The sequence below is a fragment of the Aotus nancymaae genome, unplaced genomic scaffold, assembly GCF_030222135.1.
Source record: "Aotus nancymaae isolate 86718 unplaced genomic scaffold, 86718_ANA_hifiasm-v0.15.2.pri h1tg000007l, whole genome shotgun sequence".
Classification (NCBI taxonomy): Eukaryota; Metazoa; Chordata; class Mammalia; order Primates; family Aotidae; genus Aotus; species Aotus nancymaae.
The window spans coordinates 52,012,399-52,084,487 of NW_026988418.1; the positions used below are offsets into that span (position 1 = coordinate 52,012,399).

The window sequence follows — 72,089 nt, forward strand, 5'->3', positions numbered from 1 at the left end:
GAGAGAGGATTATTTGGCTAAGGATTCTGGTGTCTGGAAAGGCCAAGATTGTGAAGATGTATCTGGTGAGAGCCTCGTGTTACTTCCATTCATGGAAGAAAGAAGAAGCAGGGGTGAGTATGTGCAAAGAGATCACAGAGGGAGGGAGAAAGCAAGAGAGAAGCATCAAGGAAGCTAGACTCTTTTTAAGAACCTGCATCCTTGGGAACTAATCCACTCTTTCAAGAATGAAAATCTACTGGCCCCAATGGGAGGTCACTAATCTATTTATGAAGGATCTGCCCCCATGACCTAAATACCTCCCCCTAGCCTCACTTCCAAACACTACCAAAATGGGGATCAAATTTTAACATGAGTTTTGATGGAGAGAAACCACATCCAAACCATAGCAGTCACCTACTGAAACAAAACGTATTTTCTACCTCAAGCATACCATCTCAAATTACATACCCTCCCAAAGGAAATAAAGCAAACTGAGGACTGTTTCTCTTTATTTTCCTGTAATATTTGGGTGCTCTCAAGGGCGGGCTGAGAACATGCTGGGCCATTGCTGATCCTTGCTGTATGACTTCTGCAGTAATGATGAAGGTGACCTCATCTTATGATGGTTGGGGTAATTATTTAATCTGAGAAAGCAGGATATAGCACCTTTTGTAGCCCCACTCACAAATAGAAGACAATCAAAAAAGCACATATGGGTGTAATAGATTTTACTGAAGATATGGATATGGGAAGCCATGTTTTTCCTATGATGTCTTTGCCCACCACAATTTGAGGGAACCCTCAAGCTCTCACTATACTGAAGAATATTCTCTTTCCACCTACCTTCCTTCACTCTCTCCTCTTCCTCATTCTATCTTCTTTCCTCCTACTCACTACTTTGCTTTTAGGAGGAAATAAAAATTCTCTGACAAAGCAATCTGGCATAATTTGTTATTATGTTTATTCTAGTACATCCATCCTTATATTCTCTCTTTTTGCTCCAATAGATATGTTATGAGGTTTTACAAACATGAGCATTTCCCACTCTAAGAATGTTGGGGTCAAATGCTCAAATAATAAAACTCAGCTTTGCCTTTTGTAGTATGTTATCTCACTAGCTATTTTGCTACAGGAGAGGAGGAGACTGCATGCCAGAACAATGATAGTTGCAAATAGTGCAGACACTGGGCTTTGGAAACTCTGTGGAAAACTGTACCACATGAGGACAGAAGCATAGGGTTTAAATTGAATAAACATTTTGAAGACTCTAGGAAAGTTCCCATCTAAGCAGCAGCTGTACATGCCATAAAATTTTTCTGGACCTTGAAACACACGTGGCCCCAATGGAAGAATGTGATATATAAAGATCACCTAAAACAGCTCTTTTAGCAGAAGCACCTAACAGAACAGTGATTTAGTTATCCTTGCATGATTTTTCATGCAGTGTGCTGCAAGTTTAGATTTTTAAAAAAATCATGTTTTTGTTTTTCTAGAACAGAAAAGCAACTGATTTCCTAGAACTGAGCCTAGTATGTAAGTAGTTCTTTGCTGCTTTCAGTTTCCATCTGAATTATATTCCAGGAAATGTTGTTTAAAGTAGACTTGAATTGGCCCAAGAGGCTGCATTTCTGGCTGCAAAATCTTTATATGAGGTTATTTTAAAACATAAAGTCTGAAAGCACATACAGTTTGGAGGAAATAAGGGAGAAACATCATTATTTTAGACTTCCAGCATCTCCTTGTTTGTTGCTGTTGTTGCCAGGCACTCAGCTGTTAAAAAAAAATTGTACAAACAGGTTTATCATTGTAAGAAGCTGAAGACAGGCCTTTTCCCAGGGCTGATGTAATAACTTTGTCAACATTTTTGGCGGTCTTCAATGCATTCTCCATGCATTAGACTCAGTGATTTAAAACACACACACATAAATTGAATTATGTCACTTTTTTTGCACAAAAGTCTAAAAATATTCCTATGGAGCTTAGGCTGAAGTCCTGTCGCCACACTATGACCCACAAGATTCTATATAATCTGGTTCCTGCTTGTCCATCTCTAAACCCAGTCTAACTTAGCTTCACCTCATGAACCTTCATTCTGGATCAAACATGCCAAGATATTCCCCAATCAGGAATTTTGCACAAAATCCCTGTGCCTGGCACTCATTTTCCTTTCCTGACTAAACCATACCCACTAAAAACTCAACTCTGGTTTCCTCAGGGAAATATTTCTGACCTGCTTAGAATCTAAATTAGGTCACTTTTCTGCATTTACTCATAACACTCTGTACTATTCCTTTACAATGCTTATCAGACATTAAAATATTATATTTGTTGACCCAACAACTTGTTAATGTCTGTCTTCTGGACTAAAAACAAGAACGAACCATGGCTGTTTTGCTGACGACATTAATGTTCCATAGTATCCAGCACACGGTCAGTGGTCAATGTACATTTATTGAATGATTGAATGCGATCCATGTTTAAAGTGCTTACTTTGTTGTCATTCAGCACATGGTGAGTTTGGCTCTTTGCATCCTGGCCTTTTGATCTTATAGATAAACTATGGAAATCCCAACCCAAAAATGCTCAAAACATGATTTAGTGAATATAAGCCCATGTGACTCTTGTATTTGTCACTGTTGTTGTCGTCATCATCATCATCGCCATTCTATCATGTTAGGTTTCACTTTGATGGTTCTGTGACTTGAAAGAAATTCTTGTCTACATAAGATAAATGTGTTGTATAAAGAGGCAGTAAGCTTAGGGGTTTCACTTGGACTTGTTTCATAATTTTAGCGATGGTGCTGGATTTTATTCTAATATCAGTTATTTACTTATTATTATTCTGAATAGAAAATAAAAATAATTACAAGAGACTTCTGATTCTGGCAGCATTTTGAACTAGATTACATTAAAACTTATAAAACAATGAAAAATTAATAAAACATCCTTGCCCATTGTTTTCCTGGGTTGCCATAAGTAAATACCACATTCCTTCCTCAGGCCTCTCAAAGTTCATGTCCTTCTCATATAAGAAATATTTTCGGGGCCGGGCGCGGTGGCTCACGCCTGTAATCCTAGCAATTTGGGAGGCCGAGGCAAGTGGATCACGAGGTCAAGAGATCGAGACCATCCTGGTCAACATGGTGAAACCCTGTCTCTACTAAAAATACAAAAAATTAGCTGGGCATGGTGGTGCATGCCTGTAATCCCAGCTACTTGGGAGGCTGAGGCGGGAGAATTGCCTGAACCCAGGAGGCGGAGGTTGCCGTGAGCCAAGATCGCGCCATTGCACTCCAGCCTGGGTAACAAGAGCGAAACTCCATCTCAAAAAAAAAAAAAAAAAAAAGAAAGAAATACTTTCATCCCAACCCAACATCCTCAGAAGTATTAACCCATTCTAGCATCAACTTGAAATCCAAATCTCATCTAAATCAGGAATGGGTAAGACTACAGGTATGAATCATGTTGGGGAGATGTTCCTCTCCAGCTGTAAACCTGGGAAACCAGACAAGTTATCTCTTCCAAAATAGAATGGTGACAGGTAAAGGATAGACATTCTCATTCCAGAAGAGAGAAATTGGAAGAAGGGGATCTTGTGTTCCAAGCTAATCAGAAACATAGCATGACAAATTCCATTAGATTTTGAAGCTTGAGAATTATCCTCTTTGGCACCATGCTCTGTTCTCTGGGCCCACTGGGGTGGTGGACTTATCCTGCAGGCCCACCCAGGCAGCAGCCCCACTTCCCCAGACCTGGTGGTACCTCCACGAGCCAAGGAGAAGAGGAGAAGATAACTTTACCCCCTGGGCCTGTGTTCTTTGGGCCCATGTTGGCAGCGGTTGCCTAACTGGCCTCTACATTCATGGCTCTGCAAAGTTATTCTTCCTTCATTTCATCCTGTCTCTGTCTCTTTTTCTCAACTAGCCTAAAGACTAGCAGTGTTTCTGCTTGGATAAAATTCTCAAAAATCTTGTTGACCTCCAGTGCAATGTACAGGGGTTCGCACCATCCAAGAAAGTCTTCTATGGATTATTTCTGAATAACTACATCTCTATTCCTAACTTCTACTGAGAATGGTTGATTGGATTCATGAGTCACATGCCTAGTATCTTTAGCAAATGATTGTCCAGCCACCCCTCTTCACTGTATCGACAGCATGCTACCTGGACAGGCTGAGAATCATCCAAATAATTAAGTGATACTTTTTTAAAGTTTGCTTAGTTGTTTCTTCTTCCATTTATCTGTCTCCTTTCATTTTACCACAATAGCAAGGAGAAACTGGCTTTACCTTCACCACATTGCTTAGAAATTCCCTCAGCTAAATATCCAAGTTCATCACAAGTTCTAATTTCCACAAAACACTAGAACACAATTTGGCCAAGTTCTCTACCACTTTTGTTTATTTATTTTTAAAAGTTTTTATTTTTATTTGAAATGGGGGGACTATGTTGCCCAGGCTGGTTTGAAACTCCTGACATCAAGCTATCCTCTCTCCTCAGCCTCCCAAAGTGCTGGGGTTACAGGCATAAACCCCATGCCCAGCCTCTACCACTTTATAATAAGAATTGCCTTCCCTCAATTTTCCAGATTACAGATTTCCAACTAATTCCTGGAGATATTTCAGGTTTGTCTTTTATTTTCATCAGCATAGAGAATGCTCAAAATCCTTGCCTTTTCCATGACACAGTTGCCCAAATTCTTTGATAATTACAGTATATTAGTCAGTGTTCTCCAGAGGCATATGTGTGTGTGCAGGCATGTGTGTATGTGTGGAGTGTGTGTGAGTGAGGAGGTACAGACAGAAAAAAAGGAGAAAGAGACAGAGACAGAGTTTTGTTTTAAGGAATTGGATCAGCTGTGGGGCTGGCAAGTCTGACATCAAGAGGGCAGGCCTGCAGGCTGGACATTCAGGTAAGAGTTGATGTTGCAGCTTTCAGTTCAAAATTCACAAAGCAGTGGGCTAGAAACTCAGGCAGGATTTTTACATTGCAGTCTTGAATATCTTTTTCTTTAGAAAACTTTTGTCTTTTTAAAGATCATTAACTGATGAATTGAGTCCCACTCACATTATCGAGGGTAACTTGCCTTACTCAATGTCTGCTTTGAGTTTAAATATTAATCACATCTAAAAACACTTATATAGGGAAATCTAGATGGTGTTTTACCAAAGAAATGGGCACATTAGGCTAGCCAAGTTGGCACATAAAATGAATGTCAAGAAAGTGACACCTGTTACCACCTCCAGGGGAGGAGTCCCACTAAGTGAAAGATAGAAAAGAGCATAACAGTGCCCACCACCAGAAGCAGCAGTCCCCAGATATCTACCCACTGCATGGTTTGCCAAGAGACACACGACTCACATAGGTATTAGATGGAACAACTTTTTACTCACATAGAAATAGAGCAAGATCAGCTTTAATAGTGCCTATGGGCAGTGGGTTTGTTCCACAGCCAGTACAGGGAGATGGGGTCTGCACACAGTCCTCTTGTGCTACAGGTAAAGCGCCCCATTCTGTCCCTATTGGGAATAGATGTAGCAGTGAGAGTGGCCAGGTGTTATATGGCATGTACACTTTAAGTAGAACAAAGAAGCATCCATCAAGACCAGCATATAGAGAGACACCCCCAAACATGGTGAAATGCCCATCAAAAGACCATTAGGGTTCCTTACCACTCTATAAGGAAGTTTCCCAGGTCCAAAGCCGCTCTTATGTAGTCATGCAGGGGTTGAAAGACTGTGCACATAAGACCACCTTTCTCAATAGTCCACCCCTCGCCTGACCTCTGCTGGGACACTGAAATGACAGATAAAACCTATTAAGTCTTTGCTGTCATAAACAGCACCACAATGAACATACATGTGCATGTGTCTTTATAATAGAACAATTTATAATCCTTTAGGTATATACCCAGTAATGGGATTACAGGGACAAATGGTATTTCTATTTCTAGATTCCTGAGGAATCACTACACTGTCTTCCACAATAGTTGAACTAATGTACACTCCCACCAACAGTGTAAAAGCCTTCCTATTTCTCCACATCCTCTCCAGCATCTGTTGTCTCCTGATATTTTTAATGATCACCATTCTAACTGGCGTGAGATGGTACCTCAATGTGGTTTTGATGTGCATTTCTCTAATGACCACTGATGAGCTTTTTTTCATATATTTGTCAGCTGCATAAATGTCTTCTTTTGCAAAGTGTCTGTTCATATCCTTCGGCCACTTTTTGATGAGGTTGTTTGTTTTTTTTCTTGTAAATTTGTTTAAGTTCTTTGTAGATTCTGGATATTAGCCCTTTGTCAGATGGGTAGATTTCAAAAGTTTTTTCCCATTCTGTTGATTGGTGGTGCACTCTAACGATAGTTTCTTTTGCTATGCAGAAGTTCTTAAGTTTAATTAGATCCCATCTGTCTATTTTGGTTTTTGTTGCCATTGTTTTTGCTTGGAACCAACCCAAATGTCCATCAATGAGAGAATGGATAAAGAAAATGTGGCACATATACACCATGGAATAAACTATGCAGCCACAACAAAAAGGATGAATTCATGTCCTTTGCAGGGACATGGATGAATCTGGAAACCATCATTCTCATCAAACTGACACAAGAACAGAAAACCAAACACCACATGTTCTCACTCATAAGTGATTGTTGAACAATGAGAACATATGGACACAGGGAGGGTAACATCAAATACCAGGGCCTGGTGGGGGGTGTGAGAACTAGGGGAGGGATACCAGGGGATGGAGGGATTAGAGAGGGATAACATTAGGAGAAATATCTAATGTAGATGACAGGGGATGGATGGAGCAAACCACCATGGCATGTGTAAACCTATGTAACAATCCTGCACGATCTACACATGTACCCCAGAACTTAAAGTGTAATTTTAAAAACCTATTAAATCTGACAAGACCATTGTCTGCCTCAAATTTAAAGATGGAGCTGGGTTTGAGTCCGCTGTGACTCCTGAACAAACTGTATGGATGCAGTTTGCTTTCAGATCCTCTTTGTCATTTTGAGACAGCACTTCACCAGGGTCATTGGAATAACCAGACCCAGGAGAATAATCAGGCCTTCCTGGAAAATGGTCCTCAACCAGCAACCTAAGTGCTTGCATTAAGCCAACTAAAGAGGTAAAAAAAAAAGTGAGTTTAGAGGGAGAATGCAGGTGTACAGCTAATAACCATCCCATTTGAGCATCCCACCTTCTCCAACTCAGATTCTACATTCCCTAAATTATTAAGAGCAACAGGTGTTGGCAACACTCACCTGTTTGGCCAGCACATAATTGAAGGCTATTCTGTTATCTATCACTATGGTGGCTAATGAGTTCAGTGAGACTTACTGGTCTTGAAGCATGAAGAATGTCCAAGTTGTTGCGTACAAGTCATTCTCTTACAACAAGATTGTAGGACAAGAGGATCTTCAGTCTGAGATTACAAGTTGTTAGTTTATTATTTTATTTCCTCTCTCCATAGCTGTACTGATTCTCTTCAGAGTGTTGTTATGCCAGGCAGGGCAGAGGCTTCTGCAGAAATGAGAGGAGGAAATATTAGTGCTTCCTCACTCTCCTGTTGATCCACAAACCTTCAAAGGCTGTAGATGTTCTTATCCAATGACGTTGGTGAGGATCGCCTGGGATAGCACTCAAGCTGTCTGAGTCCTAAGGTTACAACTTCTGCAGGGACATGCTGCCCTTATTGCTTCACCCAAATCTTTAAGCCTTGGTTGTCGAATTCAGGAAGAGACATCACATTTTGAACACATTTGTTATGTTCTATAATATCACCCACCTGTATAGAGGGGCCAGGGTCCCAGGTGTGATCAGAGGAATGCTGGTTCCTCAACATTCTGTTGCTCCTTTCTCCATCCACATTGAGAGGCACCAGAAGGTAGCACTGCCTCCAGGTTTAATTTGGGAGGCCCTATTATGGTGCCATTGTAGCCCAGATCACAAACCACCTTTGGGGAGAACGTTCCTGTGGGGAAAAAAGATAAAGAATGATTGGATATACTGAGATTGGGATTTTGCAGGTGCAGCCCAATCAAGAAACTACCTGGGCCTGTAATCCCAGCACTCTGGGAGGCCAAGGCGGGTGGATCACGAGGTCAAGAGATCGAGACCACCCTGTCTCTACTAAAAATACAAAAAAAAATTAGCTGGGCATGGTGGCGTGTGCCTGTAATCCAGCTACTCGGGAGGCTGAGGCAGGAGAATTGCCTGAACCCAGGAGGCAGAGGTTGCAGTGAGCCAAGATTGCGCCATTGCACTCCAGCCTGGGTAACAAGAGCGAAACTCCGTCTCAAAAAAAAAAAAAAACATGGACACAGGGAGGGGAGCACTATACACTGGGGTCTGTTGGGGGGAGTAGGGGGGACAGAGGAGAGATGGGGAGTTGGGGAGGGATAGCATGGGGTGAAATGCCAGATATAGGTGAAGGGGAGGAAGGCAGCAAATCACACTGCCACGTGTGCACCTATGCAACAACCTTGCATGATTTTCACATGTACCCCAAAACCTAAAATAAAAAAAAAAAAAAGAAAAGAAACTACCTGGTCCCCACCCCCTCCAAGCTCAGTATTTCCTAGAATAAATTTGAGTGCCACATTTAATGTCCAAATGGCTTTTGTTAGTATATTAGCCTGTTCTCATGTTGCTAATATAGACATACCTGAGACTGGGTAATTTATAAAGGAAAGAAGTTTGATAAACTCACAGTTCCACATGGCTGGGGATGCCTCAAAATCATGGCAAAGGCAAAGGAGAAGCAAAGGCACATCTTATATAGTGGCAGGCAAGGGAGCATGTGCAGAGGAACTTCCCTTTATAAAACCATCAGGTCTCATGAGACGTATTTGCTATCACAAGACCAGAATGGGAAAAACCTGCCCACATAATTAAATTACCTCCCACCTGGTTCCTCCCACAACACCTGGGGATTCTTATCATTCAAGGTGAGACTGGAGTAGGGACACGGAACCAAACCATATTGGTTAGACGGAAATGCTATCCTGTAGTCCTTCCTGATGATCTTTGTCTAGTTACTGCTTGGGTCACTCATTTTATCATTTCATTACCCCACTTTCCTGGGTGAAATAGGGAAAATGCAAGGCCCATCTTATGCCATGGGAACACGTCCATTGCTCTATAACTTGAGCAGTGAATACAGTGCTTTCATCGGATTGAAATTTTGCTGAAAATATGCAAAGGTGTTTTTATAAAGCTACAGCAGTGGTTCTCTTGTATACATGCCGCACTGGAATGGTGGTTCCATATTCAGAACATGTGTCAATGATGGTGAAACACCACCAGAATCAGTGACTGGAAAATAGTGGTTTGATACAATCAATTTGCCATATTCATGTGGGTCCTAAGTCTTGGTTAATGCAGGCTAGTTTACCACATTGTGCAGCCTGGGTTTACCGACAGAAATCACATTGCTGTGTTGTATCTTTGGCTTTTGTTTTTTTCCTAGGGCAAGTCCTTATGATCTGGCCCATTCTGACATCTGAACTGGGCTTCTGGGCCACATGCTATGGTGAACCCAATGCTCTATGGTGGCAATTTACTGAACTCATGCTGGGTCAGCTCACGAGTGTCATCCATGTTCCCTTTTGAATGGTCCTTTGTCATAGGCATCAACAGAGTGATGAATAGGTATCTCTTCCAGTCCACAAGCTGCTGCTACATTCCCAGTCTCCACTGAGAAGCATTTAATGATTCAATCATTAATCCGCCAGTTACTGGACCATATGTAAATATGTAGGAGGGAGTTGCTGTTGGATTCCTTGCACAGCTATTATTACCATGTAGAGCTTGGCCCATCAGGTCATGTATTGTTTTCTGATCTGTCAAAACATGGTCGTCCTTGGGGCATATGGCCACAGTGGCTCAGTGGACTCCACCAGTTTTGAGTTTTATGGATCTATCCATTAATTAAGTCATGTTATCATCTGGAACATCTTCAAACTGAGGACCACATTTAGCTAAGGGAAAGGACGGAGCATCCCATACAGGCCATTCAGCCCCCTCTCTAGCAAAGCAGTTACTTATTTACTATCACTTGCAAAATTATTCTTCTATAACTTTTAGAAGCATATCCTATAAGCTTATTTTAATGTTTTTCAGAATAATGCAAATTTGTTTTTTCCTTCTCTTCTGTATTCTAAAGTTGTTTACATTTCACTTTAAATTAATGAATACAGCCAACATTTATTCTATCTCTTGTTTTCCAGGTACTGATATCCCATATTAGATGCTCTTTCTATTTTCTTTTTTTTTTTAATTTTCATATTGAAATTTTGCTGAAGGACAGAAAAATGCATATAGACATAAAAACAAGTCATAACAAAAAGCTGTATCAAAAATGTTTTTTAATTGCAATCAACTATTCTTCAAAGAAAATCAATTTAAATAGTAGCAACATACATTTTATAATATAACAAATTGGAGGATAAAGACATTACGAGGAGGGAGACCAAGATGGCCGAAAGGGAGCCTCTCCAGAGTGCAGCTCCCAGCAAGTGAGACACAGAACCAGAGCGAAATCTGCATCTCTGAACGAGGTACTGGGTTCATTCCAAAGGGACTGGTTGAACAGTGGGATTAGCCCCCAAAAAAGGCGGTGAAAGCAGCCCAAAGGGAGTCAACCAAGGCAAGGCAGGGCACTGCCCCACCTGGGAAGTGTATCTGGCATGGAGGATCAGCGGGGTGGGGGGGACTTCACCTCCTTGGTACTCTGATTCAGATACAGTGCTTCACTCCATGACTTTGGCAGTGCACAGCCCAGGAAAACACCACCTGGCTGAGAACTGCCCCTAGTTGCAGACCCGGGCAAAAGTCCAGGCGAGCAGCCCTGACCAGACTGGGGCCTTGTCAGCGCAGAGCAGGGTGAAGACTTGGACTAACACCGAGAAGGCTTGTGAGAAGGAACTGTCCATTCCACAAAAGAAGGGAGAGCACAAAAGCAGGGAGGGGGATACGGCCAGACAGGTCCTACCCCCCAACAAGATCCAGCAGGCAGAATCCCTCTCCCGGGAGAGTTTCGCAGTTAACACATCAGACGGAGCTCCATCTGGGAGCAGTGGGCTCTGCAAAGGGAAAGAAGTCTGCCATTGGGAAGGCAGAGCTAATCCCACTGGTATAAGAGGAAACCAGGCCAGGTGAAGAATAAACAGCAGCCTGGCTTCTCAGACTGAGGCAGCCCAGCAGCTCCTCCACAGGCAGACAACAGACGGACTGTCTCAAGTGGCACACTGACACCTGCATTAAAAAAAAAAACTTCATACAGGAGAAATAACCCCAACATTAACAGAAAGGACCTCCACTCAGATCTCACCTGAAATTACCAACTTCAAAGATGAAGAAACCAGCACAAAAGGGATGAAAACATCAAAGTCCAGAATGCCTCTCCTCCCCAGAGAGATCACAACACCTCACAAGCAAGGGAACAAAACAGATCAGAGAATGATTTTGACGAGCTGACAGAAGCAGGCTTCAGAAGATGGGTAATAACAAACTATTATGAGCTCAAAGAACATGTTCTAATCCAATGGAAAGAAAATAAGAACCTTGAAAAAAGATTAGAGGAAATGTTAACTAGCATAACCAGCCTAGAGAAGAACATAAATGACTTGATGGTGCTGAAAGAACTTTGTGAAGCACAAGAACTTTGTGAAGCATACACAAGTTTCAATAGCCGAATTGATCAAACAGAAGAAAGGATATCAGAGATTGAAGATCAACTCAATGAAATAAAAAAAGAAGGCAAGGAAAGAGAAAAGAAGTGAAAAGAAAGGAACAAACCCTCCAAAAAACATGGGATTATGTGAAAAGACCTAATCTATGCTTGATCGGTGTACCTGAAGAGGACAGGGAAAATGAATTCAAGCTGGAAACACTCTTCAGGATATTATCCAGGAGAACTTCCCCAACATAGCAAAGCAGGCCTACATTCAAATACATAAAATACAAAGAAAACCACAGAGATATTCCTCAAGAAGAGCAACCCCAAGGAACTTAATTGTCAGATTCACAGGGTTGAAATGAAAGACTAAATGCTAGGGGCAGCCAGAGAGAAAGGTCAGGCCACCCACACAGGGAAGCCCATCAGACTCACAGTGGATCTCTTGGCAGAAACCTATAAGCCAGAAGAGAGTGGGGGCCGATATTCAACATCCTTAAAGAAAAGAACTTTCAACCCAGAATTTCATATCTAGCCACACTAAGCTTCATAAGTGAAGAAGAAATAAAATCCCTTATGGACAAACAATTACTGAGAGATTTCATCACCACCAGACCTGCCTTACAAGAGCTCCTGAAGGAAGCACTAAACATGGAAAAAAAATCCAGTACCAGCCACTGCAAAAATGAACCAAATGGTAAAGACCAATGATGCAATGAGGAAACTGCATTGACAAATGGGCAAAACAAACAACCAGTAACAAAATGGCAGGATCAAATTCACACATAACAATATTAACCTTAAATGTAAATGACCTAAACGCCCCAATCAAAAGACACAGACTGGCAAACTGGGTAAAAAGTCAAGACCCATCACTATGCTGTATTCAGGAAACCCATCTCACATGCAAGGACGCACAGAGACTCAAAATAAAGGGACGGAAGAAGATCTACAAAGCAAATGGAGAGCAAAAAAAGTAGGGGTTGCAATCCTAGTCTCTGATAAAACGAACTTTAAACCAACAAAGATCAAAAGAGACAAAGAAGGGAATTACATAATGGTGAAAAAGATCAATACAAGAATATCTAACTATTCGAAATATATAAGAACCCAATACAGGAACACCCAGATACATAAAGCAAGTTCTTAATGACCTACAAAGAGACTTAGACTCCTGCACAATAATAGTGGGATACTTTAACACTCCATTGTCAATATTAGATCAACGAGGCAGAAAGTCAACAAGGATATCCAGGACTTGAATGCAGAAATAGAACAAGTAGACCTAATAGACCTCTACAGAACTCTCCACCCCAAAGCCACAGAATATACATTCTTCTCAGCACCACACTGCACTTACTTTAAAATTTACCGCATGATTGGAAATAAATCACTCCTCAGCAAATGCAAAAGAACTGAAATAATAACAAACAGTCTCTTAGGCCACAGTGTAATCAAATTAGATCCCAGGATTAAGAAACTAATTCAAAAACACACAACTTCCTGGAAACTGAATAACTGGCTCCTGAATGTCGACTGGATAAACAATGAAATGAAGGCAGAAATAAAGATGTTCTTTAAAACCAATGAGAATGAGGACACAATATACCAGAATCTCTGGGACACATTCAAAGCAGTGTCTAGAGAGAAATTTGTAACAATAAATGCCCAAATAAGAAGTGATGAAAAATCTAAAACTGACACCCTATCATCAAAATTGAAAGAGCTATAGGAGCAAAATCAAAAAAACTCAAAAGCTAGCAGAAGACAAGAAATAACTGAGATCAGAGCATAAATGAAGGAGATAGAGACATAAAAAAACCTTAAAAACATCAGTAAGTCCAGGCGCTGGTGTTTCAAAAAGATCAACAAAATAGACCTATAGCCAGATTAATAAAAAAGAAAAGAGAGAAGAATCAAATAGATCAATAAAAAATGATCTATTGGTGGGGATATCACCACCAATTCCATAGAAATACAAACTACAATCAGAGATTACTACAAACAACTCTATGTTCATAAACCACTAAACCTGGAAGAAATGGATAAATTCCTGGACACTAAACCAGGAAGAAGTTGAAACCCTGAATAGACCCAGGGCTGAAGTTGAGGCACCAATTAATAGTTACCAACCAAAAAAAGTCCAGGTCCAGATGGGTTCACAGCCAAATTCTACCAGACATACAAAGAGGAGCTAGTATCATTCCTTCTGTAACCATTCCAAACAATCCAAAAAGAGGGAATCCTTCCCAAATCATTTTATGAAACCAACATCATCCTCATACCAAAACCCAGCAGAGACTCAACAAAAAAAGAAAATTTCTGGCCAATCTCCATGATGAACATAGATGCAAAATGCTTCGATAAAATACTGGCAAACCAATTGCAACAGGACATCAGAAAGCTTATCCATCACGATCAAGTAGGCTTCATCCCAGGGATGCAAGGCTGGTTCAACATACGCAAGTCTATAACCATAATCCATCACATAAATAGAACCAAAGACAAAAACCACATGATTATCTCAATAGATGCAGAAATGGCTTTGCACAAAATTCAAAGCCCTTTATGCAAAAAACTCTGAATAAACTAGGTATCAATGGAATGTATCACAAAATAATAAAAGCTATTTACAACAAACCCACTGCAATATCATACTGAATGGGCAAAAACTGGAAGTATTCCTTTGAAATCTGGCACTAGACAAGGATGTCTCCTCTCACCACTCTTATTCAAAATAGTATTGGAAGTTTTAGCCAGAGTAATCAGGCAAGAAAAAGAAATAAAGGGTATTCAATTAGGAAAGGAGGAAGTCAAATTATCTCTATTTGCAGATGACATGATTGTATATTTAGAAGACCCCATTGTCTCAGCCCAAAATTTCCTTAAGCTGATAAGCAACTTCAGAAAAGTCTCAGGATACAAACTCAATGTGCAAAAATCACAATCTTTCCTATATGGCAATAACAGACAAACAGAGAGCCAAATCAAGAGTGAACTCCCATTCACAATTGCTACAAGGAGAATAAAACACCAAGGAATAGAACTAACAAAGGACATAAAGGACCACTTCAAGGAGAACTACAAACCACTGGTTAGGGAAATAAGAGAAGACACAAATGGATGGAAAAACATTCCATGCTCATGGTTAGGAAGAATCAATATCATGAAAATGGCCATACTCCCCAAAGTAATTTATAGATTCAATGCTATCCCTATCAAACTACCAATGACCTTCTTCACAGAACTGGAAAAAACCACTTTAAACTTCATATGGAACCAAAAAAGAGCTCACATAGCAAAGACACTCCTAAGCAAAAAGAACAAAGCTGGAAGTATTATGCTGCTGGGCTTCAAACTATACTACAAGGCAACAGTAATCAAAACAGCATGGCACTGGCACCAAAATGGAGACATAGACCAATGGAACAGAACAGAGACCTCAGAAGCAACACCACACATCTACAACCATCTCATCTTTGACAAACCAGACAAAAACAAGCAATGGGGAAAGGATTCCCTGTTTAACAAATGGTGTTGGAAAAACTGGCTAGCAATGTGCAGAAAGCAGAAACTGGACCCCTTCCTGTCACCTTGCACTCAAATTACCTCCAGATGGATTAAAGATTTAAGCATAAGACCTAACACCATAAAAACTCTAGAAGAAAACCTATGCAAAACCATCCAGGACATAAGCATAGGAAAGGACTTCATGAGTAAAACACCAAAAGCATTGGCAACAAAAGCCAAAATAGACAAATGGGATCTAATGAAACTTAAATGCTTCTGTACAGCAAAAGAAACAATCATTATAGTGAACTGGCAACCAACAGAATGGGAAAAATTTTTGCAATCTACCCATCTGACAAAGGGCCAATATCCAGAATCTACAAATAATTAAAACAGATTTACAAGAAAAAAACAAACCCATTCAAAAGTGGGCAAAGGATATGAACAGACACTTCTCAAAAGAAGACATATATGAGGCCAGTGAACATTTGAAAAAAATGCTCATCATCACTGGTCATTAGAGAAATGCAAATTAAAACTATATTGAGATCTCATCTTACACCAGTTAGAATGGCAGTCATTAAAAAATCTGGAGACAACAGAGGCTGGAGAGGATGTGGAGAAATAGGAACACTTTTACACTGTTGGAGGGAGTGTAAATTAGTTCAACCATTGTGGAAGACAGTGTGACAATTCCTCAAGGATCTAGAAATATAAATTCCATTTGACCCAGCAATCCTATTACTGGGTATATACCCAAAGGATTATAAATTGTTCTACTATAAAGACACATGCACACATATGTTTATTGTGGCACTGTTTACAATAGCAAAGACCTGGAACCAACCCAAATGCCCATCAATGATAGACTGGACAAAGAAAATGTGTCACGTATACACCATGGAATACTATGCAGCCATAAAAAAGATGAGTTCATGTCCATTCTGGGGACTTGGATTAATCTGGAAACCATCATTCTCAGCAAACTGACACAAGAACAGAAAATCAAACACTGCATGTTCTCACTCATAGGCGGGTGTTGAACAATGAGAACACGTGGACACAGGGAGGAGAGCATCACACATTGTGGTCAGTTGGTGGGGGCAAGGGGAGGGACAGTGAGGGGTGGGGAGGGTGAAGAGGGATAACTTGGGGAGAAATGCCAAATATAGATGATGAGGAATGGAGGCAGCAAACCACCTTGCCATGTATGTACCTATGCAACAACCCTGTATGATATGCACATGTATCACAGAACATAAAGTAAAATAAAAAAAAGAGAAAGAAATGTAAAATAAAATAAGTCTAAATTTGGCTGGAAAAAAAAAAGAATGTACAGAAATAAAAGTAATGGTATCTGTTTTATGGTGTGGCTGTGTCTCACCCAAATCTTACCTTGAATTGTAGTTCCTATAATCCTCATGTGTCATAGGAGAGACCTGGCAGGAGGTAATTGATTCATGGGGGTGGTTATTCCTATGCTGCTGTTCTTATGATAGTGAGTTTTCATGAGATTTTATGGTTTTATAAGGGCTTTTCCCCGTTTGCTTGGCACTTTTCTCTCCTGCTGTCATGTGAGGAAGGATGTGTTGTTTCCCCTTCTGCTATGATTGTGAGTTTCCTGAGGCCTCTCCAGCCATGTGGAACTATGAGTCAATTAAATCTCTTTTCTTTATAAATTACCCAGTCATGGGCAGTTCTTTATAGCAGTGTGAGAATGGACTACTAAAGTAAACTGGTACTGCAGAGAGTGGAGTGTTGCTGCAAAGATGCCTGAAAATATGGAAGTGACATTGTAACTGGGTAACAGGCAGAGACTGAAACAGTTTGGAGGGCTCAGAAGAAGACAGGAAGATGTGGGAAAGTTTGTAACTTTCTAGAGACTTGCAGGACTCAGAAGACAAGAAGATAAGGGAACAGTTGGAACTTCCTAGAGATTCACTGAGCGGCTTTGACCAAAATGTTGATAGTGATATCAGCAATGAAGTCCAGGATGGGTGGTCTCAGATGGTGATATGGATTGGCTCTATCCCAGCCCAAATCTTATCTTGAATTGTGGCTCCCATAATTCCTATGTGTTGTCGGAGGGACCCTGTCAAAGATAATTGAATCATGGGGCTGGTTTCCCCCATACTGTTCTCATAATAGTAAATAAGTCACATGAGATCCGATGGTTTTATAAGGACAAGCTCCTTTCACTTGGCTCTCACTTCTTTCTTGTCTGCCACCATGTAAGATGTGCCTTTGCCTTCTATCATGATTGTGAGTCCTCCCCAGCCACATGGAACTGTGAATTCATTAAACTTCTTTTTATTGATAAATTACCCAGTCTCAGGTATGTATTTATTAGCAGCATGAAAATGGACTAATATAGACAGAGATGAGAAACTTGGGAACTGGAATAATGGTGATTTTTGCTATGGTTTAGCAAAGAGACATGATATTTTGCCTCTGCCCTAGAAATTTGTGGAATTTTGAACTTGAGAGAGATAATTTAAGATATCTGGTGGAAGAAATTTCTAAGTGGCAAAACATTCAAGAGGAATCAGAGCATAAAAGTTTAGAAAGTTTGCAGCCTGGTGATGTGATAGAAAAGAAAAACCTATTTTCTGGGGAGAAATTCAAGCTGGCTATAGATATATGTGTAAGTAATGAAAAGCTAAATGTTAATCACCAAGACAATGGGGAAAATGTCTTCAGGGCATGTTAGAGAACCTTCACAGCAGCCCTCTCATCACAAGTCCAGAGGCCTAGGAGGGAAATATGGTTTCATGTGCTGGGCCCAGGGCCCCCCTGCTCTGTGCAACCTTGGGACATGGTGCCCTGAGTCTCAGCTGCTTCAGCTTCAGCCATAGTTAAAAGGGGCCAAGGTACAGTTCAGGCTATTATTTCACAAGGTACAAACCCCAAGCCTTGGTGGGGCTTACATGAAGTGTTGAGCCTTGGGGTGCAAAAAAGTCAAAAATTGAAGTTTGGGAACCTCTGCCTAGATTTCAAAGAATATATGGAAACAGTTGGATGTCCAGGCAGAAGTTTGCTGCAGGTGTTGAGTGCTCATGAAGAACCTCTGCTAGGGCCCCACACAGAGTCCCTGCTGGGGCACTGCCTAGTGGAGCTGTGAAAGGATGGCCACTGACCTTCAGACCCCAGAATGTAGATCTACCAACAGCTTGTACCATGCACCTGGAAATACTGCAGACACTCAATGCCAGGTTGTAAAAGCAGCCAGGAGGGTGGTTGCATCCTGCAAAGCCACAGAGGCAGAGCTGCCAAAGGCTGTGGGTGCCCACCTCTTGCATCAGCATGACCTGAATGTAATACATGGTGTCAAAGGATATCATTTTGAAACTTTAAGGTTTGGCAACTGCCCTGTTGGAGTTCAGACTTGTGTAGGTCCTATAGCCCCTTCGTTTTGGCCAATTTCTCCCTTTTCGAATGGGTGTATTTTCCCAATGCTTGTATCCCCATTGTATCTGAGAGGTAACTAACTTGCTTTTGATTTTGTAGGTTCATAGTTGGAAAGGAATTACATTGTCTCAGATGATACCTTAGACTTGGACTTTTGGGTTAATGCTAGAATGAGTTAAGACTTTGGGGGACTGTTAGAAAGGCATGACTGTGTTCTGAAATGTGAGGACATTATATTTTGGAGGAATTGGGATGGAATGACATATTTTGTCTGTGTCCCCACCCAAATCTCACCTTGAATTGTAGTTACTATCATCTCCATGTGTCACGGGAGGGACCCAGTAGGAGGTAATTGAATCATGGGGGCAGTTACCTGTATGATGCTGTTCTTGTGGTAGTGAGTTCTCATAAGATCTGATGGTTTTATAGGGGACTTTTCCCCCTTTGCTCGGCACTTCTCTCTCCTGCTACCATGTGAGGAAGAACATGCTTGCTTCCCATTCTGCCATGATTGTAAGTTTCTGGATGCTTCCCGAGTTACACAGAACTGCAAGTCAATTAAATCTCTTTCCTACATAAATTACCCAGTCCCTTACAGTTCTTTATAGCAGCATGAGAACAGACTAATACACTGTTTGTAAATTAACTTTACCTTTTAAAACAAATACAATATTCCAGTAGGTTGCATCTGGGCCACAACTGTATTTATTACTTGTATGCCTTTTCTCTCGATTTTAACATGTACTTTATGATGACCTTCAGTACCATGAGTAATTTGGATTCCAAGAGTCCTTAAACATTTTAGGCATTCTTATTTCCCTAGCACACAGGTAGCTAGTAAATGGCCACAGTGATTTCCTAGGAGTAGAACTGGGGAAATAATTATCATTTATTCATGTCCTGGAATTGCAGTATTCTTTTCCTGTGGTCCTGCCCTCCACTCCAGCTGATAAGTTCAGGGTCTGAAATTAGCTCAGATCAAGGCTATGGATGTGATTTGTTATGAGGGCTACCTCTTAACCTCTTGTTAAACAGCACTGATTTCACTTGTTTTCTCTCAATTTCATTTGACCCTATGGATGCCCCATCCTACTGACCATCTTCAGAATTCTCTCTGGTCAGGCCTAGCTGTCTGCCACTGTTTACTGTAACTGAATCTACTTAGATTCTAATGATTAAGGGCCAACATCAGGCCTCTATGTGTCTGGGTCTATCATCCCCTATCAGAGTGTTGAGTTCTGGAAAGGCACATTGTCCTTTTTATCTGAGCCTACCACAAAGATACCACCATTGAATGTACAAGGATGGTACAATCCCTCTCACCAGTGCTTAATCTTAATGTTTGGTAATTTGTGCTTTTAACACCTTATAACTGTAATTCAGAGACAGGCAGTAGAAGCTACTCTTGTTGAGATTTTAAAGATCACAGAAAAGTGCATGCATTTGTCTCAAAACAAATTTAAGGGATTGAAAAGTAAGGCCAAAATGAAAGAAAGCATAGGATGTAAATTTTATGCACTCTAATACTCAGATCTTAGACTATTCATTGAGCTGGATGATGTAATTCCTAGAATCAATGAGCAATTTCATTATCTGACAGCCAAATTCATATTCCTTTAATTATTATCACTATTAATATTCTACCTTACATTTTCTTTTTCATTTCTGAATAGATAAAATAAGTTTTCTTCACTTAGAATAATAGTCTCTAATCTCATCCAGGTCACTGCAAATGCTGTTAGTTCATTCCTTTTTATGGCTGAGTAATATTCCATTGTATATATATACACCACAGTTTCTTTATCTACTCATTGATTGATGGGCATGTAGGTTGGCTCCACGATTTTGCAATTGTGAATTGTGCCGCTATAAACATCCATGTGCAAGTATATTTTTTGAATAATGATTTATTTTCCTCTGGGTAGATATCCAGTAGTGGGATGGCTGGATTAAATGGTAGTTCTGCTTTTTGTTCTTTAAGGAATCTCCAAACTGTTTTCCATAGTGGCTGTAATAGTTTACATTCCCACCAGCAGTGTAGAAGTGTTCCCGGATCACCACATCCACACCAACATCTACTGTTTTTGATTTTTTGATTATGGCCATTCTTGCAGGAGTAAGGTTTCGATTTGCATTTCCCTGATCTTTAGTGATGTTGAGCATTATTTCATATGATTGTTGGTTATTTGTATATCTTCTTTTGAGAACTGTCTATTCATATCCTTAGCCCGCTTTTTGATAGGATTGTTATTTTAAGTGAAGTAACTCAGGAATGGAAAACCAAACATTGGATGTTCTCACTGATATGTGGGAGCTAAGCTGTGAAGATGCAAAGGCATAAGAATGATATAATGGACTTTGGGGACTTGGGGGAAAGAGTGAGAGGAGGGCAACGGATAAAAGACTACAAATACAGTGCAGTGTATGCTGCTCAGATAATGGGTGTACCAGTATCTCACAAATCACCACTAAAGAACTTACTCATGTAACCAAATACCACCTGAACCCCAATAACTTATGGAAAAATAAAATAAAATAATACGTGTATTTATTTTTTAATTTTTCTTATTTTACAAGATAATGTTGTACAGGTAAAATATTATTGAAAAATAAGCTTGCCTTACAAAATTCAAAAGATAGAATACACAATGAAAAGTATGTGTCCCTTCAATCCCTAATTCCATCTGATTTGTCCCAGAAGGAGCCAATAATAGCAGATTTTCAGTAATCCTTCTAGAGATATTTTATGTGTATATTTGCATGTTTGCATATAATAATTGCATTTTACCTTGGTGATAAGATATCCACACTGCTCTGCATCTTGCTTTCTTTTTCACTTTATAATGTATCTTCAAGACTATTCGGTAGTAGTCAAAATAGAACTCCACTGACAATTTTTATACTGGTTACATAATATCCCAGTATATGTACAAACTAAAATTTATATTACCAATCTTACATGAAGGACATTCACCTACTTTCCAATATTTTGCCATTAAAAGCAATGCCTTAGTGGACCCACTATTTGTAAATGGTTTTGCAAATTTATATTTCCTAAAAGTGAACATGGTTATTCAAAGTGTGCATGCGTCCATTCTATCTCACATGGGCCAGGCACTGATATCCTTCAGTAAGTACTTTTTATATTTAAAATGTTGCTGAATGAAAATGGAAAACATACAGACCAAAAATATGTCAAAGTATGTATCCACAATCTACAATATTTTATTTAGAATTCTTTTTAAATAGTGAACTTATGCCTTTGACAACCTGATCAAATAATTCACCATGAACAGAGAATACTGAAGAAACTATTGCATTGCCAAGTCTGTCCAAGGCTTGTGCAATCCAGGGTCTATTATTACTTTTTGTAGTATCAATCTTATTTTTTAATTGACTTATCTCTGCATTCATCTCCTCAGATTTCTTCTTAAATCCTTCTTCAAGCAAATCCTTTTGGGCCTAAAAACATGTAAGGAGGAAAGTAAAGTTTTTAAAATCCCTATTCTTTTAGGAATTGCATTTTGTATTTAAAAATTTTGTTAAACAGTCTTAATTTTACTCCTAAAAACTATTTCTCAAATATCAGAGGAGAATTTGGACCTAGACATTGTGAGGAAGCATAGTTTACAACTTTACTAATACTCATCTACTATTATGATTTTGTTATGGTCCTAACCCAGGTATGAGGACAAATGCTATATATTCCTGCCCCAAAAATGCCATTCGAGAGGTAATCATTGGTCTGATTGCATAAATTCACAGTCTTACTTGGGTGGCATGATCACCCATATCAAAAATAACAGGAATTTATAAGCTGATCTAAAATCTCTTATGAGGGAACTTTCAGATGGACAATGCAAGAATTTCCCCTACACTGTGTGCTAACATGGGCAAGTTACCTATACAGGGAAACAACTGCAGCATGTTTAGAGATTGTTCCTTCTGTATCTATTTAAGTCTGGAAATTTCAGAGAGTTGTATATCAGAATGGATCTACCTCAGGGTGTTTGGGGGTAGTAGAGCTGATAATATGTGTTACTGATAAAGCAAACCAGTTTCTGCTCATATCGAATACACATGAGCGGACTATCTGTTTAATTAGGCCTCCTGAGATTATTTTAAAAATCTCCCAAAATGGCAACTTGAACTCTATATTCTCCAAGGACTTGTAGGGGCCATAGTCAACCTGCATTCTTCAGGATCTAAGTATAGAGCAGAAATCAAAGTCATCTTTAAAAAATTTAAAAGGATTCAGGGCTTTTAATAACTCCCAAGCAGCAAATGGTGATGTGCTTCCTTCCACGATGCTGCTGTAACCTTCACCAGGTCTTCCTGGGGTACCTGGGCAAGGACCATCTGGCCTGCTGAGGGCATGGGCACACTTACCTTTAGTTTATGATCCAACACCATATTCTGCTCTCTCAGTATGTGTTCTCTTTCCTTCTCCAGCTTCTCTTTCAGTTGGGCTATGTTTTCCTTAAGAGTCTTCTCTTGAGCCTCCAACTTTTGCTGCTGCTCCTGTAATTTCTGTTTTAAAAGCTCCTGCTCCTTCTCAGCTGCCTCCTTCTTGGCCCGCTCCACTACCCCATGAAGGTTTTAGAAAGAGAAGAAAATAATAGATGAAGACTCATCTCTACCCTTCTGAGCTCAGAGATCAAACCGACTTTGAAAGTTAAGGGGACAGGAAATCACAGAATTCACTCAGGTTCACATTATCAAGAACACATTTCAGAATGTGATGGGAAAGGCCCTGCCTGGCTGACTGATGTACAACCCTAACCACAGCTACCCTGGAAGATTAAGCAGAGTGTGTGTCCACAAAAGAAAAAACTCCTTATTTTGGGAAAGTCATCTTGCTGGATCTGTCAGAAAGCATTGCAGGAATCTACCCGTCTTGCTATAAGCTGAGACCTGTCCCATACCTGCTACTGCCTTGTCCCGATCAGTAAGGGCTTTATCTGTCTGCAGGATGGATTTCTCTATTGCCTCCTGAGACTGCAAAAACATCTGGAAGACCTCTCTTGCCTGTGGAACAAAGAAAAAGTCGAAAACTTAGATTTCTTTAAAAGTCTAAGTTCTTGAAAATCTAGGTTCTGAAGATTAGTGTTACATAAACAAGTATGTCCATATAATTTTTTCTTTATGTTTCACATTCTACAGTGGCTCCCTATAAAGTATGCAAGCTCCTTAGTGTGACCAGAGGCCCTCCTCATCTCCTGCTTCCTGTCTCCCTCCAGTTCCTCTTCCAGCGCTACCTCCCTGTAGCTGTTCTTGGTTACAGCCACTCCTAACTAGCTACAGTTCTACAATCCCACAATCTCTAATGCTTTTATATGTTTGCCTTCCAGTGTGAAATGCTGCTGATATGTGCTGTTACTTTTTCCTATTACTTGCTAACTGGAACTTTAGGCAAGTTATTTAATTGTCTTTGGGCACTAAGTTCCAACCTATAAAATTTCCAAATTAAGGATGCTTCCTAAAGTCATTTGGAAGATTACATTAAAAGGTCTAAGAAAATAATTTAACAGTATGCCTGAGGTCACAACAGTTGAATATAAGTTAATTGTATTATTACTAATACTACACTTATTACCACTACCTATGCATTCCATTTTCACAGGTCCATAAGTGTTATTGCTCTCTATGCAATTGTCTCTTTCAACAGATGAATATAAGTTAATGGTATTATTACTACTATTATGTTTATTACAACCACCTATGTATCCCATTTTCATAGGTCTATAAGTGTTATTACTGTGTATGCAATTGTCTATTTCACTCTCTTATTTTGATCAGATTGGAGCACAAAGACTCTGATTTAACCTTGTAAATAGCCAGCCCTTTCCACATGAATAATTTTTGTTCTATCTCTCCCGGATTTCTAAGAATGTTATTCTGTCTTTGGGAATACACATTTCTTTTTTTTAAAATATATATTTTATGGGAATAAACATTTCTATTCTAATAAATGATAAAGAGTGGACATCAAAAACTAAGATGTTATGCTATCCCACTGCTCTCTCATTATGGCTGGTGCTGAAGACTCCATTTACTCCATCCTATAAGCTCCCCATGATCTCCTTATTCCTCACCTTTACTCCTTTCCTGGGCACTTGCCAATAGTCCTGTTCAATCTTTTCCTTTTTGTCCATGTAGAGCTTGTACCCTCCAGGAACAGAGAAACTTCCTGCTGAAACACTTTCCATTAGATCCTTTGAGAGCTCATTGAGTTTAGCCTGGCAGTACTGAGCAGATGAATCTTCATTCTGCAGCAAGAAATCCTCCTTCTTCTTCACTATGATTTTCTGCAAGGGAAATGTAGAGAGATGTTACCAGGAAAAATAAAAAGAGGAAACAAAATTCTACAAAATCTTGTAGAGATGGCAATCTAACTGAGGTCTACATGAGAAAAACATTCTAGTGGAGTAGATGTGGACTGAATCAGAAACACAAAACTTGAAATATTCACCACCGTGAAAACTCTCTGTAAGTTTATGGGTTCTTCTTCTCAGATTTCTCATCTGTGACATGATGGGATTGAATTCTATAATCTCTGGTTTTCTACAGCTGTAGCATCTTGTGCTCCTCATCATTAGTGGTTCAATGATATAATAAGGAGAACTGTAATTTGAACAACGCCCTAGAATGAGGGTCCGGTAAGATAAGTGTTGGTTCCTCGGAAAGGTAGACTGTGTTCAGAAAAAGTGCACCGTTCAGTGGTGACTTGTGGGTGTTCAGGGCAGCTTTAGAATCCTTAGAAGTGTTCACTTAAGGAGGATCTTAGGAGTTTGTACTGATTTTACCTCAGTTATCAGAAAGTTTTTGGGATAATTGTCCAAGTCTTGAGGAGATAAAAGAGGGATACGTAGTCTTTTGAAACTCTATTCTTCATGAGAATCCAAGGCCAGTTATTTCTCAGTAAGAGAGGAGCCTTGAGATCAATAAAGGCAACTATAAGTGACATTCTTCTAAGGGAAAGATCATGAACAGCAATGACTGAGACAAATTACCACAAGCATCTTCTGGAATTCCTGGTTTTCATCCTTGAAGGAGTGCTCCATGAAGACTGCAATGGCTTCCTTCTCACAGGTGGCGTGCACGTCCAGCAGCTCCTGGAGTGTGTCTGTGGGGAACCTCACTCGCTGGACCATCTGCTGCCTGTAGTAGTCAGCTGCCTTCTGCACAGCTGCTGAGTTCTCACGCTGGGCCAGAGTTGTCACTGCATTCTCCAGACAAGGCACTGCTCCACTGTTGATGGTGTCTACATAGGTCACCACCAGAGTCCCTAGCCCTGAATAAACCAGGAAATTCAGAGGATAAATATGGAGTTGAAGTTCAATGGGATCCAGGACTCTGAGACTACATTTCTAAGCACGCGCACACACACACACACACACACACGCATGTGCACATGTCCCATCTCTTACCCCCACACATACACACACACTCCTACCTGCTTCTGCTATTATCACTTTCAGTTTCTTATTGGTTTTTCATTATTATAGTTCTTCAGACCACAGTGCTAAAAAATTTAAATATCTATTTTCATCTAACATACTAGAGGACATTGGAAATATAATTTCTCATTTAGAAAATTATAAGGAAGATTTTTACACAGATAAATGATAAGGCAGGGTAAATCTTATTACATTTATTCCTAATTCTGAAGCTACCAATGGATTTTCATGGACATATGGGCTAATATTTATTCCCAGACTTTTTTAAACTTCCAAAATATCTTTTGTATTCTCTTTACAAAGAATACTAAACACATAGGACTTCCCCAAAGAAAAAAAGTATATATCTGTTTTATACCCAGTTAGTTATTTTATTATCAGTGGAGGAATATTTTAGATATGTGGAATCCACAGATAACAGTAACAAAATTTGCAATGTCAGAGAGGGGTTTGTAAATTGCAATAAGTCAGATAAAATATATACGTTTCTTCATGAAGTATGAATACCTGTATACACATAGTACTATATAGAATCTAACAAAAGTGCTGAAAAACACATTATGCAACATATTCAACACATTAGGCCCCACTAAAATGTAAAAAGGAGACTCACGATTCCCAGTGATCGTGATTCCCTCTTTGAGGGTCTTGGTCCTTGCATGCGTGAAGATGTAAGAACAGAAAATGTTTGTTTGCTCCTGGAATTTGGGATCCAGTTGCTTTTCTGACACCTTCTCAATATTGGCTAGAAGGTCTTTGTCATTTGTTGGCCAGACAAAGACAAAACACTTCCGTCTTGGAAAGAAATGCCTGATGCATTCCCTGGGCAAATTGGATGTTTGAATTTTGGGATTCTTGCCTGGGGGATAAATAAAACAGAGAATATAGTGAAATCAGTCTTCATATAAGAGACCTAAAGATGTTTTTGACAGAGTTTGTTGTATCTTTATCGTCTTCTACATTTATAGAACTCCTTTAAAATAAATGTTCAATACTTCTTTGCACATCAAACTTGTAACATTGCTATAACTTTGGTAAGAAAATTCGGGAGACTTCAAATTATACTGCTTTGGTTACAAGGCTACAGTAAGCAAAACACCATGGTACTAGTACAAAAATAGACACAGTGACCAACGGAACAGGTGAGAGAACCCAGAAATAAAGCCACACAATTACAACTATCTGATCTTTGACAAAGTCAACCACAAGAAAGCAATGAGGAAAGGAATCCCCTGTTCAATAAATGGTGCTGGGATAAATGGCTAGCCATATGCAGAAAAGTGAAACTGGATCCCTATCTTATACCATATCCAAAAATTAAGTCAAGATATATTAAAGGCTTAAATGTACAACCTAAAACTATAGAAATCCTTAAATACCATTGCGGAAATTCTGGACATAGGCCCTACAAAGATTTTACAATGAAGATGACCAAGAGGAACTGCAACAAAAACAAAAATTGACAAATGGAATGTAATTAAACTAAAGAGCTTCTGCACAGCAGAAGAACTACCACAAAGTAAACAGACAAGCCACAGAATGGAAGATAATATTTGTAAAGTATACATCTATCAAAGATCTAATATCCAGAATTTATAAGGATCTTAAATGAATTAACAAGCAAAAAATGAACAATTCCATTAAAAAGTGGACAAAGGACATAAACAGACACTTTACCAAAGAAGACATACATGCACCCCACAAGTGTACAAAAAAAAAATGCTGAACATCACTAATCATTAGAAAAATGCAGATCAAAACCACAATGAGATACCATCTCACACCAGTCTGAATAGCTATTCCTAAGAAGTTAAAAAAATAACAGTTGCTGGCAAGGTTGCAGTGAAAAGGATATACTTATACACTGCTGCTGAGAATGTAAATTATTTAAGCCACTGTGGAAAGCAAGTTGGCAATTTTTCAAAGAACTTAGAACAGAACTAACATTAGACCAAACAATCCCATTATTGGGTGTATACACTAAGGAACAGAAATCATTCTACCGTAAAGACACATGCATGTGTAGGTTCATAGCAGCACTATTCACAATAGCAAATACATGAAATCATCCTAAATGTCCATCAATGGTGGACTTGGATAAAGGAAATTTGGTACATATACACCATGTAATACTACATAGCCATAAAAAAATGAATGGAATCATGTCCTTCACTTCAACATAGATGAAGCTGGAGGCAATTCTTCTCAGAGAATTAACACGGAAACAGAAAACTGAACACAGCATGTTCTTACTTATAAAGTGTGAGCTAAACATTGAGTGTACATGGTCACAAAGAGAGGAACAATAGACATTGGGGACAATGTGAGGGTGGAGGGTAGGAGAAGGGTGAGGATTGAAAAACTACCTATCAGGTTCTCTGCTCATTACTTGTGTGAGGAAATAATCTATACACCATACTCCACAACATGCAATTTACTCAGGTAATAACTTGTACATACAGTCTCTGAACATAAAATACAATTGGTAAGAAAAAAAAGAGAGATAAAAGAGTCTGACACCTAATCTCTCTCTCCCTCTCTCTCTCTCTCTCCTCTCTCTCTCTCTCTCTCTCTTGCTCCCTCTCTCTCTCGCTCGCTCCCTCTCTTGCCATGTGACATTCCTGGAACCCTTTCTCCTTCCACCATGTGTAAAAGCTTCCTGAGGTCCTGACCAGAAGCAGATGCTGGTGCCATGCTTGTACAGCCTGCAGAACTGTAAGCCAAATGAACATCTTTACTTTAAAAACACCCAGTCTCAGGTATTCCTTTACAGCATTGTAAAATGAACTAACATACACATAACATTTTTATTTGCAGGCGTTACATTGTAGTTTCATGGCTAACAATCATCTAGTCAATTGTTTTCCTAAACACAGAAAAGCAGAGGGCAAAATAAGGATCACAAGTAACTGCTCTTTAGAAAGTCTTAGCACCCACTGTGGACCATTTATAATTTGAATGCTAAAGAACAAATTATATAAAGAACACATTTGTCTTGAATAATTTCTCTCTACTTAAGGCTCTACTTTTCTTAACTAAACTCAGCTCTAGTCCCGAGAGCTTTTCAACATACCCCTCACTGCCCATTTTTACAGACCTCAATCTAAAACACAAAGGCAACCCTAAAGATGATTGACAATGTTTAGCAGCCATACCCAACTGGACCACCCACAACCCAGATCATGCACTGATACCTTTAATCAGCTTTAAGGCATTCTCCAGGTACTGATCTGCTGTGATAGTGCAACCATTCAACTTTAGCTCCAGGGTGAAATCCCGTACGGTCCAAATAAAGTCTGGAAAGAAACTCACAAACTCTGTGGAATCTTCTGCTTCATCTGAACTTGGGGATGACTTCGACTTAATTAGTTTTGTGAGCTCTGTCACATAACTAGGACTTGGTTAAGGAAAAGAAACCCCCTGTCCACAATTGCCATATTTCCTTTATAAAAATGTTATAAACACTTTCTTTTCTTCTGTACCTCCTATGCTGCACCAATGGCAACTAAATGAAAGGAAAGAAGGAAATGACTTGATCTTTATTCCCATAAAGTCAAATAAAACATGGTGGTTCATTTCCTGGAAGGATACTGCAGCTGCTCCAGGGCCTGGTGATTGATGGTGCTCATGCTATTATATACAAAAGTGCTGCACAGGAGAACAGCCAGGGCAAAAATCCAGGAGTCATTCTTAGGGTCACCCTAAAAAGCACATTAGAGTAAAGGACTTAGGAGTGCAGTCTTTAGAAATTCACAGAGACATTTAGTTTATCAGTCTTTCTTTTATGATTTCAGCTAATGTTCATGCTGTACAAATAAGAGAGACACAAATGCAAATAATAGCTTTGATAATTACAATATGTATTCTCATCACAATTTCTTTATATGTAAAAGGGTTCTAATCATTATAGCATTTTCTTTTTCCTCAATTGCATGAAATCGTACGTATAGAAAAACTAGTACTGCATCTGCTTCTAACTTGGGTATTCACGATGGGTATCAGCACTTCTTCAGTCTACACATATTTGTGGGCCATGAGCCATACAAAATATACCATAGTAGACATAGCTGGGATTCTAATTACATCTAACTAAATTCAACAAATATTTATAGGCACTGCAAATGTTTCCCACTGTTCCTATGTTTAGAAAAACAAATTTAATAATCACACTTGTTACTCTCAAGATGGCTGTTTCAAAGCAATGACAAACATTGAAAACAAGAAATTCAATAAAAATAACAATATTTATAAAAAGATTACATCTTAGTAATGTATATGAGTGGAATTTATAGCTATAATATTAAATTTAAAAATATGTCTATCAAGGAAGATTAGTGCAATTAAAGTTGGAAAAAGTGTGTGTGATGTGAAAGTTTCCTGGAAGTCATGAGCTGAGTATGAATTGGTAGAATGTGGATTTGAAGAAATGAAAGTGATTCTGCATGTAGAACGACTCAGAGAAACAAAACTAGAAATTATAGACTGCAAGGGTCTTTGCAATAAGAATAGAGTTTGACTGAGCAAAGGATAAGTACCCAAGATTGGATAGTGAGCTCAGGTACATAGTTGATGAAGGGCAGGGCAAGGTTAATTTGTTTATATAAATTATAGTGTTCTAAATTATAGAATAATCCAGAAGTTATTTCTACTCCAAACAGTGTATATAGCTCGTTCCTAGAGCAAATGTAAAAACTGAGATGTAGAAATTTTTACATGGTTCCAGAAGATTCTATGGGAGTCTAGAGGTAGAAAACACTATTCATTTCCTTATTTCTTCCAAACCCTAATTTTAAAAAAGTAATCAAAATTCTTCTGGGATGTGGAACTCGTGACAAACAATAAACTATTTAGACAGAAGTATATCACTGATATATGGCTTTACAGTAATTATAAAAATTACAATGATATTTTATTTATTTATTTATTTATAGAAATAGGGTTTCACTATGTTGCCCAAGTTGGTCTTGAACTTCTGGCCTCAAGTGATTTCCCTGCCTCAAATTTCCAAAGCACTAAGATTACAGGCATAAACCACCATGTCCAGGCCCCAGTGACATTCTTTAAGAAATATAAAAAACAATTCTAAAATTAACATGGAATCACAAAATACACTGAATAATCAAAGCAATCTTGAAAAAGGTATCACACTTCCTGATTTCAAAACATGTTGCAAAGCTACAGTAACCAAAATAGTATGGTGCTTGGATAAAAACAGGTATACAGACCAATGGAGAACCCAGAAATAAACCTCTGCATTAACAGTCAATTGATCTCTGATAAGGGTACCAAGGACACACAATGGGAAAAGACTGTCTCTTCAACAAATGGTACTGGGAACACTGTATATCTACATTCATGCAGAAGAGTGAAATTTGATCCTATTGCACATCATATATAAAAACAACTGAAAATGGATTAGCGACTTAAATGTAAAACCAGAAACTGGATCCAGAAATCCCAATACTGTGTATCTATCCAAGGAAAATGAAATGAGGATGTTGAGACATCTACACTTCTGTATTTATTGCAATGTTACTCACAGTAGCCAAGGCATGGAGTCAACTTAAGTTTCCATCAACACATGAATGAATTTTTTTTAAATGTGGCATCTAAACATAACAAAATGATTAAGTCTTTAAAAAGAAGGAAAGCCTATCATTTGCAATAACTTGGATGAACTAGGAGGACATTAAGCTAAGTGAAATAAGCCAGACACTGAAAGACAAATACTACATGACCTCACTTATATGTGGAATCTGAAAAACTGAGCTCATAGTAGTAGAAAGTTGAATAGTGGTTACCAGGGAATAGTGGGGAGAGGAAAGAGAAGGCTGGGAGATGCTGCTCAAATATACAAAATTTTAGTTAGATAGTAGTTGGGGAAAAGATATAAAACCATAAAACTACCAAGAAAATATAGAGAAAAAGCTTCTTGGCATTGGTTTGGGGAATTGTGTTTTTGGATATGACATCAAAAGCACAGGGAAAAAAAGTAAAATTAGGCAAGCAGGATTTCAGCGAACTAAAAAGTTTCGACACAGCAAAGGAAATAATCAACATAGTGAAAATGCTACCTACAGAATGGGAGGAAAATATCTGTAAACAATAAATTTGAAAAAGGATTAATAGCCAAAATATATAAGGAACTCATGCCAACTCAATAACAAAAAATAAATAACCTCATTGAAAATGAGCAAAGACCTGAATATACATTTCTTAGCAAAAAAAACCCTACAAATGTAAAGCAGGTATGTAAAAAGATGCACAAATCATGAATCAGAGAGTAGAATAGTGTGACTACCAGGGCCTGGAGGTGGAAGAAATGCAGAGATGTTGGTTAAAGAGTACAAAAATTCAGTTATGCAAGGTAAACTCTGGAGATCTACTGTACAGCAGGGTGACTATAATTAACAATATTATATTAATTGTGACCTGGAATTTTGCTAAGAGGATGTATCTTAAGTGTTCTCACCCCCACCTCCAAAAAAAAGAGAATAGAAAAAACAAAAGCTGTACCTATGTGAGGTGATGGCTATATTATTGGCTTAAATGTGGTGACCATTTCACAGTGTATACACATATTAAAACATCAAGCTGCATACATTAAGTATATACAATTTTATTTGTCAATTTTACCTCACTAAAGCTGAAAAATAAACAGAATTTCTAACTTCTGTTTGGACACAAAGACTAGAGAAATTTAGAAACTATTTTCAAATAAGTTTCAAACTAAGACAAAAAAGATATAAATTGTTCATTTTATATATTAATAGGAAGCTAAATACCAAATATTCATCTTGAAATGTTTGCTGTGGGAATAACACATACTTTCATAGAACCAGTACAGTTGGAATCATCTCAAAGCCTTCCAGAATGCTATGTGGGTAGTTGATTAGCTTCACCATATAAAATATATAAACCTAACTCTCTTAATTTCGACCCTCAAATGCATCCTTTACGTGGTAGCTCAGAAAGTAGATGAGATGCCCTTCCTCATCACCTGGGATTGGGTCAATACTTCTCCTTTTTCCTATCAAGGCACTCTTATAAGCAACTGCACATGGTGAAAGCTGTGATGTGCTGCCTGAATCACAGGTGTCAGCTCTCTTAATGGGAAAGCCTTACAGGGGTGACTTCCAATGAGTAATCAGCATGAGGGATGAAGGCCTGACACCCTTGTTCCAAAACAGGAAAACTCAAAGAAGCCATTCCAGCTACAGAGCTCCTTGTGGAATTGACAGAGGGCAGGGGTTGCATTGCAGTTCAAACTCCTCAGTCTCAACAAGTTGCTTCTTTCCCAGTCGCACAACATTAAATCTGAGTGCATATATCTGGTCTCCTCTATGATACTGAGGGCCTTTACTTTCTTCACGAATATCTATGCTACTCAGCCCAGCAGCCTGGAACTGAGCTGCTTAACAAGTTTTTATCAGATTGAACCAAATCATTCACCACAGTGCCAAGAAATAAAAGAATGTTTTACCTAATACAATGAGGTCGAAATTAAAGAAAGAAAATAAAATCACACAAAGGAGAGAGAGACTTGCTGTGTTGGATTAGAGACAGTCAACTGGCTCAGGCTCTGGGAGGAACCTTGATAAAGTATCTCAGAAGCCAGAGCTCAAGAGAATGTGCTCTGAGAACTTTCCCAACACTCCCTCACTGTCTGAAGGAAAACATAAATTTTCTCCCTAATCCTTGCCCTTGTAGTATGAGTAAACCTAAGAATTTATAGATATCTGTTTCCCATGTATAGTTTGCCCGTTTTGTATCTAAATAATACAGTGAAGGCCATGAGAAACATCCAAACAGGATAGAGCTGCAAACATCAAAGAAGGAGGTTAATGCAGAGCCCTGCAGGACTGGTCTGCACCAGCCTGGACTTGAGATAAGGCCACCGGGCCCACATACCAAGAGTCATGAGTAAGCCTGTCGCTGTATTGCTTAACTGCTTTTTTCCTCACTTCTGTAAACTGGTTTCTTTTTGCGCCCTAAGATGCATAAAAAGCCCTCACTTTGTTTGTCCAGGGCTCAGTCCTTTGGATGTGAATCCACTGAGCCAGTGTACACCTTAAATAAATCCTCCTGTAACCTCATCCAGTTTCCTGATTTCAGAAAAGTCTGATTCAAACAGGCCAAAGTTTGCCTCACGCACTGTAGTTGGATTTCTAGGTTTCACAAATAGATCACAGCAGTTAAACTACAAGGTTCATGAAGAGTTTAGGAGAAAATTCAGAAAGAAAAGAATGTGTCTGTGACTATTTGCCTTACCTTTTCCACATCACCCAGACCCTCGGTGTCCAGAAGGACCAGGGTGTGGTTTGGCTTGAAGGGGTGGGGCACACACCACATCCAGATGCCCTTGGTTTCAGACTGCACCGTGGAGCCCAGAGGGAAGCCTGCAGGGAAGAGGAGGAAGCTAAGCACAGAGACAGCAGAGCAGCCAAGCAGCCCTGGGGCCACAGCGTCAGACTGGTGGATTGTAACTATCCCAGCATACAAAATGGTACTTTCTGTATTTCCTCAAGAATGACTCTTTCTGTGAGTCATCTATTTCAAAAAGCAAGAGACATTAAATGGGATAATGATGCCAAGCAAGGGCTCAAAATGGAGATGAAGAAGAATCCATGAATCAGACAAAATAAAGGTCACTGATAACAAGAACATCTTAAAAAGTGGTGAGGTTTGGATATAGTTTGGAGGCAGATCCAAGATGGCCGAATAGGAACAGTTCTGGAGTGCAGTTCCCAGCAAGAACAACACAGAGGGTGAGTGAACACTGCATTTCCAAATGAGTTATTACTGCCCACAGACCAGGACATTCCTGGGCTGAAAAGTGACACGACTTTTCAGCACAGCTGTTTCAGCCATTGCAGCGGGTCTCACACAAAAACTCACACAAATCTGGGCGGCCGTTTCAACTGGCACCTGGAACACCTGAGAGACAGAGCTGTCCATTCAACTGAAAAAAAGGGGGCTGAAACAGAGAGCCAGGTGATCTGGCTTGCTGGGTCCCACCCCCACAAAGACCAGTAATCTGAATCACTCTGGATTGAGAGTTTCGCAGCAAGTGCAGCTTGACCTGGGACGTTCCAGCTCTGTTGGGGGAAGGGCACCTGCCATTACTGAGGCAGTCGGCCACTACCAAGGCAGTCCACCATTACCGAGGCCATTCTAACTATATCTCTATAAACAAAACCACAAGGAAGTTCGCCTAGCAGCTAGGCAGAGCCCATGACAGCTCAGCAACACCTCTGCTGGCAGACTGTGACTAGGCTACCTCCTTGCTAGGCAGGGCAGCTCTGAAAAAAGGCAGCAGCACGTCAGGAACTTATAAGTAAAGCCCCACCTTCCCAGGACAGAGCACCTGGGGAAAAAGGCGGTTAAGAGTTCTGCTGCAGCAGACTTAAACGTACCTGCTCAGCAGCTCTGAACAGAACAATGGAGCTCACAGCTCAGCAGTTGAACTCCCATAAGGGACAGACTGACTCCTCAAGCAGCTCACTGACCACCATATATCCAAAGAGTCAACTCATAAAGGAGAGCTCAGACTGACATCTGGCAGGTATCCTTCTGGGACGAAGATAACAGAAAAAGAAACTGGTAGCAACCCTTACTGTTCTGCAGCTGCAGCAGGTGACCCCCAGGCAAGCAGGTTCTGGAGTGGACCTCTAGCAGTCCTACAGCAGAGGGGTCTGACTGCTAGAAGGAAAACTAAAAAAAAGAAAGAAAGAATTTCATCATCAACAACAAGGACATCCACTCAGGGACCCCATCTGAAAGTCACCAACTACAAAGACCACACAGGTAGATAAATCTGCAAAGATGGGAAGAAACCAGTGTAAAAGGGATGAAAACACCAAAAGCAGAATGCCTCTCCTCCTCCAAGGGATCACAAATCATCACCAGCAAAGGAACAAAGCTGGATGGAGAATGAGTCTGATGAATTGACAGAAACAGGCTTCAGAAGGTGGGCAATAACAAACTTCTCTGAGCTAAAAGAACATGTTCTACCCCAATGCTAAGAAACTAAGACTCTTGAAAAGGGGGTTGATGAAATGGTAATGAGAATAAGCAGCTTAGAAAGGAATATAAATGAATTGATGTAGCTGAAAAACACAACATGAGAACTTTGCGAAGCACACACAAGTTTCAATAGCTGAATTGACCAAGCAGAAGAAAGGATATCAGAGATTGAAGATCAACTCAATAAAATAAAATGAGAAGTCAAGATTAGAGAAAAAAGTGAAAAGAAATGAACAAAGCCTCTAAGAAATATGGGATTATGTGAAAAGACCTAATCTATGTTTGATAGGTGTACCTGAATTTGATGGAGAGAATGAATCCAAGCTGGAAAACACTCTTCAGGAGATCAAGGAGAATTTCCCCAACCTAGCAAGGCAGGCCAATATTCAAGTCCAGGAAATACAGAGAACGCCATGTGATGGAGAGAATGAATCCAAGCTGGGAAACACTCTTCAGGATATTATCCAGGAGAAATTCGCCAAACTAGCAAGGCAGGCCAATTTTCAAGTCCAGGAAATACAGAGAACTCCACAAAGATATTCCTCAAGAAGAGCAACCCCAAGGCACATAATCATCAGATTCACCATGGTTGAAATAAAGGAAAAAGTGCTAAGGGCAGCCAGAGAGACAGGTTGGGTTACCGACAAAGGGAAGCCCATCATACTCACAGCGGATCTCTCAGCAGAAACCCTACAAGTCAGAAGAGAGTGGGGCCCAATAGTCAACATCCTCAAAGAAAAGAACTTTCAACCTAGAATTTCATATCCATCCAAACTAACCTTCATAAGCAATGAAGAAATAAAATCCTTTACGAACAAGTAATTGCTGGGAAATTTCGTCACCACCAGGCCTGCCTTACAAAAGCTCCTGAAAGAAGCACTAAACATGGAAATGAACAACCAGTACTAGCCACTCCTAAAATGTACCAAATGATAAAAAGCATCAATACAATGGAGAAACTGTGTCAACAAATTGGCAAAACAACCAGCTAGCATCAAAATGGCAGGATCAAATTCACACATAACAATAATAACCTTAAATGTAAATGGGCTAAATGTCCCAATCAAAAGACACAGACTGGCAAATTGGATCAAAAGTAAAAACCCATGAGAGTGCTGTATCCAGGAAACCCATTTCATGTGCAAGGATACAAATAGGCTCAAAATAAAGGGATGGAGGAAGATTTACCAAACAAATGGAGAGCAAAAAACGTTGCAATCCTAGTCTCCGATAAAATAGACTTTAAACCAACAAAGATCAAAAGAGACAAAGAACGGCATTACATAATGGTAAAAGGATCAATGCAACAAGAAGAGCTAACGATCCTAAATATATATGCACCCAATACTGGTGCACCCAGATATATAAAACAAGTTCTTAACGATGTACAAAGAGACTTAGACTCCCACACAGTAATAGGGGGAGACTTTAACACTCCACTGTCAGTATTAGCAATGAGACAGAAAATTAGCAAGGATATCCAGGATTTGAACTCAGATCTGGACCAAGCAACCTAATACACATGTACAGAACCATCTACCCCAAATTCACAGAATATATATTCTTCTCAGCACCACATCACACCTACTCTAAAATTGACCACATATTTGGAAGTAAATCACTCCTCAGCAAATGCAAAAGAATGGAAAACATAACAAACAGTCTCTCAGACCGCAGTGCAATCAAATTAGAACTCAGGATTGAGAAACTAACTCAGAACCACAAAACTTCATGGAAACTAAACAACTGGCTCTTGAATATTGACTGGATAAACAATGAAATGAAGGCAGAAATAAAGATGTTCTTCGAAACCAATGAGAACAAAGACCACAATGAGAACAATGTACCAGAATCCTGGGAGACATTTAAAGCAGTGTCTAAAGGGAAATTTATAGCAATAAATGCCCATATGAGAAGCAAGGAAATATTTAAAATCAACACCCTATTGTCAAAATTGAAAGAGCTGGAGGAGCAAGATCAAAAAACTCAAGAGCTAGCATAAGACAAGAAATAACTAGGATCAGAGCAGAATTGAAGGACATAGACACAAAAAACCCTTCAAAAAATCAATAAATCCAGGAGTTGGTTTTTTGAAAAGATCAACAAAATAGACAGACCACTAGCCAGATTAATAAAAAAGAAAAGAGAGAAGAATCAAATAGATGCAATAAAAAATGATAAAGGGGATCACCACCGATTCCACAGAAATGCAAACTGCCATCAGAGATTACTACAAACAACGCTATGCACATGAACCACTAAACCTGGAAGAAATGGCTAAATTCCTGGAAACTTGCGCCCTCCCAAGCCTAAACCGGGAAGAAGTCGAAACCCTGAATAACCAATAACAAGGGCTGAAGTTGAGGCACCAATTAATAGCCCACCAACCAAAAAAAGCCCGGGTCCAGATGGGTTCACAGCCGAATTCTACCAGACATACAAAGAGGAGCTCGTACCACTCCTTCTGAAACTATTCCAAACAATCCAAAAAGAGGGAATTTTCCCCAAACCATTTTATGCAACCAACATCATCCTGATACCAAAATCTGGCAGAGACTCAACAAGAAAAGAAAACTTCAGGCCAATATCCACGATGAACATAGATGCAAAAATCTTCAATAAAATACTGGCAAACCGATTGCAACAGCACATCAAAAAGCTTATCCATCACGATCAAGTAGGCTTCACCAGTGGATGCAAGGCTGGTTCAACATACACAAGTCTATAAACAGAATCCACCACATAAACAGAACCAAAGACAAAAACTACATCATTATCTCAATAGATGCAGAGAAGGCCTTCAGCAAAATTCAACAGCTCTTTATGCTAAAAACCCTCAATAAGCTAGGTATTGATGGAACGTATCTCAAAATAATAAAAGCTATTTACGACAAACCAACAGTCAATATCATACTGAATGGGCAAAAACTGGAAGCATTCCCTTTGAAATCTGGCACTGAGGTACATGTGGAAAACATGCAGGATTCTGAGGTACATGTGCACAAGTACCTCAGTGCAATTAAAAAAAAGTGGTGGGGTTCAAAGTCAGAGAGGAGTGGGTTGAAGAAAGACGTGAGAAGGAAAAAACTCAAAAAAGGAGATTGAGAGAATGTTTTTTGCACTGAAAAGTGATTAAAGACAAAAATTAAACACACACACACACACACACACACACACACACACACACAAAAAAAAAAAAAAAAAACACAGGAGTTGCTGGCCACAATGGGATATGAAATTCAGGAAGGGTTTTTAAGATGATACAGGTTCAAACATCTTTGTATGTTGATGGGAACATTACATAAAGAAAGCAAAATATGTTATAAGAAAAAGGAGACACAATTACAGGAGCCCAAGACTTGATTACACAAGACATGGTAGGATTCTGAGTACTAATAGAGGATATTTTCCTTAAAGGAAAGAATATGGGACAGGCTACAGTAAGGTAGTGACTTGGTGGTGAGAATTAGAATGAGGTTTCGCTTATTGAAAGGAATTGGGTTTCCCCTTTACATGCCTAGGTTAGAGCATTAAAACGCTGGAATCAAGCAGTTGGCCTGTGTCCCAGGATACCACTCACCATGATTCTGTCCTGCCAAACGGTTCATCAAGTAGGATTTGCCTGTACGGTACAGTCCAACAATGGCCACCACCACCACTGGCTGAGAAATCTGGTCAAGAATCCGTATAGCTTGCTGGTTCACTGACAGCTGTTCATTGTTGTTTTCCACCAGGCAAATGGGAGCCAACATGTTGGGTCCAGATTCCATGGCAACTGCCAACCTAGAAGAGCCTCCTAGTAGAAATAAGGTTACATTCTCTGCCTCAGTTATCCAAGCACCCATAAATTTAGGACCTATGAGACTTTTGATTTCTATGAGACAACATGTAACCTAGCAATAGTGAACTACAAAAGGCTTCCTCCATCATTCCCCCAAATCTGTAATGCTGTTAGTGATGAAGCATAGTATCTTATCATCTCCATAATTTTTCTTCAATAGTAAAAATAAAATTCAAGAAATTGTTATCATAATAGGGGGCCTACAATATTCCAAGACCTGTGATGCCTGCCTTAAATATCTGATCTCATTGACACTTATAAGAACCTGCAAGTTAGAGATGATAGTACCCGTATATATGTAAATGAGATAAATGAGTCTTACAAAGGCTGAGTGCATAAGTCATAGAACCAAGATTACAAATCTAGACAATTGAGCAAAATGGCACACTATGAAGTTCTAAGTCCTTTTCTCTTAGGAGACATTAAAAAATGGAAAAACTGGCTAAAATTATCTTATAGAAGCTCTAGAAAATAGTCAAAGGTCTATAGCAACCAAGCAAATGTCCAGTAGAAAAAAAAAAGGCACATTCAAAATGGTAGGAGATTCCATGGTGTTTTGCTTGCCCTTTCCCCACCCATTTGCCTCAAAAACATGGTCTTGGTCTGGAGGAGGCTGGCAGTCCAGTTTCCACTTCCCTTCCCTGAATTGGAGGGAGTAGAACAGACTTTATTTATAACCTGATATTCTGACCAGGGGCTATCTTTTCTGGTGTATGTTCTACCTAACTTGGATTTCCAGTATCAATGATTTCTTGTGTATGATACCAAAACCACAGAAAACTGAAAAAAATAGATACGCCACACTTAATCAAAATTAAAAACTTTTGTGCATCAAAAAGCACAGTCAACATAGTAAAAAGGCAATCCACAGAATGGAAGAAAATATTTGCAAATCACGTGTCTGATAGACTACATAAGAACTCCTACAACTCAACAGTGACAAAATTTCAATTGAAAATGCCCTGGGATGAACAGTTCTCCGAAGAGGACCTATAAATGGCCTTGATGTGCACCTGAAAATATGTGCAACATCAGTTATCACTGGGGAAATGCAAATCAAAACTACAGTGAGGTACTACTCCACACCCACTCATTAAGATAACTATTATTTTCAAAAAATAAATAAAGCAGAAAACAAGCATTAGCTGGGATGTGGAGAAACTGGAACCTTTGTGTATCGCTAGTAGAAATGTGAATGGTACTGCCACTGTGAATAAAAGTATGGTGGTGCCTAAAAAAAATGAAACATAGAATTAACATCAAAATATTTCATTTCTGTGTATATATACACCAAAAAAAAAAAAAAAACTGAAGGCAGGGACTCAAACGGATATCTGCACACCAATATTTATGGAAGCGTTATAATAGCCAAAAGATGAAAACAATCCTTATGTCCATCAAGAGATAGTATCAACAAAATGTAGTAAATACCTACAATGGAATATTATTCAATCATAAAAATGTCTGAAATTATGACACATGCTACAACATAGACCAATCTTGAAGACATTATGCCAAGTGAAATAAGCCAGACACAAAAGAACAAATGTTAAATGATTCCACTTGTATGACATACTAGAATAGTCAAATAGATTGAGATGGAAAGTAGAAGCATAATTACTTACCAAGGGCTGAGGGAAGAGGGAAGGAAGAATCATTGTTTAAAGGTAGAGAGATTCGGTTTACAATATTGAATAGATTCTGGAGACGGTTGCACAACAATGTAAACATATTAGTATCGGTGAAGTATACTCTTAAAATTGTTAAAATAATTAATTTCATTATGCATATTTCACCACAAAACAAAAATGTAAATACGAAAGCCTTGATAAACTGACAATCAAAGACAGTGGTTATCCTGTAAGTTTTTTGAACCGTAACCTGCAGTAGTAACTTTTTAATGATGATCATACACTAAAACATGCTCTTTATCAATATGACTTTATGTGCTCATTTTTTATCTACAGGTTTAGAAAAGTGATGGAAATTGGAGGGAGATGGGGAAGAAGCCATGTGGGATGAGAAACTTTTAGAGAATACAACCTATCTTTTTCAAAAGGGAAGTAGGAGAATGTCTAGAATCTAAAGAATTAAAGTACAGGCTGAAGGACTTAGCCTAGAAGGGTCAGGTTCTCGACGAGAGTTACTCCCACAAATGAGAATAAAAACAGAATTCGAATAACAATACATATAACACTGCATATTATATAGAGAGATAAATTAGAGATATATCAAGAGAGAGATTTATCTCTCTAGACTATATATAGATAGGTTAAAGAGATTTCCTTTTAAGAGATAATGTCACTGTCACTGTTGGGTGAATCAAGGTGAAAGGCATATGGGATTTTATTGTAATTTTTTTTAAGGTGAAGTTTAATTCTATAAATCTAGTATTGAAAGTACAATTGTTCCGTAGATCTCCTGGCACACTTTTTATTGCCATTAAATTAAAATTGTTTTCTATGATTTTTTTTATAATCAGAATATGTAAACATAATATTGTCTTCAAATGTCTCAAATACTCACTTTTGTATTTATATGTCAAATATTCAAGATGCATCTAATGCCATTAAAAATACCAGTTCTATCATTCACTACGTATGTGACCTCGACCAAGGAGTATCATCTAGCTGAGCCTGTTAATTAAAGGGGTCTGTGAGTTAAATTATATATACAACCCGGAGGGTGTTTTGATAATAAAATGAGACATTACAAGCTTATATCTTAACATGGCATGCAGCACAAAATAGGATTTCAGGAAAAGTTGAATTAAATGGAGGTTAAGCTACATAATAACAGTAACAATTGGTCCATTAGATTCTACAGCTCAACAAAATATGCAAACTGTAAATCACTAAGAAACAAAAACTACAAATAAATTTTTCACCAGAGCAGAACTGTAAAGTTCAAGCACGCTGTTGCTGTACAACCTGCTCTTGTCTGATTCTTCACTGAGGGAGGTAAAGAAAATGGAGATCAAGCCCGAGGCCCTGACTTCTACGAGGAAATGCATTGTAATGTGATGTGTGATGTGTTCATCACGTTGCAGTGACTGCAACTGTACAGTCCCTTCTTGAAAGTGAACAATAAAGGAAGCTGTAGGAAGATGTGGCTGTAAACAACTTTATATAAACCAGCTCTATGATTTCTTAGCTGCGAGGAAACCAGAGAACTTTTAAATTCTACTAAATGAAATACAGCTGTTCAATTCTATTCAGGACTGGTTTTCAAACTCTGATGTATGTTAAGAATCACCTGAGGGGATTGTTCGAACCCAGATTCCCAGGCCTAAGTATCTATCTGTTTAGCAAGAGCTACTAGTGACTCTGATTTTCCTATGATGAACAAACAGCACGCGAGAGCGCGAGCGCGCGCGCGCGCGCACACACACACACACACACACACACACACGAGTTAGGACTATGTAATTATTTTTAAGTAATAAAAACCAGCAATGTAGGGACTAAATTTTATTTCTACATAGAGAGTTATAGAGCTCTTACTCTGAACCTTTCCTAAGTGTGACTATTAGGTAGAAAAGAAACTCTCCCTTCAGATTATAATTTCCTGGAAGCTCCTTGTTTTCTGCATTTCGGGGCCGACCACAGGGCCTGATAGAGGTAGCCAGGCAGGCGCCCACCAGGGCTCTTTCCAGGCCATTCACTGCTGTCCTGAGTTCAGGGAGCAGTACATCCAGGGGGACGCAGCGTGCCTGGATGCTTGAGTTGGACTAAGTTGCATATAAACGAAAGCAAACATACCTGCTCTACTGCACCACAGGTCCAAGTTTTCAGTTTTCAGTTGCCTTTCACAATCTCCTTGCTCTCTTTCTTCCTTCTACTTTCGTGTCCCTCCTTTATAAAGGGAAAAAGGAGCTGAGGAAGCTAGTCATTTCCATAAATGGGATGGGGCAGTAAAACCGAAATTGAAAGTAAAAGCAATTCATGCAGTTGGTAGGAATTAGCAGAGGCCTGTCTGAATCATCTGACCCGAATTTGAAGATGGGTGTTGGGGGCAGGGGTGAGAGGCGGTCAGAAAAAGCCACAGACGCTGCACACTCACACTTTTGCAAGCACCGTCCTGCCGGCTTTCTTTCGTCCTCCTCATCCTGGAAGGCTCCGTGGGCTTTCTTGATACCTCTCCCAGTTAGCTCTCGTTTCCTTGGCACACAAGAAAAGTAGAAAACCCACATTAGAAACGTAAACAAAGCTTTAGGAACCAAGAATATTTTAAGCACTTTTCTCTTAGTGGGGATTCTTGGGTTCTTTTGTTAATGAATAGCTTTTGATATTTTAAATAAGTTCACACACAAACACACACAGGTATACTTCAAAGATATTGCAGATTTGGTTCCAGACCGCTGCAATAAAGTAAGTCACATAAAGTTTTGGTTTCCCAGTACATGTAGAACTTATGCTTACAGTATTTTGTAGTCTAAGTCTAGTAAGTGTGCAATAGCATTATGTCTAAAAGTAAAATTACATGTCTTAATTTTAAAATATTTTATTGCTGAATAATGCTAATGATCATCTGAGCCTTCGGCAAGTTGTAATCTTTGTGCTGGTGTAGAGTTTTGCCTCAATGTCAATGGCTGCTGACTGATCAGGTTGATAGTCACTGAAGGTTAGGGTGGCTGTTGGCAATTTCTTAGCATAAGATGACAGTGAAGTTTGATGCATTGATTGACTCTTCCTTTCACAAAAGATTCATCTGTACCATGAGATGCTATTTGATCTCATTTTACCCAGTTCTTTCAAAATTGGAGTTAGTCCTCTCAAATCCTGTCACTGCTTTATCAATTTAGTTGATAAATATTCTAAATCTTTTGTTGTCATTTCAACAATGTTCACAACATCTTCACCAGGAGTAGATTCCATCTCAAGGAACCATTTCTTTGCTCATCCCTATGAAGCAACTCCTCATCCATTCAAGTTGTTTGACGAGATAACAGCAATTCAATCCCATCTTCAGGCTCCGCTTCCAATTCTAGTTATCTTGCTATTGCCACCACATCTCTAGTTACTTCCTCTGTTGATGTCTTGAGTCCCTTAAAGTCATTTTTAGGGGCTGGAATCAACTTTTTCCCAATTCCAGTTAACGTTGATATTTTGACATCCTCCCATGAATCATGAATGTTCTTAATGACATTTAGAATAGTAATGTTTTTTTCAGAAGATTTTCAATTAACTTTGCCCAGATCTGTCAGATGAATCATTATCTATGGCAATTATAGCCTTACAAAATGTATTTCTTAAATGATAATAATTGTAAGTTGAAATTATTCCTTCATCTATGGGCTACAGAATGGATGTTGTGTTAGCATACATGAAAACAATGTTAATCACCTTGTATATGTCCCTCAGAACCCAAGAATTATCAGGTATATCTATGCAGCCATAGAAAAGGATGAGTTCATGTCCTTTGCAGGGACATGGATGAAGCTGGAAACCATCATTCTCAGCAAGCTGGCACAAGAACAAAACCAAACGCTGCATGTTCTCACTCATAAGTGGGAGTCGAACAATGAAAACACATGGACATAGGGAGGGGAACATCACACATCGGAAACTGTTGGGGAGTGGGGGGCTAGGGGAGGGATAGCAGGTGGTGGGGGTATTGGGGAAGGATAGCATTAGGAGAAATACCTAATGTAGATGACGGGGTGATGGATGCAGCAAATCACATGGCACATGTGTACCTATGCAACAAACCTGCACGTTGTGCACATGTACCCCAGAACTTAAAGTATAATAAATAAATTTTAAAAAAAGAAAGTAAAAGAAATATAGGTTGGAAATAAATAAAATGCATTACTATTTTCAAAAAGAAGAACAGTGATATTTTGAAAGTGTTTTTCTGAATAGTAGGTCTTAGTAGTAGGCTTATACCATTCATTACACCATGCTATACACAAATGTGCTGTCATCTGGGCTTTGTTGTTTCATTTATAGAGCACAAGCAGAGTATGCTTACATATTTTTTAAGGGCCCTAGGTTTTCAAAATAGTAAGTGAACATTGCATTCAACATAAAGTTACAAACTACATTAGCGCCTAACAAGAGAGCCAGTTTGACCTTAGAAGCTTTGAAGTCAGGCATTGACTTCTCTTCCCTAGCTATGGAAGCCCTGGATGGCATCTTCTTCCAATAAAAGGCTATTTGTGTCATCTACATCGAAAATCTGTTGTTTAGGGTAGCCATCTTCATTAATTATCTTAGGCAGATCTTCTGGATAACTTGCTGCAGCTTCTGCATTAGCACTTGCTGCTCGCCTTGTACTTTTATGTTATCGGAGACCACTTCTTTTCTTAAACCTCATGAACCAACCTCTGCTAGTTTCCAACTTTTCTTCTACATCTTTGTCACCTCTCTCAGCCTTTATAGAATTGAAGAAAGCTATGATCTTGCTCTGGATTAGAGTTTGGCTTAAGAGAATGTTGTGGCTGGTTTGATCTGGTTTTAGTGATCCAGACCACTAAAATGCCCTCCCTATTAGCTGTTACGCTATTTCACTTTCTCATTATTCCTGTGATCATTGAAGTTGCACTTTTAATTTCCTTCAAGAATTTTTCTTTTGCATTCATAACTTGGCTAACTGGCACATGAGGCATATATCAGCTTTCAGTATGCCTTCCTCAGTAAGTGTAATTATTTGTAGATTTTGGTTTAAAGTAAGAGATATATGACCTTTCCTTTCACTTGAACACAGGGTAATTGTGCTAATTTCAATATTTTTGTATCTAAGGGACTATAGAGGCCTAAGGAGAGGGAGAACCAGTGGGAAGAACAGTCAGAATGCACACATTTTTAAAGTTTGCTCTCTTATAGAGATTCAGTTTATATAAGGTACAGTATAAAGATATAATATTTGTAAAGTGCAATAAAGTGAAGTGTAATAAAATGAGGAATATATGTATGTATTCTTATGCACATATACATACATGTATATATACATTCACATATATGTGTATATATAAATCTGGGGTATACTACATTATTGAAGAGTTTATTTGAGGATGAAAAAATTCATGAATTGGGAAGCACTAGACCAAAAGAGGTTTAGTGTAACAATGACAAAGTGTCATTTTGTCACTTTTGTATTTGTAGGGAAATTATGGAAACAAAATAAAGAAATTAGCATTTACAAAATTGTGTTTTTTGGTTTATCTTGTTGGGAATTCCCTACAGTCATATCTTAGGTTGCTTCTTATGATTGAGTAGGGGCAGAAAACCTCCACATCTATCCTCTTAGATTCCAGCTCAGTGCAAGAATTAAATTAATATAGATAGAGTAACAGGAGAAAAGCATAATATGAGTTTTATATGACATGAGAGCCCTCATAAAGATAGCAAGACTCAAAGAAGCCCCTATAGTTAGTTACTTATATAGTGGATTGGGCAAAACAGTTAGCTGTGAAGAAGTAGTTAACTTATTAATATTTGGGAGGCTTAAAAGATAAAAGCTATTTTGACAAGTTCTGTACAGAATTCTCTTTGTTTCAACTTCTCAACCATGAGGCTATAGATGTTGCCTTTCCTTCTAGTACACAGAGAATGTCCTTCACATGGGAGTTTCACCTTCTGCTTTTAACCAACAGCATGAAGATCAAAACCAGCTGTTTTTTAAGTATCTTTGACTTAAACATTCAGTATGCCAGAAGAGCATGTTGTAATGCCTTCAATTGGCTGAGCTTAAGCTTTGTTTCTAACATAAGCATTAACAGAAATGACCTGTTATTTTTTTACTTATGTTTCTAGTAGAAGCAAGGTTAAGGCTAATATTAAGACCCAAGTGGTTTTGTTTGCTCAGGGGTTTTACAGGCCCAGTCTTTATTCTAATATTATGTACATTTTAGAAAATAAAAACAAGATAAAAATGACTAATCTTTAATTGCATTATCTAAATATGCTCATCATTAGCATTTTGCTCAAACTCTTGCACATCCCTAGCACACAGACCGTCTTTTAACATAGATATCTCCCTTCTATAGAAATCAGCAAACCGGCCCAGTTTCAAAGGAATTTACTGAGTCAGATACTAAAGTGATTGCACATACCTGTTTGTGGAGGAAAGAAACGAATAAAGTGTGTAATAGAAAAATAATAGGTGAAGTAGGGAAATGTCTGAGGAAGCTGGACTTTGTGAGTACAGAGGGAGTTCTTCTTCCTTCCATTCTCCACTTGCCTGCCATAGTCCTTATCTATGCAAACCTTTTTCATAAAAGGCAAAATAAGCCAGGAGTGTTGAGTGCACATCTGTAGTTGCAGCGACTCCTAAGGATGAGGCAGGAGGATCCTTCGAGGCCTGGAAATTGAAGCTACAGTGTACTATAATTGCACCTGTGGTTAGCCACTGCACTCCAGCATGAACAATGTAGTGAGACTTTATCTTAGAAAAAAAAAAATCAAATAGCAGTATTTTAAGATTTGGATGCCATAGGTTTCTGTCACAACTAGAGCATTCATAGACGATATGTAACAAATGAATATGGTTGTGTTTTGAATAAAACTTTATTTACGAAAGTAGCAATTGGGAACAATTTGGCCTATTGACCATAGTTTGCTGACCTCTGGATTAGGTAAATATAATGCAACATGAAAGGGATTATCACCATCCCAAGTACCATTGTCTTACAAGTTGGTGGATCAGTTTCAGACTCCCCATATGAGTGTCTACTTCCAAGGTGATTTGCAGAAGAAATGATGTAAAAATCCTCACTGGAGCAGAGATACCAAAAAAGACTGTGTTTACTATATCTATCTGAGTATCAGAGAAGTCAATTTCTATCTGGGTTCCTGGGCAATGCATTGACATGTCTGCTCAACTAATTGTCTATCTCCCAAAACATAGCACTACCCATAGCTCCTCCTAGACAAGCCAGAGAGAAAAAAGTGGTGGTGATGTAACATAATCAGTGGTAATGAGGAAGAACCTGGTTTGGCTAGGGGGACACCTGCCCATATCTGCAGGCCACCTTGAGTGAACAAGGAAGCCTAACATGTAAATGTATGTCATGATGACTAAAGCTAGTGGGTGGGCAATGATGAAGGTTATAAATGCAGACTTTGCAGGGATATTTCTGCTTGCATTTTCTAGACTTGGCCTGTTCGTCCCAAGCATAGATTAAGGAACAGCACAAATATCATGAGTGTATCACACGTGTATATCGAAAAGATAAGAGCTTACAGACACTGCCATCCTGTGGTAAGATTTGGTAATTTATTTGGTAATATGTGAATGAATTTTCCCTGTGCAAAGTGATTTGCGGATATCAATGTAGAATTTATAGAAATGTATTGATGTTAATATAGAGTTTATAGAAATTCATAATAATTTGTTATAATAAAATACACGCATTTTCTAATGTAAACAGTGGCTTTGATGGAGGTTCTTTAAAGGTTTGATTGAAATGATGGGAGAAATGACAAGGTCTTAGGTTCCCGTGGGGATAATGTGTTTCTATTTCATTTTTCCCTCCAAGGAAAAGAGACTTGGATGTATATAGTTTATTTGGGAAATAATGACAGGAAACTAGGGAAAGGGAGAGTAAGACAGGAATGATGAAAAAGCCAAACGGGTGAATTAATGAGTTGGTCACCCCGTGGGCAACTGGAGATAAATCCCAAAGTGGATATTCTGAAGAGTTATATAGAGTGCATTTCCTAATCGTCTCTTTGAGGGGCAATGTGGAGTATTTACTCAGCAGCCCATAGTTTCCATTGGTTGAGAATTGCCCCGGGGATTTTGGCTCTTTTGAATTTACTGTGCTTGGGCAAAACAGGCAGTCTTTTGCAGCTGGGAGTGAAAATCTGAATAGGAAAAGGAGAAAGACCCTTGACAGAGAACATAGCATCACGCTGGGACTGTGCGCAGTGCCTGTACTGCTAAGAATAGAGCGAGAGGCGGAATGCAGAGACAGGAGTCTTGTCAGTAACTCGGGCTGAGGATTTGGCGAATGTGTTAGACTACTCTGAATAACCTAGTCAAAGAAAGATGTGATGAACACAATTTAAAATTCTGAAGAAATGTTTAATATTTCTTTAAGCAATATTTTAAAATTGACTGATTTGTAACCAATAATCTTAAGGGCCAAATTCCCAAACAAGGGGGGAGCCCAGAGAGTTAAGTGGAGTATTAAAGCTGCTTTTTTCTAATAGCACTTGCCAAACAAGGGAATGCAACGTTCATTTAGGAAGGCAAGGAGACAGAGGGCAAAGACCAGAGCTTGCCTAGAATCTAGCAGAAGACCTCCTTTAGATGTTAGAAGGCTAAATCAGTGATTCTTAATACTTGCTACTCATAAACATCATTTGGGGTGCTCTTTAAAAATCCTCATACTTGAGCTCTGATCCATCACCAGAGACTCTGATTTAGTAAGTCTAGAGTTGAGGCTGAGGATGAATGTTTTTTAAAGCCTCTTCTCGCCTCCAAGTGGTTCTAATTGCAGTCACGGATGCAAACAACTAGAGTAAATGTTCAGAGCAAGTGTGAACTAGAACTAGCAGGACAAGCAGGTTCAGCTTTGGCTAGTTTGAGTAATTTCAGTGGGCCCTAGGGAAGAAGAATTGTTCTTACTTTCTGGTTCCTGGCCTAGCAGTGCTTAAGGCAGGTGGAAGGTGGCCCGTGTGGGCTCTAAATTGGTTGACTTGCATTTTACTTGCAGGAGGATCTCTTGGTATTTCTAAGAACTGGCTAGCCCTGGGAGGGTCAGTCTCTCCAGGGTCAGCAAAGCCCACAGATGTCAAAGCTTTAAATACAGAAACTAAAAAATGTGGTTATCGCAGGGTTGCATCTCATGAATGCTCCACAAATTCAAGCCAAGTGCTTAGCACAAAACACTGAAAATAGTCAAGGTACTCTGAGAAAGAAGAACAAAGATGGAGGCATCACGCTTCATGATTTCAAAATATTTATTACAAATCTGCAGTAATTAAAGCAGTGTGGAATTAGCATAAAAATATACATATAGACAAAATAAACAGCATAGACAGTTTAAAAATAAACTCACAAATATGCAGACAATTGATCTTTCACACACGTGTCAAGAATACACAATAGAAAAAGCGTAAGTTCTTCTACAAATGATGCTGGAAAAAAATGGACATCCACATGCAAAAGAAGGAAATTGGACCTGTATCTTACACCATAAAGAGAAATCAATTTGAAATGAATTAAGGACTTAAATGTAAGACCTGAAACTACAGAACTTCTAAAAAAGAAACCACAGGGTAAAACCTTCTTGACATTGGTCTTGGCAATTAGTTTTGAATATGACACTAAAAGCACAAGAAACAAAAGCAAAAATAGAGAACTGAAACTAGATCAAACTGAATAGCTTCTGCCCAGCAAAATAATAATAATAATAATAATAAACAAAATGAAAAGGAAATCTGGAATTGTAGAAATATTTGCAGACCATATATTAGATAACAGGCTAATATACAAAAAATATAAGAAATTCCTACAACCCAATAGCAAAAAAACAAAAAGAAACCTAATTTTTAAGAAGTGGGTAAATTCATTTCTCCAAAGAAAACATACTAAAGGCTTACAGGTATATATCACATTTTTAGTTTGATGTAATTCCAGTTGTCTATATCCAATTTTTCCAACACCATTTGTAAAGAGGTAGACTTATTTTCGGTTCTGTATTTTTTATATCCTTTTAGAAGATCAGATGACTGTGTATGACCAAATTTATTTCTGTGCTCTCCATTCTGCTCCATTGTCTATAGGTTTGTCCTTACACCAGTATCAAACTATTTTAATTACTGTGACTTTTTAATATTTTGAAAATATACTGAAACGTGCTAAACATCACCAACAATCAGAGAAATACAAAACCACAATGGCATAACATCTTACTCTGTTATTTTTAAAGGTAATAAATGTGATAAGAATGTGGAGAAATTAGACTCCTGTACACTGTTGATGAGAATGTAAAATGGTGTGGCTGCTAGAAAACAGTATGGAGATTACTCAAAAATTAAAAATATAACTACCATGTAATCCAGCAATACCACTTTTATTACCTTGATTGTGGTGATTATTTCACGGGTGAATGTATATGCTGAAATCCATCAAATTGTATACAATAAAAATATGCAGTTTTTAACATGTCAGTTACACTTCAAGAAAGTTGTTTATAAAACAAACATATGAATAATTTGGTTGGCTGCTGGTCAAGTTGGGGAAATTAATAGTTGAAATAAAAACCACAACTTGACTTCCACCAAGATGGCGGAACAGGAACAGGTCCAGAGCACAGATCCCAGTGAGAGAGATGCAGAAAAGGAGTGATCTCCACATTTCCAACTGAGATACCAGGTTCATTTCAATGGGACTGCTTGGACAGTGGGTGCAGCCCAGGAGGGCGCTGTCCCACCTGGGAGGTGCAACCAACCAGAGGATCAGGGACTTTACCCCCTCAGCACTCCGGTTCAGATACTGCACTTCCCCCCTGCCCTTTGCAACCCACAGTTTGGGAGAATGCCACCAGGGCTAAGAAGCCCCTGGAGTTGTCAGTGCAGATCTCAGCGACAACTCTGGTCAGCCCAGCACCACAAGTTGTCAACACAGAACTGGGTGGAGGTTTTGGCTAGCACCAAGAGTGCCCGCAGGGGAATTAGGGGAGGGACAGCAGGGGGTGGGGAGTTGGGGAGGGATAACATGGAGAGAAATGCTAGATATAGGTGATGGGGAGGAAGGCAGCAAACCACATTGCCATGTATGTACCTATGCAACTGCAACAATCTTGAATGTTCTTCACATGTACCCCAAAACCTAAAATGCAATTTTATATATATGTGTGTATATATATATATATATATATATATATATATATAAATGAATTGGAAGTAAATCACTCCTCAGCAAATGCAAAAGAATGGAAATTATAACAAACAGTCTCTCAGACCACAGTGCAATCAAATTAGAACTCAGGATTAAGAAACTCCCTCAAAACTGCACAACAACATGGAAACTGAACAACCAGCATCTGAATGACAACTGGATAAACAATGAAATGAAGGCAGAAATAAAGATGGTCTTCAAAACCAATGAGAATGAAGACACAATATACCAGAATCTCTGGGACACATTTAAAGCAGTGTCTAGAGGGAAATTTGTACCAATAAATGCCCACATGAGAAGTGAGAAAAGAACTAAAATTGACATCCTATCATCAAAATTGAAAGAGTTAGAGGAGCAAGATCAAAAAAACTCAAAAGCTAACAGAAGACAAGAAGTAACTAGGATCAGAGCAGAACTGAAGGAGCTAGAGATACAAAAAAAAAAAAAAAAAAAAAAAATTCTAAAAATCAATAAATTCAGGAGCTGATTTTTTGGAAAGATCAACAAAATAGGCAGACCACTAGCCAGACTAATAGAAAAGAAAAGAGAGAAGAATCAAATAGATGCAATAAAAAACGATAAAGGGGATATCACCAATGATTCCACAGAAATACAAACTAACATCAGAGATTACTACAAACAACTATGCACATAAAGCAGTAAACCTGGAAGAAATGGATAAATTCCTGGACACTTGCACCCTCCCAAGCCTAAACCAGGAAGAAGCTGAAACCCTGAATAGACCAATAACAAGGGTTAAAGTAGAGGCAGCAATTAAGCCTAACAACCAAAAAAAGTCCAGGTCAAGATGGGTTCACAGCTGAATTCTACCAGACATACAAAGAGGGCCTGGGACCGTTTCTTCTGAAACTATTCCAAACAATACAAAAAGAGGGAATCCTCCCTAACTCATTTTATGAGACCAACATCATCATCCTGATACCAAAACCCAGCAGAGACCAAGATGTATATACATATAGAGGATGACAGAATGCAAACTTTTTTGTGTGTGACAGAGTCTTGCTGTATCACCCAGACTAGAATGCAGTGGCTGGATCTCAGCTCACTGCAACTTTTGCTTCCCGATTCTTATGTCTCAGCCTCACCACAGCATGACAGTGTGTTGAGATTCACAGGTGACTTTTATTGTCTTTCTTTCACTATCTGTTTTTCCTAAATTATGTACAAATAAACATCTGTTACTTTGATAACTTTAAAAATAGTTTATGCCCAGCCCTGGAGAAAATTGAAGCAGCAGCGGAAAGAGCCCACAGAAACCCTCTGGTGCCCAGAATGAAGATCAATCTGAACACTAGACAAGGACCATCCGTATCCCACCTAGAAACAATCCAACAGGGGCAGCCTTTCTCATTCCAAAGAAAGACCTCAACTCTCAATGAAGAAATTGCTTTTGCTTTCTCCCTTGACACCAAACCTTAGTACTAAGACAAGAAAATAAGGAAAAACTGCTCCTATACAAACAGCACCAGGAAATGAGCTGAGTCTATCAAAATTACCAAAGACTTCGTAAAGCTGTGACTTTGGGTCAAAGTTCTGGCTGCAGTCTGAGATGGAGACAACTCACAAGGAGCCCATTGATGGTAGCCAGGTGATAATTCCACCAATTCCTTATTAACCATTTGGCCATCAGATTTGAGGAGCATCCAGCTTCTCAGTAGATGTCCACATGAGGGCATTAGAGGGATTTTAAAAGAATTGATCCTTACAGAACTGACAGGCTGAGAGAGAAACATGGAGATAAAGAGGGAGACAGAGACAGAGGGGGTGAGGAGGAGAAAGACAAAGAGAGGGGATTAATAAAGTTATATTTACATACTGCTCTTTTGTGGGACAAAACTGGATTTCCAAGAAACAACACACTGTTCTTCCAGAGGTGAAATTTCTTGCCTGGAGAAAAACATTTATAAGATGAAAATGTATAGGAAGAAATTTAGGGAAGATAAGCTAAAGGTGGTAGAAGAAAGAGGTAAGGAAATCTGAATCCACCAAAACCTGCATACTAAGTAAAAGATGCCGATTTGAGAATGCTGGGTATATGTGATTTCAACTATATGACATTGTGGAAAGGGCAAAACCATGGAGACACTAAAAGAATAATAATTTCCAGGAGTTCAAATGAGGACACCATGAATAGGCAGAGTACAGAGGATTATTAGGGCAGTGAGACTATTCTGTATGAGACTATAATGATGAACACCTGACATTATACATTTGCCCCCAGAGAATGCACAACACCAAGAGTGGCCCCATGTAAACTGTGCACTTTGTGTGATAATGACATGTCAATGGAGGTCCATAAATTGTTACACAACTTCCACTCTAGAGCAAGATGTCAATAGTTGGGAAGGTCGTACTTGCCTGAGAGCAGTGGGTAAACTGGAAATCTCTGTACCTTCTGCTTAGTGTTGCTTTAAACCTAAATACACTGTTTTCAAATACACTGTTCTATAAATACAGTGTATTTAAAAATAAAACAATTACCCAGTCTCAGATAATCCTTTATCACATGGTGAAATGGACTAACACAATATATATATCTTTATTTGTAGGGTTTTCACTGTAATTTCATGGCTAACAATCATCTGGTCAATTGTTTTTCTAAACAGAGAAAAGCAGAGGGCAAAATAGGGATGACAAACATCTCATCCTTAGGAAGTCTTAGCACCTATTGTAATGTGAAATTGTCTATTCAAATTTTCCCCATTTTTAATTGGATTATTAGATGTTTTCCTATAGAGCTGCTCATGCTCCTCATTCTGGCTATTAATCCCTTGTCAGATAGGTAGTTTGCAAATACTTCCCCCAATTCTTTGGGTTGTCTCTTCACCTTGTTGATTGTTTACTGTGCTATGTAGAACCTTTTTAACTTGATGTGATTCCATTTGTCCATTTTTGCTTTGGTTGCTTGTGCTTCTGGGATAATACTCAAGAAATTTTTGCCAAGACCAATGTCCTGGAGATATTCCCCAAAGTTTTCATTTATATTTAAGTCTTTGAACCATTTTTATTTGATCTTTGTATGTCACAAGAGGTAGGAGTCTAGTTTCATTCTTCTGCATATAGATGTCCAGTTTTCCCAGTTCCAATTATTGAAGAGACTTTTTCCCAGTGTATGTTCTTGACATCTTTGCTGAAAATGAGTTCACTGTAGAAGTGTGGATTTTTTTTCTGGGTTCTCTCTTCTGTTCCCTTGGTCTATGTGTCTGTTTTGTATAGAAATACCATGCTATTTTGGTTACTATACCTCTGTAGCATAATTTGAAGTCAGGTAATGTGATTCCTCCAGTTTTGTTGTTTTTGCTTGGGATAGCTTTGGCTCTTCTAGGTATTTTGTGGATTCACATGAATTTTAGAATTGTTTTTTGCCTATCTATGAGGAATGTCATAGGCATTTTGATAGAAATGCATTAAATCTGTAGATTGCTTTGGGTGGTATGGACATTTTAACAATACTGATTCTTCCAGCCTATGATTATGGGATAGCTTTCCTTTTTGTGTGGGACTTCTTCAGTTTCTTCCATTGGTATTGAATAGTTTTGACTGTACAGATCTTTCACTTATTTGGTTAATTCATATGTATTTAATTTCATGTGTGGCTATTGTATATGGGATTTTGTAATTTCTTTTTCAGATTGTTAACTGTTGTCATATAGAAATGCTACAAATATTTGTATGTTGATTTTGTATTCTGCAACTTTACTGAATTTGTTTAGCAGTTTTAATAGTTTTATTGGTTGAGTGGTTAGGATTTTCCAAGTATAAGATCATGTCATCTGCTGGGCATGGTGGCTCACGCCTGTAATCCCAGCACTTTGGGAGGCCGAGGCCGGTGGATCACGAGGTCAAGAGATCGAGACCATCCTGGTCAACATGGTGAAACCCTATCTCTACTAAAAATACAAAAAATTAGCTGGGCATGGTGGCACGTGCCTGTAATCCCAGCTACTCAGGAGGCTGAGGCAGGAGAATTGCCTGAACCCAGGGGGCGGAGGTTGCGGTGAGCCGAGATCACGCCATTGCACTCCAGCCTGGGTAACAAGAGCGAAACTCCGTCTCAAAAAAAAAAAAAAAAAAATTGGATGTCCTTTCTTTCTTTCTCTTTCCTAATTCCTCCAGCTAGGACTTCCAGTACTATGTTGAATAACAGTGGTGAACATGGGCATCCTTGTTGTGTTCCAGTTCCTAGAGGAAAGGTTCTCACATTTTTCTCATTCAGTATGATACTAGCTGTGGGTCTGTCATATGTGGCTTTCATTATGTTAGTATATGTTACTTCTATACTTAGTTGTTTTAAGGTATTATTGAATTTGGTTTGCTAGTATGTTGTTGAAGATTTTTGCACCAATATTTATCAGAGATATTAGCCTATAGTTTTTGTTTTTGTTCTTCTTGTTGTTGTTTTGGTGTCTTTGGTTTTAGTACCTGGTAACACTGGCCTCATAGAATGAATTTGGAAGTACTCTCTCATCCTCTATATTTTGGAACAGTCTGAGTAGAATTATATTACTTCATCTTTAAATGTTTGGTCGAATTTAGCAGTGTAGCCATCGAGTCCTGGACTTTCCTTACAGGAGACATTTTATTATGGCTTTGGTGTTGTTATTGGTCTGTTCAGATATTGGATTGCTTCATGGTTCAATCTTGGTAAGTTGTATGTGTCCTGGAGTTTATCCATTTCCTGTAGATTTTCCAATTTTTTGGTATATATTTATCATAGTAGCTACTTATTATCTTTTGAGTTTCTGAGGTATCAATTGTAATGTCTTCTTTCTCATTTCTGATTTTATTTATTTGACTCTTCTTTTTTTCATAATCTGACTAAAAGTTTGTCAATTTTTCTTATCTTTTCAAAAAAACAATTTTTGTTTATGTTATATTTTGTACTGTTTTCTTCATTTCAAATACATGTATTTCTTCTCTGATTTTTATTATTTCTTTTATTCTGCTAAATTTGGGTTTGGTTTGCTTTACTTGTTAAGATGCATCATTGTTAGATTATTTATTTGAAGTTCTTCTTTCTTGATGAAGGCATTTATAGCTATAATTTTCTTTGTAATTTCTGCATTGACTGACACATTTTTCAGGAGTGTATTGTTTAATTTTCATGTGTTTATAGATTTTCAAAAATTTCTCTTGGTGTTGATTTCTAGTTTTATTTTGATCAGATAAGATTCTTGATATTATTTCAAATTTTTGAGTGTTTTAAGTCTTGTTTTGTCATCTAACATGTGATCTATCCCTCAGAATGATTCAAGTGCTGAGGAAAAGAGTGTGTATTCTTCTTCCTTTGGATGAAATGTCTTGTATCTATTAGGTCCATTTGTTTTGTAGTGCACATCAAATTCAATCGTTCTCTTTTGAGATTCTGTCACTGGAAGACATTGTGATTTTTTCCAATGAGCTTAAGTCTGCACAACCTTCAAGACTAAGGGGGCCCACAGCATAATCAGATGATGAAGCTACTCCCTGTACTAGTATACTGCTGTTATCACATCATTTAACAAACGTTAACTAAGCATTATTTACTCTGTGCGAGGCATTGTGCTACATGTTAGGGAGTCAAACAAGAAATACATTGTCTACCTTTAGAAATATTTTGGAAAACTAGGAAGGAACAGAGTTAAAGTTTGTAAGGTCCACATATAACTTTCTAGGTCTTTTGCCATAAGCAAGCAACATGTGTCTAAAATCTGCTGCAAAGTATGATCATTTACCTCTTGATCCATGGTTGACACGTGTGTTTGTGTCACCATTAAAACATTTTCAAAATAGCTGAGTTTTTCCCCAAGATACACTTTTACAGTTTTGTTAATCATTTTGCCCCAATGATTCTGTGTGCATCGTGGGACAGCAAGGTTTGGTAAAGCATGCCCCAAATCCTGAGCTGAAATCAGCATGACCTTTGCTTCATTTCTCCCATCAGCTCTTTCCAACTCAAATATGTAATTTGGAAGCTCAGTCTACACTGGGCAGAAACTACGTGCTGACTGATTGTTGATCTAAGTTTTTTTTTTCAAATCTTAAGTTGAATCACTAGGAGTAAAATTCAAGCAAAACAACAATCACATTCTTTAGAGTTGAGCTGCTATAGTAAGTAACCAAGTGACATGACTTCTATATTTACTGATTTAGCTGGAATGAGACTTTTCTGCAACTGGGTACTTTTCAGAAAGGCAAAATAAGATCACATAGGAGAGCATCTTTGTTATTTTGGGGTGGAAGAGATATTTCTAGTAAGACTCCAAAAAAAGCACACATGATAGAAGAAAATTTGTTGAAATAATAAATTTATTTTCATCAAGGGACCTTCCACCCAATCTGTAAAATATAGGTGATTTGACAAAGCTAGTTAAAGCATCTAAATTGACACAATGTCTACACCTGGATATATCTACAAAATCTAACATTACACACACACACACACACACACACACACACACACACACAGACACGGTAATGTTCACAAAAAGATGACAAAGTTGGACAGGAAATTTTAAATGTCTTAAACCAACAAGAAATAATATCTAGAACATTCAGGGGACATCAACAAATTAACAAACAACAAAAATTAAAATCAGGTTAAACCAATAATAGGCAAAGGGTTTAAAACCATATATATACACATATATATGTATGCTTATATATTTTAAATGTTATATATATGTGTGTGTGTGTGTGTGTGTATATATATATATAGCATCCATAGAATGGAAAAACCTGAAAACTAGTAAATACATAAACCTCAACTCTACTAGTGGTAAAACATAAAAAAAAAAAAGACACAACTTTGTACCACTGCATGTAAAAGCAGAGTCAGAAAACACTGTCAACAAAAAAAGATGCTTAATATTTTTTCTTCTGGTAGAAGAAGAGGCAGTATAGTCTTTCTAGAGAGCAATTTGACAATACTTACCTCGTAACCCCAAATACATTCCCAGTACTGGATATATATATCCCAGAGCAACCCTTCCCTAGTTCTCTATGAGGACGTGCAAATGCAGGGTGCATTGAAACACCCTAGAGGCCCCTCACTTCAGAGTGGAAAACTAACATGCTGGATGGACACATCTTGAGCAATACAATAATAAGTGAGAAAAAAACAAGAAGCCCTAAATGTATTATACAACCTATTTAATTAAAAAATACATACATGTATAAAATAATGCTGTATATTTTTAAATAATATATTTATATCTAAAGATACATAGGAAGTATACTAGAAAGGATTTATTGAGAAGGCAGTGGAAGAAATAGGATAAGAACTGGCAAGGAAGAAATAAGAATATTAAAATTAAATTAGCATTAAACAAAACTGAAGCCTTGGAAAGACTAATACTGAGAAGTACAATGAACTTATGTCTATGCAGTCAAGACTGTGTTTTTAAAATAAAAGGTGGAGGGGACATGCCAGAGGTTACATACTGAATTAGAAGCAAGACCCAAGCTTTAGTAGTATTAATAGACTCATTTACTGAGAACTTGATCTGTCCTAGTTATTGTAATAATAGCTTCACATATGTTATCTCCTTTAATCCTCACACACAATCACACACACACACACACACATATAACCCATATTATTTTTCACATTTTACAAGTGAGGAACAGGGACTCAGAGAGGTTATATTATTTGCCTAAGATCAACCACCTAGTAAGTGGTATAGCTGAGATTTGATTCCAAGTCTATACGACACTGAATCTCATAGAGTATATTTCCTGCTATCTGTTTGCATATTGAAGAAATAAGTGAAGTTACTGAAAATGAGTTCATTGTTTCTGACCCCATTCTCCAGTCCTCTATCACTGACCACTTTGATTACTGTGGTAGGTTGAATAATGGCTGCCAGATATGTTCACATTCTAATCTCTAAAACTTCTGAATGTTTTCTTGATGGCAAAAGAAACTTTGCATGTGTGACTCAGTTGAAGATCTTGAGATGAGATGATTCGCCAGTATTATCCAGGTGGGCCCAATGTAATCACAATGGTATTTATATGAAGGACATAGGAGAAGTCAGGGAGGAGTAGGAGCTGTGACGATGAGAGCAGCAGGTGGGGGTGATACCAGGAAGGCACCATGAGCTAAAGGGTGCAAGGGGCCTCTAACAGCTGAAAACAGTGAAGAAGTGAATTTTTCCCTAAAGTATCCAGACACCTTGATTTGCAGCCCCATAAGACCCATTTTGGACTTCTGACCTACTTCCAGAACTATAAGAGATTACATTTGTGTTCTATTAAGCCACTAAGTCTGTGGTAATATTTTACAGCACAGATAGGAAACTAATACAATTAGAAATAATTCCAACTCACTTCAAGATATTTCAAGCTGTCACTGGAGTAGTAGTTATGCTTTCAACATGGTCCAACAGTTAGGTTATGTGCCAAATCTGGAACTAGAATCTGGATCTCTTGACTGCCTCAGTGCTAGGCTCTTTCTACTATCTCTTGCAGTCAACACCTGTAATTCTCTGAAGTAATAGCTAAAGGGAATTTAAAATCAAGTAACATGTAGACAAGTAAAAGTGTATAACTTGTTTCCAAGGGAACACGGGCTGGAACACCAGGCAAAGAGAACAAGTAATTCCTATGGTTCTCTTACTGAGAGTAGTCCAAGATACAAAACAAAACTTGCTGTATCTAAACACTCCTATACCTGGTATTTATGATGTCAGACAATTCAGGTTTGATTCAATTGCTCCAGCAATGCTATCAACTTATACAAAGGTGCTTTTAATACAAATCACTTCTACAGGGCAAGGATAGGTAAAAAAAAATGCTATTATTGAGAGTACTGAAATATTGTGCAAAAAGTACTGGATTTGAAAACAGAATTGAGTTCAACTCCCAACTCTGCCATTTGCTCTGTCACCTGAGAAAGTCAATTCCCCACTCTGAGTCAGATTCCTCATCCATGGAATGACCTGCATAGTTCACCACAGTGCTCTTGTGCTAAACTAAATCAGTTTGTACCTGCCTAAGAAAATAGTACAATCCTAACACAGACACTGGGCTGAAGCCAGAAAAAGGAACCTTGACATTCGCCAAGTGCCTCCTGTGAGCCATGCTCCACACTTCACCTCTGTCACTTTTGTTCTATATTCAGAATAGGCAAGGTTGCATTATAATACATATTTTACAACTGAGGAGACAGATACTCAGAGAGTTCAAGTAACAAACTCAAATTCATGCAGCATATATTTGTTAAAAGTTCTATCTGACTTGAAATGTGGTCTATGACACATTTCAAAGGTGATGACAGCATTTGAAATGCTGTGATGACCTACCTAAAAGTTGAATAATAGTGACTAATACTCTGACACCACTTTTCAGGTTACAGACACTTCCACACTCATTAGTTAATTTAAACCCATCAAACACTGTGTCAAGGCCAAGGCACATAAGAAACAGGCTTAGATATATTTCAGAAACCTGTCCAAGGTAGCACAGGAAATAAAGGAGATGGTAGAAATTGTATCCAGGTCTCTCTGATGCCCTACGCTTTCCACTATGCTGCAGCAACCTACTCTACCACCACTAAAGAAACCTTGGGGCTGGGCATGGTGGCTCATGCCTGTAATCCCAGCACTTTGGGAGGCCAAGGCGGGTGGATCACGAGGTCAAGAGATCGAGACCATCCTGGCCAACATGGTGAAACCCCGTCTCTACTAAAAATACAAAAATTAGCCGGGTGTTTGGCACACACCTGTAGTCCCAGCTACTCAGGAGGCTGAGGCAGAAGAATCGCTTGTACCCTGGAGGTGGAGGTTGCAGTGAGCTGAGACTGTGCCACTGTGCTCCAACCTGGCAACAGAGCAAGACTCCGTATCAAAAAAGAAAAAAAAAAAAAAGAAACCTTGGACAAATCTTTTAACATCTTCAAGCTCACTCCCTCTACTAGAAGCTCTTAATTATAGTACTTGCCTCTGAAGTCATCCTGAGGATTAGAGAAGCCTTAGAAAGTGTTTTGCAAGTGTTTATAAACATACAAATGACAGGAATGTTTCAGCTTCTCTTGAGCAATGACCATCTGTGTCATCCAATTTAGCTCCTTTCTTAAAAGTTTAGATAGAACTATAAAAACAAACTGGGGACTAAATACCTCTATTAAATACAGTTTTACAATGCCTGGCACAGGATTAGGGCTCAATAAACATGTGCTTTCTATTGTTGGTAAGAAAAGAGCCTTTAATCAATACCTGTTCAGAAAGACAACCTTAGCAAGTTCTGATCATGGATAATGGCATCTAGTACAATAGACAATCCATCATTTGGTTTGAAACCACAATACCACAATACCATATTCCTGCATTTCTGTGCTAGGGAAGAATCCTTTTGTCCTTAATGATGTTCAGGGTGATATTAAACCTGCTGTGTGGAATGTTCATTGCAGCACAGTTAACAATAGCAAAGACCTGGAACCAACCCAAATGCCCATCGATGATAGACTAGACAGGGAAAATGTGGTACATATACACCATGGAATATTATGCAGCCACCAAAAACGATGAGTTCACGTCCTTTGTAGGGACATGGAGATACAAGAACACAAAATCAAACACTGCATGTTCTCACTCATAGACGGGTGTTGAACAATGGGAACACACGGACACAGGGAGGGGAGCACTATACACTGGGGTCTGTTGCGGGGGAGTGGGGGGGACAGCAGGGGGTGGGGAGTTGGGGAGAGATAGCATGGGGAGAAATGCCACATATAGGTGAAGGAGAGGAAGGCAGCAAATCACAGTGCCCCGTATGCACCTATGCAACAATCTTGCATGTTTTTCACATGTACCCCAAAACCTAAAATGCAATAAAATAAATAAATAAATAAATAAAAGAACAGTATAGATATTTCTATTCTGGTCAAATTACGTAATAGAATTACCTGCCTCTAGACATTAGGATAGCAGGAGAGAAAACTGTATTTTGTTTTCCAATATGAGAGAGGGAGAGAGAAAGTTAGGAACAGATACTGAGACCAAGATTTTAATGTGATCACTTTTACGACGGAATGTGAGCCTAGGAAACATCAGAGGGAGAAAAGAGAAAAAAGACAAAGGAAGGAGCCTGGAAGGGGTGTGCCGTCCTTGGAAAGAGTGTGACTGCTGCGGGCAGTTGGAGCTTCATTCTGCAGAATGGAAGGCAGAGCAGAGCACACACCTGAGCATTCTCACTCCCAAGACAAGAGGGAGCTGGAACTGCTGGTCACCAACACCCTTCAGCCATTGCTGGAGGCTGGTGTAGGAGGCATTGACTCCTAGCATGTCCTGTATGATTTGTGTTTGCTGGAGCTGAACCTGGTGGCCAGAAAAGTCCCTTAGGCAAAATGACACAGGTGCTGGGAGGTGGAAGACTGGAACACCAGAGCAGTGTCCATGAAAATTATACAGATCAAGGAGATATGAGTAGGCTATCTACACATCTATATCATCTACCTGGACATCTATAATTGTATCTATACCTATGTCTATAATTATATTTCTAGCTATGCATTTGTATTTATTTATTTTTTTGAGACAGAGTCTCACTCTGTTGCCTAGGCTGGAGTGCAGTAGCATGATCTCAATTCACTGCAACCTCTACCTCCCGGGTTCAAGCGATTTGCCTCAGCCTGCCAAGTAGCTGGGACTACAGGAGCATGTCACCATGCCCAGCTAATTTATGTATTTTTTTTAGTAGAGTTGGGGTTTCAACATGTTGGCCAGGCTGGTCTCAAACGCCTGACTTCAAGTGATCCTCCCACCCCAGCCTCCCAAAGTGCTAGGATTACAGGAATAAGCCACCATGCCCGGCCTGCATTTGAATTTATGGATACATGTGCGTATGCACATACTTATACACATACTGGCTGTGACTTAACCAAAACAAAATCCTATAAAGTAAAATATCCAGATTTTACAAAACACTGTCATAAACAACAGAAGCTGGGTATCAACAATACAAAATGACCTCAAAAACCTAATCATCTATAAATCGAGTGATCTATTTGTAAATTGAATAAAAACATGATATTAAAAAAAAAAAAAAAAAAAAAAAACCTGCTGTGTGAAGGATAAGCCCAGACCAAATAAACAGAAACATTGTTGTGTTAGGCCAGGTCATACAAAGCAGTTTCCCCTGTGATACTGGTGAATAAAGATATGTGATTAGTGGACATATCCCCCACCACAAAGAAGGAGCAGAGTGTCAATACCAGTGATACCAGTAAGTTCCCACTACCTGAATGTACCCAATATGTGGAGTCATATGAAATATAACTTGCTTTGTTAATGCGATTGACTTGGTTTTTGTAAATCATGACATTTTCCTTCATAGCAATTGGATTACCTTTTTTTACAAGTAAAAAGTCAAGTTATTTTGCTTTGTCTGGAGTAATGTCTGTATAGCATGTAGAAGGAGAATAAGAGGGGAGAAAAAGATAAGCAGGAGAGAAAGAAGATAAGCAGGCTAAATAAAGGGAGATAGAGCCATTTCCCAACAATAAATGTTTTAATTCAAGCGAAAGACAAAATATTTCTAACTTCTAAGTAATAACAGAACATCAAAATATATTCTCAACAAATTTCACAAGGCTGAAATCATATAGAGTATATCTTTGGCCACAATAAATTAAGCTACAAATGGGTAATGAAATACTTTGAGGGATATATTAGAATATAAATGGATACATTCTTCTTTAATTTACGCAACAATCTCTAGGTTTATTTTTTATTCTCTAAAATACAGGATATACTGCTGCTCAATTGAAAGAATCCAGCATGGTACTTTCACAATGAGTGCAGTTCTCTGCTTTATAGAAACACATTCTGAGACTCAGAGTTGAAGCTCCATTGGCTTGACATTAATAACCTCCAACTGTGATTCAAGTTACTTCTTGTTGGCTACAAGCCAGGTTTATATTTTAGAATAATAGTGGAAAAAATCTTTGTGCTGTGCTTAGCAATTGTAAAAGGGGAAAAAAATTCTTTTAATGTGATTTTCCATATGCCAACATAAAAGCTTATGAGTAAAACTAATGCTATAGTCAAAATAGTTTCTCTACCTGATATATTACTGTGTCAGCTTCCTAGAATTTAAATAATTTTATTTTCAAGCTCTTATTAATAACCAGTCAAAAGAGTAACTTTTTAAATTTTTTCTTTTATGATAGACTTATCTCTCGGCAATTTTTAAAACGAGCACGGCAGTTTGCTTTGATTATGAATTAATAATCTATGTATTTAAATAAACCATGATCAATCATAAAAAGTGGCTGAAGAATCACAGATGGTGCATTTTGGCAAAATAAAGACATTGCCAAAATATTTTAGTTAAAAATTTTGAAATATGTAGGGTCATTTCAAATTAATCAGGGAAATAGCAATAATTTAAATTCATTTAATTTAAATCCAAAGTTGATTTTTCTATCCAGCCTTTATTATGCATTGATTGTAGAGTTGGAAAACATGAGTTTGAATACTAGCTTTTAACCAAGCACTAGCTATATACTTAAACTCTGAGCATGCTCCATTACTACTCATATGGGCATAATAATGGTACCTCAATGATTCATTTCTATCAAATTCTGTCATGACTAGGAAAATGTTTTATGAATACTAATAAATAACAAAACAGATTTGTTTGTTCAAATTCTAATAGAAGTTATTGGCCTTAGATGACAAAGAGAATATTCACATTGTTTTCCCCTGTTCTGTCACCATATTGAGAAAGCAAAGAATATTTAAAATACTTAGTAAATGAAAGGCATGATTTCACCTGAGATAACTGAATCTGTGAAATAAAAAGGAGCTTTAAAAATTGTCTCCAGATTATTTCTCACTGTAACTCTAGAAGGAATATGTTAGTACAATGCAATAAAAAAAATTATGAATACCCTGCAAGATGGAGTTGATAGAGTTGTGTGTTAGAGAGACTAGAAAGATGAGTAAGGTAAAATTTCTGCTTTCAAGAGAAAAGAGTAATAAATGTCCTAGTTATTTGTTATCAGTTGGGGTAGTTGGTTGAAAAATTATTTAGCCTCTCTCTCTCTCTCTCTCTCTCTCTCTCTCTCTCTCTCATTCTTTCTGTTTCTCTCTCCTTCAGTCTGTCTTGCTAGGTAACTGCATACATTTAAATTTATGCATTTGTACTTAGACAATTGAGTATATGTTTATATATGTAGTTGTTTCAGAAATGTAATAAGAAAGGAAAACTTAGATTTGTAATCTGTAATGTGAAAATGACAAAAAACTCTTCTATGTATATTGAAACTAATCAGATAAAAGTTAAAAGCTCCAATTCCACAACACAACACATATTAAGAGGATGAACTAATTCCTTTGCAGAAGTGAGGGGATTCGTTGAAGAGATATTTTTGCAAATCCAGATACATAATCAGGACCTGATATACTCAAAGCCGAGCATCAGTTGCTACAAAGGCCTGTCCATTTCTGGTATTGCCTTCCTTCTTTTGTGGGGCCCTTTGGGATTCTAACAAAAGGCCTCTGAGCTATCAGGACCCTCAACCCTTGGCAGATCCTGAACCCCAATTTTGTCCTATTAACCACAAAATCTGTTTATGTCTTGCTCATCCTCTTAGTTCCTCACTTGTCTCTCCTGCAATTGGCAACTGTCTCTAGGGAAAAGCAGCCCCAGGTTCCTGATTAAACTCTCTGGGTTTCTCACAGTATTGGGCCACCTAATATTTCTCTACCTTCTTAGTGCTTTGACGCCATGACACTTATGTGTGCATATTTTCCACCTTTTTAAAGTAATTCTCTTTGTCTGCCATTGTGAGAAGACAAGTGTGCTTTAGTCTTTTACTGAATGTCTAAAATATGCTATACTCTGTATAAAGCAAGCATTCCATTTTTAGCCAAGTATGTAATTCTGATTTTGAATAAGGGAAGACTATTGAACAAATTAATGAAGTTTGGGAGATTTGCATTTTATTTCTCTGGAAAATGTTATATTTAGTTAACTGAAGCCCTCTGCTATGCTTATAACACTCTTTAAATAAATGTATTTTAGCTTTACAGATATGTTTGAATTATTCTAGTTATATTTGTGGTTCAAGACTTGACACAAATGTTATTTACTTCATGAACTTTTTTTATATCTCCAGGCAAAATAGTTATTTATTCTTTGGGATCTCCATATTAATTTTACAGAAGTAAAATCACTATTATTTATATTACTTACATATATTCTGTTATCTATATATTTTTAGTTTCTGCTATACAATTTAAGTTTTTGGAAAGAAGTGTGTCTTACCAAAATGTACACATTCCAAAATATATAACATAATCTTTTGCATATAGTAGGAGCTTAATATATATTTGGAAAATAAATAGAGGGATGAATGAATAAATAAGGATGCTGGGGTACAGTGAAAGGAATGTTGATTGGAATAAGAAGAGGTAGATTTATTGTCATCTCTGTCTTTGGGAAAGTGTTTTAAATGTTTTCTCAGTGCCTCCATTTTTAAAATTGGAATAAATGACTACCTCAAGGAGTTTTGAGACTGGCATAATTGAACTTAATGCTCATTGTACAACAATATACAAATATAAAGTAGCCATTTATGTAAAAAAAAAACTTTGGTGTTGAGAATGAGGAATATATGCCTGTAGAAGCATAAAATATCTTGAAAAGGATACACAAGAAACTATAGGCAGAGAAACTGGGTGGTGGGGAGACAGCTTAGAAATATGACTTTTACATTATGCCCATTTAAATTTGGAACCATATATGCATATTAACATCTAAAAATAAAACAAATTAGATCTAAGAAAAATATAGCATAGTCATATTTTATTTTATTTAAGAGATCTTGTTTCAGCAAAATTTAAAACTAATTTTACAGACAAAGATTTATGCAGTTTGTGAATTAACCACTTAGCTTTTCTTTATTTTTTGGAAAGTTCTTTACTTTTAACACTTGTTCTCCAGCTCAGAGCCTAGAGAATATATTATTTCATAAATTCATTATATTGTTTGGGTTTCTTATAATCTAACAAAACTATGCATAATCTATCAAGCCTGTAATCTAACAAACCTAAACATAACTATATTTGGAAGGGTCAAAAAGCTAGAGATTTTTGGAATGTGAGGTATCTTGTCATTTAATAGAATCTCAAAATATTTTCTGAATACCCTGTTACAAACAGATTTTTCTTACGGCAAGAAAGTGTGCAATTACAACTGCAATTACTCATATATACTTGGTGAGGAAAATGTCCTCATTGGTTGCCCTTGCAGCATTGACAAGAATACATGTGACTTAATGAGAGAAGATGGGACCCTCATACACGCTAATCAACTATCACCTCTGAGAATAAACGGAGTCCCATGAGACAGACAGATGCTTTTATTTCCTGAATTTCTGCACAGGTTTTTTGAATAAACTTTTAGTGCATTTAAAAGATCTCTTAATATTTAGGACTCTTCTTAGGAAGACTTTGGTTTTGTCTATATTCTGACTATTTCCAATTTCACAATTTCACCAAATGACCATGGAAGGGAGGCTGGAATCTGGAATTTAGCCAGGGAGGAAATACTGCTCACTTATGTAGCCATTGTTGAACTTTAGTGGAAGAGAAGGTAAAAACAAATGCCCAGTATGAGGATAGAGGTCAGCTCTGGAGTTCATTTATTCATCTCTTCCCCAGGTTGGCAGGAATAAAAAAGAAATAACCTCACTCTGTCTCCAGCTATTGAAAAGAATTTCTGATTTTTGTTTGGCTTTTCTTATTATCCTCAAACTCTCTAAATTTATTTATGATGTTTTAAACTAAACTGAGAAAGAATTTGAGATGAATCATTTTCTATTTATAATTTGTTTAGATATCCCAGTTTCTTAATCATAGCTCCCAAAATACTCAAGATTTTTATTCTAACACTTTCAAATCTGTTATATTACCCTTAAGGGATAAATGGGATGTTTGCCCAGAACCCTGCATTTACAAATTTAAACAGCAAAAACAAATCACTACTGGCATCAAATTAACAAAAGATTGATAGTCACCACTAAGCTGCAAGCAATAAGAAGTTGCTATTTAGCTTCAGCTTGATTAAAAAAATGAACAAATTATTATATATTCATGGCATTTGCTTCTGTAGCTCAGTGCAAAATATAGTATGAACCCGTTTTCTAGGTGTTTGAGTTACCTATAGCTTATGGTTTTTGGTGCTTTATTACACAGCAATAGGTAACTGAAAAAAACCAGGAAACAATAACTAGAAGACTATTCATTTTCTAATGACTCTGCAATTTGGGCAGAGTTCAGGTGGGATGGCTTTTCTTTGCTCTGTGTGGTATTGGCTGGGGTGGTTCGACTGGAAATGGAAAAGCGACACACTTCACTTACATGTCTGGTGCTTCTTCTGCGGTGACTGGATCATCTGAAAATTGGCCATGCTTCCCTCTTTTCTTTCAGAGTCTCTCTTCTAATGCAGGACTTCTCTTTATACAGTTGGTATCTGTCTGTGTCGCTTGCTTTCTCTCTATCTTAATCTATCCATCCTTCCATCCATCCGTCCATCCATCCATCCATGTGGCTGCTCTTTCTAATGTGGTAATTGAACTTCTTAGTATGGATGCTGCCTTTCAAGACAGCAACAAGAAGAACTTCCGTGTTTCTGAAGACAGGGGCCTGGATGGTCGCAGTCATTTCTGACACATACTCCTTGCCAAAGCAAGTCACAAGGATGATCCAGATGCAAAGGGAGAAGAAATGAATTCCATCTCTTCAGGAAGAAATGGCATGGATATCCAGAGATGAGAGCATGGCCCCCATCTTTGTAAACAATTTACTATATTAAGACAGCAAGGCAGCAAGATGAGCCCATGAAAATATCTCTTTAATGAATCTCCTCACTCCTACAAAGGAATTAGTTCATCCTCTTACAATGTGTTGTGTTGTGTTGTGTAATCTGACCTTTTAACTTTTATCTGATTAGCATCAATATACATGGAAGGTTTTTTGTAATCTTCACATTACAGATTAGAAGTCTACGTTTGCCTTTTTTATGACACTTCTGAAACAACTACATATACTTTCATAAGCACCACACATGCAGAGACACAAATATTTAATCCTAAACTTTATCACATACTTGTTTTGTGGCTTTGGGCAAGCTACTGAATCCCTGTGATTCTGCTTCCTCATCTGCAATTGCATTGATAGAAATATCTATTTTATAGCATTGTTCCAAAATCTAAATGATATGAGTAGTATAAGATACATTAGTCTTTATTTATTAGGAACTATTATTATATCTTCCCTGATAATTTCAAGTGCATGTATAAAATAATGGTTATTTTAACTTTTACTTTCCCAGGCTACCCATAGTTTGAGTGACCAGGTTGATGGTGATGCCCTTTACTGAAGTAAGAAGAATGACATGGTAGTATGTAATTTTGTAAGTAAGAAATTATTCTAGAGGCTATTAAGGGTATATGAACATATACTCAATTGTCCATGTACACATGCATAGATTTAAATGTATACAGACACGTAGCAAGACTCCTGCTTCTTTCTGTGTCCAATTCTTTGATTTACACCTGTTATTTCAGGTTCCTATAAAAGAAAGATCTCCCATACTATTCGTTCCATCTTTTCTAAGCTGCTCAGACACTGGGCTCTTACAGTGATCCCTACTCACATATCAAGTTTGCTTTCTCTACTGGATTATTAATGAGCCAACATACTTGAGTCTTAAAACTCTCCCTGGCCACCACATCTTATGAGTGCCACCCCATTTTTTCTTACCTCCCTTTGATGCAAAAGTAGATTGTCTCAACATTCTTTTTTCACTTCTTCTCTTCCCACCTCCCTTTTCAGTCAATTCCTCTCTGGTTTTAAACCTCAGCATTCCACTGAACTGCTTTTGTTAAATTTACCAGTAAGGTCTCTTTTATCGGATTCACAGGATGGTTCTTTGTAACTGCCTTGGTCTGCTGCTGGGTATCGTTTCTCATGGTTGATTTATCCCTGCTCCTCTAAATACTTTCCTCCTTTGTTTTCTGTGGCACCACCCTCTTGTAGGTTTCTTCCTCTGTATCTAGTTCTCTTTAGTCTCTTCACCAGCCTCCAGTTTTTCTTTCAATTATCTGAATGGTGGGTCCTCCAGGCCTTGGTCCTGAGATCTTTCCTTTCCTCTCTGTATACTCTCTCCTAAAGTAATCTTATCGAATCCCAGGTCTTTAAGTGCTGCCCTTATTCTGACACTTCTCAAATTAATATTTCCTGCTTCAGTTATTCTTCTGAAATTCAGACTCATAAATCAATCACATCATTGCTCCTTTTTGCAAGTTGT

General features: G+C 38.3%; 1 protein-coding gene and 1 long non-coding RNA gene across 3 annotated transcripts; both read right to left on the minus strand.

Annotated features, from left to right (window-relative positions):
* Positions 1-5,410: 5,410 nt before the first annotated feature.
* LOC105725682 (uncharacterized) lies at positions 5,411-10,397 on the minus strand. The gene is made up of 4 exons (XR_001109336.2): positions 7,782-10,397; positions 7,334-7,516; positions 5,654-5,777; positions 5,411-5,500 (listed from the first exon to the last, which is right to left on the minus strand). It is a non-coding gene; the product is annotated as an uncharacterized LOC105725682 (long non-coding RNA).
* A 10,724-nt stretch (positions 10,398-21,121) lies between these two features.
* On the minus strand, positions 21,122-43,995 carry LOC105725683 (guanylate-binding protein 6-like). 2 transcript variants are annotated; one of them, XM_021666432.2, is made up of 12 exons: positions 43,980-43,995; positions 43,679-43,771; positions 39,657-39,872; positions 34,322-34,449; positions 29,642-29,751; positions 29,245-29,441; positions 26,664-26,909; positions 25,604-25,884; positions 24,686-24,898; positions 23,516-23,618; positions 22,980-23,173; positions 21,122-22,052 (listed from the first exon to the last, which is right to left on the minus strand). In XM_021666432.2, exons 3-12 carry the CDS (start codon positions 39,844-39,846, stop codon positions 21,816-21,818), a joined length of 1,899 nt encoding a protein of 632 aa, XP_021522107.2. In that variant the 5' UTR covers positions 39,847-39,872; positions 43,679-43,771; positions 43,980-43,995; the 3' UTR covers positions 21,122-21,815. The 2 variants fall into 2 exon arrangements, with proteins under 2 accessions (XP_021522107.2, XP_012320243.2); XM_012464820.3 differs by lacking the exon at positions 43,980-43,995 and having other exon boundaries at positions 43,679-43,873.
* Between the last annotated feature and the right edge of the window lie 28,094 nt (positions 43,996-72,089).

Bases quoted from the DNA above. Each gene is read 5' to 3' on its own strand.
- LOC105725683 (XM_021666432.2), bottom strand. From the start codon at position 39,846: ATGGAATCTGGACCCAACATGTTGGCTCCCATTTGCCTGGTGGAAAAC. The intron at 29,442-29,641 runs GTATCCTTCCAG...ACCAAGTCCTAG, and splicing joins CAGGCCCTGGAGCAGCTGCA to TTATGTGACAGAGCTCACAA. The intron at 22,053-22,979 runs GTAAGTGTGCCC...ACATGTTTTTAG, and splicing joins TGTTGGATCATAAACTAAAG to GCCCAAAAGGATTTGCTTGA.